General features: G+C 46.1%; 2 protein-coding genes across 2 annotated transcripts; both read right to left on the bottom strand.

Annotated features, from left to right (window-relative positions):
• Nucleotides 1-27,896: 27,896 nt before the first annotated feature.
• Nucleotides 27,897-28,791, bottom strand: LOC127760348 (protein DMP4-like). Its single transcript, XM_052284587.1, has one exon. The coding sequence runs from the start codon at nt 28,704-28,706 to the stop codon at nt 28,059-28,061; it is 648 nt and encodes a 215-aa protein (XP_052140547.1). The 5' UTR covers nt 28,707-28,791; the 3' UTR covers nt 27,897-28,058.
• A 4,965-nt stretch (nt 28,792-33,756) lies between these two features.
• Nucleotides 33,757-34,906, bottom strand: LOC127760666 (protein DMP3-like). Its single transcript, XM_052284954.1, has one exon. It carries the CDS (start codon nt 34,851-34,853, stop codon nt 33,810-33,812), a length of 1,044 nt encoding a protein of 347 aa, XP_052140914.1. The 5' UTR covers nt 34,854-34,906; the 3' UTR covers nt 33,757-33,809.
• Between the last annotated feature and the right edge of the window lie 18,934 nt (nt 34,907-53,840).

Raw genomic sequence — 53,840 nt, 5'->3', positions numbered from 1 at the left:
TTGCTCTGCCCCCCAAGTAAATTGCTGATCAGCCTTCAATCTCAACAACGGTGTAAAAGGTTCTAACTTTCCAGACAAATTAGAAATAAACCTTCGAACAAAATTAATCTTACCGGTCATCTCCTGCAATTATGTCTTGTTCTCCGAGGGCTTAATCTTCTTGATCGCATTGATACTTCTCTGAGTTATCTCAATCCCCCTCTCATGGACAAGAAATCCCAAGAACTGACCAGCCGATACACCAAAAGCACACTTTGTCGGATTCATCTTCAAGCCATCTTTCCTAGTCCTCTCGAAAACTTTTCTTAAATCGGCTATGTGGTCTTTTATTTCCTTAGATTTAACAACCACATCATCAATATAGACCTCAACCAGCCAGCCGATCAGATTATGATAAATATAATTCATTACCCTTTGATATGTGGCTCCAGCACTTTTTAATCCAAAAGTCATTACTACCCATTCAAATAAGCCGATTGCACCAGGACATCTAAAAGCCATTTTATGAATATCTTCCTCAGCCATGAAGATTTGATTATATCCTGCATTTCCATCCATAAAACTTAATATCTTATTGTCACGACCTAAAAATCGCCTAATTTAAAAATACGTTGTTTAAATCATTCTTTAGAAATTAAATTAAAAGCCTACAAGCTAAACTCTAATAATCTAGGAAAATTTTCAACATAAAAATGAGCTAGATAAAATTTTATTAAATACTTTGCTTGTTCCTCTATTTTCTAGAATTTTCTGGGAATTATTTGAGCAAGGGAAGTATTTTTAATAATTGGAACAATATTTCACAAAATATTTTAATTAAAAAGTTCAAAAAACCCTTCCTTAAGTTGTTGGGCCGTTTTTGGCCCAACACTCCCTCTCTCCCGCGCGGCAAAGCCGGCCCAGCCCGTCGCCGCCGCCCCCTCCTCTCTAGGCACTGACATGTGGGGCCCACATGTCAGGCCCTTCTTCCTCCTCTAGCAGCCGGCCGGCCGAGCCAAGCAAGTCGCCCGAGCCGCCCCTTTTCTCCCTCAAATCCGCGTCTAATCCGGCCATCCCGAGTCCGATTGTTAGGGGGGTTTTTATCCCCACATCCTCCTCTATCTTTCCCCTCAAGAATCGGAGCAAATGGTTGAGTATCTTGCCCGAATCGAACTCGTTTCGAGTTTATCTCCAAAACCGAGTTTTTGATTTCCCGGATCGATTTCTTGCGGGAGGAGTCCGATCTCTTCAATCCAAGGCTATAAATAGGACCCCATAGTCCTCCTCTTTTGTTTGCCCCATCTCCCGAGTTCTCTCGTGCTCCGTAGCGCCGTCGCCACGCCGAGAAAGCCGCCGCCGTCGCCGGCCGACGCTCAGCCGCGCCGCGCCTTCGTTTCCGTCGTCGCCGCCGCTTCCCCTCGCCGCCGTTAGGTGTGCAAGGAGGTGAGGAACCTCGGCCGCCCTCTCCCCGCTGTCGCCGGTCGCCGGAGACCCGTCGCCGCCGTCGACCGAACCGCCGCCGCCGCACAAGCTCGCCGCCGGCCGTCATCGGTCGTCGTTAGACGTGTTGGTGAGCACCGTTGCGTTCGTCTCGTCGTCCTCTACGTGTACATGTCCTCCAAATTCGCAGCCGACCACCCTAGCTCCGGCAAGGGTGCAAACCGAGCCGGCCACCATTGATGATGTCATCATGACATCATCATCTTTTCCTTTTCCCTTTTTCTAATAGATTAAATCTTCGGAAAATCATAACTAAATAATCGTAGATCCGTTTCAGGTGGTTCAAGTTGCTAAACTTTTCTAAAATTGAGATCCACATGCTAAAAATATCCACATGTACTGTTAATGCTTGTTTTTGTACTGTTTTGTTGATTTTTGTTTAATTGCTTTAGTTTCCGACGTTCCGGAGGAGAGCGTTTCTGTTGAGGAAGGTTCCGAAGCGTTTGCGGAAGCCCAAGGCAAGTCACACAGATCCCAAACAACCCTTTGAGCATGTTGAACCCGTTTAAAGCTATTATTTTATTTCAACTATGCATTATTTTCGAATGTCATCGGGTGGTGAACCTTTCCCAGTTAGTTATTGGCCGAAGATGACTTTATTTTCCTATGGGTTATAATTTGATTAGCGTGAACCTTATATATTGGATTGGTTCAGCTAAATGCTATATGTATGTTTGCTTAGCCATGCCTAGAAACATTAGCTAACTAAAGGGGTTAAATATAAATTATACTATACTGTGATTATTAATGATGGTTATAATAAATGGTAGCTCACGATGGTTAATCGTGTGATGTTAATTAATTGATAATTAAAACCTGGTTAAGGTGGGTTGTGAGCATATGGTTTTGATGGTTGTGCTCATGACAATTAAGGACCGGTTCGCGAGCTACTGTTGTGAAACATTTATCGTGCCAACCACAAGCCAGCGTGGGCAACGGCTTTATCTTTTGTGTAGCATGATTCATTATAGTGTGCCAGACTGTGAAGCGGCGAGAAGTCCGTGGGGGTCGCTGGGGAGTCCATTGCCTCTGGTTTTGAGGGGGAGATTATGATCCAGGAACGGTGCACTGTGGTGAGTTGTGTTGTGCGAGGGGTATTGTCACAGTTCTTTTCCGAGGTACCGTGGTGGTACTAAGGCGCATGGTAACATGTTGTGGGATTGTGTCTTGTGGGTACAGTGGTACACCTCTGATCAGAGTTTAATCTATTCGAATAGCCGTACCCGCGGTTATGGGTGAGTTGAGCGATGTTTTTCGTGATTAGTCTCATATTACACATTAAATGGTAACGATGTTAGTTAATGTAACTCCTAGTTTGGAATGGTATATTCCTAGTTTGGAGGTTTAATTTGTTCAACTGGGGTTGGTTATTCAAATGAGTTTGGGCCTATGCAACACGGGTGTGTTGTATGGTGTTTATTTAATATTGATTAATTATACAACTGTTTTACTATTCTCTTAAATATTTGTTAAATGCTGTTATGCAAATGAGCTATATTATGCCATCCTTTGTTATCCTGTGCACTTGCATATTTGCTGTGTGGCTTGTTGAGTATGTCATATGCTCATTCTTGCAATATTCAATCATCAGAAGAGGAGTATTTCAGCGAAGGTGATGATCCGAAGGATTGAGCTTGTTCTGGTTAAGATGCCTGTGGAGTGGAGTCGCCATAGCTGTTCCGTAGTTTGTCATAGTTTTATTTTTTTTTTCCGCTGCGTAGAAGGTTATTCTTTGAGAGGAACTATCTACCTCTGTAATAATTTATTATTTGCGAATATTAAATAGTTATTTATTTGTACTCTATTATCAATTTGTTATTGTGTGCCTCGGTTGATTCCTGGACGAGGGTTTAACACACATGTAAGCGTTTGGAATTTTGGATAGAAATTCCGGGCGTGACACTTATGTCCTGAAGCAGCATCAACCAACTGATCGGCCACTAGCATTGGATACTCGTCCTTCGGTGTAGCTTTATTCAGATCTCTAAAATCAATAAATACCCTCACCTTGCCGTTCTTCTTGATGACAGGAACTATGCTAGAAACCCACTCAGCATATCGGCAAGGACGAATAAAATCAGCATCATATAAACGCTTAATCTCGGCCTTGATAGGTTCAAGCATATCGGCTTTGCATCTCCTCGGAGGCTGCTGGTGCAGTCTAACCCCTGGTTTAATAGGTAGCCGATGTTCAATGATTGATCGGCTGAGCCCTGGCATCTCATAATACTCCCAACCGAAGCAATCTCTAAACTCTTTCAATAGCTCTATTAGCTTGGTTTTAAACTCTAGAGATAAGTTCCTACTAATAAATGTCGGTCTTGGCCGATCGCCTGGACCTATATCTATTTCTTCCAAATCATCGGCCGACATGAAACCTTGACCTTGCTTGTCATCGAGATCATCTACCGTGTTCTTGGTGTAGACATTTGAACCCTCCACGACGCCCTCAAAGTAATAGCTTGGGTTCTCCATCTTCAAGTGGCTGTATATTAGAATCGGACACTTTTAGAAAATCTCCATCCCAAACTTTTCCAGATAAACAATCAAGGCCATCCATCTCCCAAAGAGCTAAATCGGCACTGGCAACATTAACTGACCTGTCGATTGGCACTATCTCTATCTTGTCGCCTTGCCACTGAATCAAGCATTGATGCATAGTCGAAGGAATACAACAATTGGCATGAATCCAATCCCTTCCAAGCAACAAGCTGTAAGAACCCTTCCCATCGATGACAAAAAACGTGGTAGGAATAGTCTTACTGCCGACTATCAGCTCCACATTTAGAACACCTTTGGTTTCTGATGGATTGCCACCAAAGTCTTTAAGCACCATGTTTGTCTTGATGAGATCCTCGGCATTTCTACCCAACTTCCCGAACGTAGCATAAGGCATCAAATTTACCGCGGCCCCACCATCAACCATCATCTTAGACATCGGCTTCCCATTGACATAGCCGTTTACATACAATGGTTTAAGATGCCGATTCTCTCTCCCTTCAGGCTTCTCGAACACCGCCTGTTCTAGTGATAGAATCAACTTAGCCGATTCCTCTTCCACTTCGCCGATATCGGCTTGATCGATCCCGAATTCGGCTGGCAAGGTAAAAACCATGTTAACCGATGCCGTCACAACACTCTTCCCTTTTGCCAACCTCTTTGACTCATCGGCTGCAACATCATCGACTCTAGGAGCTTGATTCTTAACACGCCACTCCTGCCTCGGTTTTGCTTTCTTCAACCGATGACTAATTTCTTGCTCGACCTCTTGGAAGCGTTCCCTACTCCTCAATCTTTGAACCCTTCTTTTCTTGTTCTTTGTAAAAATACCAGAAGGACACCATTGAGTTTTCCTATTTTCGTCATCCTCCGAATCACCGTGTTGGTTTACTGGGCCCAATCTTTGATGAACAGGGACTCTTGTTTGTTTTGGCCGATTGCCTCCGCTGTACAATCGGCTTGAACCCCCTGCAACATCATTGCATCCAGGACAATTCTCTAGAGACGGTAGCCTCATGACTTCATTCCAACAGAACCTAAAGAACTCACAGCCCCAATGAGGATCAAAGCCACCATTATCTTCTCCATGATGCCTCTCCTGTTGCTTGTCGTATCTTCTCTGATAGTTGTTTATAATTTTAGCCAAATTCGCTTGATAACCCCTCATACGCCCCGTATTGGTTGTTCGACCAGCTGTGTGCACCATGTTAACGGGAAACGGGTTACCATCGACCTTTATCGGCTTTTTGGAATCATCAAACTTAATCTTGCCTCCCTCAATGGCCACCTGAATCTGTTGTCTAAAAACCTTGCAATCGTTAGTAGAACGGGATCCAGAATTATCCAATACCTCTTTTTGCCTAATTCCTCAGCCGATGGAATCGTATGACCAGCAGGGAGTTGAATTTGCTTCTCTCGGAGTAGTAGATCAAAAATCTTGTCAGCTTTAGTAATGTCAAAATCATACTTTTCTTCTTTTCCATGACTCTTTACCCATTGGCACGGTATGACCTTTTTACTCCTTACCCATTCGGCTGCAGCTATTTCAGAATCATCGTCATCATCATCCGACCCATACATGTAAGGACAAACATGATTAACCTTCTTAGAGCTTCTCCTAGCTTCCGCAGACCTATGCTCGTGCAAGGTTACCTTCTGTATCAGATGTGACAAGCTATCAAAGTCTTCAGACGAGAATTTCTCCCTAATCGGAGCGATCATACCCTGAAAGGCCAGATCGGCTAACTAGGCGTCAGTCAAACTCAAGCTGAAGCATTTGTTCCTCATCTCCCTAAATCTCTGAATATACTCGTGCACAGGTTCGTCATGTCGTTGCTTAATCGCTGTCAAGTCAGATAATTTCATCTCATGAACCCCACTGTAGAAATAGCTGTGGAATTGCTTCTCCAAATCGGCCCAACTATTGATCGATCCATACGGCAAAGAGGAAAACCAAGTAAAAGCCGATCCAGACAAAGACATCCGGAATAACCTAACCCTTAGAGCGTCTATAGCCGATGCTTCACCACACTGAGCTAAAAATCGGCTAATGTGCTCATAAGTTGATACACCATCTTGTCCCGAAAATTTGGAGAAGTCTGGAACTTTGAACCGATTGGGAAGAGGAACTCTCTCAAACCACTCAAGGTAAGGTTGCCGATACAAGCTTCTAGTCTCTTTTGGTTTAAGCCCGAACTGTTCCCTCATTACGTCAGCAATCACATCGGCCCACGGTCGTTGCTGAACTGCTCCCTGTGGCTGTTGTTGCATGGGCTCGAACTGACCGTACTAAGACGCAAACTGAGGTTGAACCAGTCCCCCTGGCTGATATTGGGCTTGCGGGGAAGGAAGCTGATATTGATAATTCAAGTTACCCTGGCTGATATTCGGCTAGATACTACGCGCCAAGTGCTCGGGAACCACTTGAGGCATTACTGGGCCATCTGGCTGTACGTGGTGAACCAAGTGTTCTGGGACAACTTGATTTAAAAATTGTTGTACAGGCTGTCCACCAGGCGTCGCAAACCCGGCCGATGCGCTCATTGAGGCTTGGTGCTGAGTCGGCTGAACAATCTGTTCTCTTAATGGCGTCTGCTGAATCGACTGCAAAGGCTGCTGCCTTGGTGGCGTTTGGTGAACTAGTTGCACAACATGTTGCTGGATTGGTTGTACAACCTGTTGAATCGGGGGTGTCTGCTGAATCGACTACTGCTGGATTGAATCAACAGCAGGTTGAGGTGGCAGGAACATTGCAGCAACCTGATCTTGCGTCAGCCGATTCGCAACTTGCCCACTATGCCGTGGCTTCTCTCTCATTAACAACCGAGGGTTTACCAGCTGGCCTGGTGCCGACGCTGACGGAGCAGGTAGGGAGTCGTCTGTCGGCTGAGCTGATGGTGCAATGGGAGGAACTGCCTGAATAGATGGCTGAGTATCGGTGATCAAAGGCCGATAATTTGGAAAGACACCTCCTTGCAAATAAACTGGGCCTGCAGCCTGATGCTCGGCTATTGAACCATCGGCTATTGATTTCATCATGTTCGACAAGGTATTGACTAACACCCTAGACTGATTGATCAAAGCATTGTGCACAGCATAGTCAACCCGGTCTTGGAAATTATTGAAAAAATCTTGTGCCGCATCACCATCTTGATTAAGATTTCCTCCTTGTGGCCCATGGGTACCATCACCTTGAACCCCATGAGAGTAATCACCTTGATTTTCCTGAGCCGATCCATCCGTAGCACCTTTGTCACTCGGCTGAGCCGAGCCATCATCAACTTGTTTCTTTTCTCCCTCCTTAGAAGAACCGGTCTGAGGGTCATCAGGAACTACTTTTATCTTGTATTTCTGAACAAGCGTTCCCTTGCGTGTCTGCATGAATGAGTTCAAGAATTGGTCTCGCGTTTGTTGCATCATTGCTTCAAAATCCTTCTTTTGATCAGGTGTGAACTTTTCTGGGTCGATAGCCACAATGTTTCCTTGATTGACGTCGGTCAAACCCAACCTCTAGATTTTTTCCTTAATGGAACCTGGGCTAGCTGAGGATGGCGATGGTGGTGGTTTCTCGGCCATGAAGAAGATTGTACTCTGACTTCTAAAGGGTCCCACCGGGCGTGCCAAAAGCGTGTTGATGGAAAACATGAGGCCTGGGAGATCTGCTTAACTCCAGTGCAGGTCCAAAACTCTCCTTCGGATGTATGAGCATGCCAGTTGATTTGATCCTGCAATCAACAAGAAACAAAGACAAAGAAACCGTGGTTAAATCCATAAATGATAGCCGATCGGCTAGATGCCGATGACATATCATTTATCTTAAGCCGATGTCATATGCACATCGATCGGCAAGTATTAATAAGCAAATCAGAACTAAATCTACTCGATCGGTTGTAGATATTAATCATATATAATCTTTATATCGATATATACTTAAATCAAGTGATTAGGATAGATCGGTCACCTTGTCAAGACAGTATAAATCACTTAGATAAAAATATATACTAATAACGAGATTATATATATTCGTAGCATAGCCGATCAGATAGATCTAGTATGTATCGGCTAATACTCCAATACCGCTCTATATTAAGATATTCAAGCAAGTAGAATGTACCAAACAAGATCTTAATATGCTTAAATGCAACAAGATCTTAATATAAAGGGCAGATTTAACATATCAATCAAATAGGATAAAAGTAGTTAAATCAGATAAGATCGGCTGAAACTCTGATACTACCCTAATCGGCAACCAGAAGGCAAGCTAGAGATTATGGTTCTAAGCACGACTTAATAGATCAAACTTAACTGATGCAGCATTAAGTATGAAAAGAATAACAATATCTAGACAATCAAGCCGCTGGATGCTTCATAAAGTGGTAGATATCTTATATAATCTAAGCCAACATCGCTATTTAATCTAATCGGCTGCCTTCTACTAACAGATGTTAGCCGATTATAGGTTAGATAACGAAATTGCCAAAGACTATGTAAGATATATGATAACTCGACGAATTACATAGACAAGATTAGAGTGTCATAAAGATGGAAGCACTAATCTCGAGAACACAAGTCGTCATAACAAGTTTTACCTCTTGTTGAAGATCGAAACCGATGCAGCTCAACCCGAAAGCAAGAACTCGTCGAAACAAAGCGAAAGTAAAAAGGGTGGCGATACGCCGAGATTGTATTGAATGTGTATCTCTTTTTACATAAGGCTCGGGGTCTATTTATACCCGAGAATTACAAGATATGTCCATACCAGACACGACTATTATCTCTAACAAACTCTAAGATACCGTAAGTCTTTGCGGCAGACTTTTGCCCACATTTATCTCTAAGGAATTTACATGAAATATCCTAATTAATAGATACAATTGCCTTCTCAGGACCCTATCCATGTATGACAATCATCTTGAAGCATATCAACTCAAACCCAATGTTGGATACGAGTCATATTGTCGGAATCGGTTGTATCACCTAACCCAGTCTGATTCAGATTTAGCCGATCTAGTCGTAGCCGATCCGGACTTTAGCCGATTCTCACTCTGTTTCCGCAACAATCCTTATCTCCGATTCCACTTCGATCCCATCTTCATCTCCGATGCTGATATTGCCAAATTCGGTCGTTAACAATATGAAAAACTATAACATCCAACTAACATGTCTAGATGAATACTAATTCAATTGGCTTTTGAACAATAATCATCATGGCATCAAAACACTTAGCCAATTGAAGTATGATCAATTGAATCACCAAAGTCATATGTATCATATGCATAGATTCCAATAAACTATAAATGTAAGTAATCGGCTTGAGCATGTATGCAAAAATGTTAACAATGCCATTGTTCCTAAAGGAAACAACTCTAGAGAAAATCACCACATTAACCATTGACATTAGCCGAATTACTAAACAAACTTTCATGGTGCAATAAATATGAAAGCTATATATTATATGGTGATCCATAAAAACACATACGATTTGGCTTTAAATAAATATCAAAAACTCATAAGCCAAATTATACTTCAAACAAATTATATGCCAACCTACCAATTCCACTACTTAGAATTGGCATTTGCAACATGTATGCATAATATCAATTTGATAAGCAAAAACACACATGTGCTAAAATAGCAAGCAATGTTCTAACATGGCATAGGCATATAATATAATGTTGAACACAACAAACCCATACCTTGCCTTAGCATCTGACAAACGGCGGCTCAAAGATGTGATGTTGTATCCATCACCGTTCATCTTCTCTTGGTTCCCTCATAAGCATAATAATGTCTTGCCCCCCAAGCAAAATCGGCTTTCTCGACTGCACGATTTCGAAGGCAAGACGAACCACGCACCAACATCCATAGCATCATGTGAAGGAGACTTATCTCTAACTGTCACAGCCTGATTTCCATTTCAGGATTTATAAATTATTTAATAAATTATTAATAGAATTTATATTATATGTTCATTAATTTACAAGTGAAGTTAAGTGTGGGAAATAAAATTTCCTAAATATAAAGCATGGCTGGATTTAATTTTTATTAAATTCTCCATGATTAATTATACTCTCTGAAATTTTCTCGAATTTTTCAGAGCTCAATTACTCCCTCCGTTTTTTAATAGATGACGCCGTTGACTTTTTCTCACATATTTGATCATTCGTCTTATTCAAAAAATTTACGTAATTATAATTTCTTTTGTTATGGGTTGTTTTATCACTCATAGTACTTTAAGTGTGATTTATATCTTATACATTTGCATAAAATTTTTGAATAAGACGAATGGTCAAACATGTGAGAAAAAGTCAACGGCGTGATCTATTAAAAAACAGAGATAGTATTAATTTTAATAATACAAAGAACAGTTTAGCAATTATTTAAATAATGGATTAATCATTAAATGATCTGGATATTATTATATTAAATACTTTGAGTGTCCAAGTATGTTCAAGATTTTTCTTGGAATTATTTGAGCATTGGAAGTATTTTTAACAATTGAAAGATCATCTCATTGGTTAATTTATTTGGAAAAGTAATAAAAGTCCTCCTCATCAGCTTGGGGCCTTTTCAGCCCATTCCCTCCCCTTCTCTCTCCCTTCCTCTCAGCCCAGCCAAAGTATAGTTTTCGTCCCTCTCGCTACAGTACCTTCTTCAACCTCTGGACAGAGCCAGAGCCGAGCCGTGCCGTGTCCTGTTGCCGCTGATCCCCTTCCAAAATCCGACCTCTCCGTTGCTCCTCTTTCCAAATTGGTTGTGGGAATGGAATCCTATCAATCTCCTCTTCCTTTTCCCCAAGAAATCCCTAAAAGTTTCTATGGAAATCCTTTCCAATTTCGCGGATCAACCTTTCCTTACTCCGGCGAAGATCCTAAACTTTCCCGAGTTTTTCCCGTCGTTGTGGGCTCGATCCCGGCCTCCCATGGCTATATATAGAGCCCCCTCCTTCTCCTCTTTCGGCCGCCACCTCTCCCTCTCTCCGCCGTCGCCGGAATAGCTCTCCCCGCGAGCACCTTCTCTCTCCACCTCCGGCCGCCGCTCCAGCCGCCGTTGCTTCGGCCGTCGTCGGTCAGCGCCGCCACCTCTCTCGGCTCCGCAAGGTCAATAGCAAGCTCGGCAGACATCTCTCCAAAGCCGAAGACCCCGGGAATCCCGTCGTCGCCGTCAACCCGAAGTTCGCCGTCGCGTTTTGATCTCCGGCGAGGCCCTGCTGCTCCTCCCGTCATCGCCAAGCTTCGCCACCGCCTCCTTTGGGTTCGCAGCTGCGAGGTGAAGGCCGTCCACCCCTCCGTCCTCGCCGCTCGTCGCCGGAAAGTCGTCGCCGCCGTGGACAGTACCTCGTCGCCTTTTGAAGCTCGTCGCCGGCCATCTTCCGTCGCCGTCCGTCGTCGCGTAAGTGTTGGTAAGGACCGTCGTCTCGCGCTCTTCCTCCTGGTGCCCTCCGTGTGCATCATTGTGCCGTGGTTCGCCGGCAACCGCCGCTCCCATGTCGTTTACCGGTGTAGTTTATCCCTAGGGACTTAATCCAATTTAATCTAATCTTGTTTGGCCCTAGCGTCGTCGTCGTCTCCATGTGTTGTCACCAGCGTCGCCGTTGCCTCTTCCTCTTCGGTCTTCCCCGGTGAGGCCTCCTTTCCGTTCCCTAGGTTTAATCTTTGTGTAGCTGCAATCGTGTCTTCGTGTAGTCACTGTTGTGCAGCCTTAGCCCGTGCGTAGCCGTGTGTGCCTAGCCACTGCAGCCGACCCATGCGCCGTCGCTGCCCTAGTTGCCGTGCCGCTACTGCATGCTGCCACATCGGCCGTGTCGCTTGCTGTTGCCGCTGCTGCTGCGTCGCCTTTGCTGCGTCACCGCTGCTGCGCCTGCACGCCGTGCAACGTTGCCGTCGCTTTGCCGCAGCCGCTTGCTACCACCGCCTCGCCGCCCTAGCGTCGAGCCGGTCATTGCCGTGCACCGCACCCACTGTTGTCCGCTGCTAGCCGCCGCGTAGCCGCTGCCCTAGTGCACGTACTGCAGTCGCCGCGCCGCTGTCGTGCATCGCTACCGCTGCCGTTGTTTACCGCTTTGCCACAGCCGCAGCCGTGCCGGTTGCGCTGTTGCTCGCAGCCCTGCTGCTCTAGCCGTGCATGGTCGCTACCGGCTGTGCCGTCACCCTAACCCTAGCTGTGTGTTTCCGCCGAGCCGCCGCCTAGCCGAGCCAAGTCGCCTTAGTGCCGCCGTGTCGCAGCTGTGTGCCACTTAAACCTAGCCGCCGCTTTAGCTCGTTGCTCAGTAGTCGAGTTGTCCAGCCGTAGGTGCAACCCTAGGTTCCTATCGGCCTATCGTTTGCCGTACCGGGGCTTTACCGTGAATCGTGTCTAGCTCACCGGTTTAGTTGCAGCCGTTGTTGAGTTGTTCGCTCGTTCGTTCAAACGAGGTGTCCCCGTGCTTTGTTCGTTCGTCCGTGTGGAGTCGTCCTTTAGTTTAGAGCCGTTCAGAGCCGCCAGTCCGTTTGCCGGTTTCGGTTGATCATTTGGGTGATCCCGTGTCACGTAGAATTGACTCGTTGAGTCGGTATCTCGTGAGGCTTGCCATATCAATCCAAGTCATCCGATCTTAGTCGACTCGATCAAGATTAATCTTAGCCGTCTAAAATCGATTTAGATCCTATTATCTCTTTCCAGTGGCATATTATTTCTTTTTAATATATGTCATCTACCAATATAATCTAATCTTTTCCGGAAGTTGTTTTAATCTTTATCTCAGTTATAAATCATTTGTAAATTGTTTAATTAATTTGGAATAGTCTTTTCTTTAATAGGTTTAATTGGAATTAAATCTTGTAAAAATCATAATTAATTCATATGAAATCGGAATGAGGCCGTTCAAGTCTCATAATTCATCTAAAATCATGATCTACATGTTTGTTTACTTTTATATACTGTTTATTTGGTTTTTATTAGTCTTTTCCTCGTTTTGCGTGTTATCTTGTCGTTTCCGTCGCTTCGAAGGTTCGCATGTGCGTCGGAAGTATTCAAGAAGATTAATTGAAGACCCATTATTGCAAGGCAAGTCACATAGATCCCAAACACAATTCCTTTGAACATGTTGATCCTATATTTAAATTCTCTATTTATTTCAACTGTGCATTTATTTTCGAATGTCACCGGGTGGTGAGCATTTCGCATTTAATTATGGCCAAAGATGACTTTATTTTCCTATGGGTTATAATTTGATTAGCTAGAACCTTATATATTGGTTTGGTTCAGCTATATACTTATAATAGATGCTTAGCCATGCTTAGAAACAATAGCTCACTAATGGGATAAATCATGCTTCACTATCACTTATGGATATTTAATAGAAGCTCACTATGGTTAATCGTGATTGGTTAGTTAATTACTTACCAATTAAAACTTGATAATGGTGGATTGTGAGCACATGGTTTTGATGGTCGTGCTCATGACAATTAAGGACCGGTTCACGAGTTTCGGTTGTGAAACATTAACTGTGCCAACCACAAGCCAACATGGGCAACGGCTTTACCTTTTGTATAGCATGGTTCATTGTGGGGCACCAGACTGAGAAGTGGCGGAGATAAGCCCACGGGGGTCGCTGGGGAGTCCATGCCTTGTTTATAAGGGGGGTGATTATGATCCAGGAATGGTGCGTTGTGGTGGATTGTGTTGTGCGAGGGGTACTGTCATAGCTCCTTTCCGAGGTACCGTGGTGGTATTGAGGCGCATGGTGACATGTTGTGGGGCTGTGTCTTGTGGGTACAGTGGTACACCTCTGTCCAGAGTAAAATTATTCGAATAGCCGTGCCCGCGGTTATGGGTGGGTCTAACAGTGTCTTTCGTGATTAGTCTCACACTTCTCACCATAATAAATGATGCTATAACTGGTTATAATTTGATTAGCTCCTGGTTTGGAATGGTACATTCCTGGTTTGGAGATAGATCTGTACAGCCGGGTATGGTTGTTCAGGTTTGGTTGGGCCTGTGCAGCATGGGGGTACTGTTCAGTGTTGATTAATATTGATGATTAATCACTCTACTGTTTTACAATTCTCAAATGTTTGCTAAATGCTGCTTTTGCAAATGAGCCCTATATTATGCCATCATTTGATATCCTTGTGCACTTGCATATTTACTGTGTGGCTTGTTGAGTATGTCATATGCTCACCTTGCAATAATCAATCAAACCTCAGTTGCAAAGGAGAAGACGTTTGGCTTATACCCCAGTTGAGCTGCCTGTGGGAGTGGAGCCGGAGCTTCGCTAGACCGTAATTCCGCTGCTGTTTTTCTTTTCTTTTGTAAGTATGTAACGCTGTATTATTGATGATTCTGTATATTTAAATTGTCAGTTTGTGTACCTCGGCTGATTCCTGGACGAGGGTTTTATGCACAAATTAGTTCGGAAATTACTAGTGAATTTCTGGGCGTGACACTAACGACCGATGATTCTTCTCTCATCAAATTGGATTTATCTCTACTATGGGAAATCACCGGTCTCTTAACTTTTACCTCTTTGGGTCTCCACACTTGCCTAGGTGCTGTTCGAGGCTCCAAATTATTGCATGTATTGTTCTCCACATCTTCGCCCTCCTTTTCTTTTTGACTTATGGCCCGAAGACGCTGTAGCCTCCTCTTTTGAGAGCGAGATAAGCCAGAAGGTATCCACTTCGGCTATGGTTGTTTTCCAGGAGCTAAGCAATGATTCTTCATATTTTTGGTCGAAGTGGAAGCTCCTGTGTTGCTCTCAATTTTCTCACTCTTCTCTAATGCCCCTCGGTCAAACCGGCCTCTGGGCCCGGTCAGACCGGCCACAAGCCGTCGGTCAGACCGGCCAGGAGGGTCGGTTAGACCGGCCGTTGTCTGGCGGTTAGACCGGCCAGCTGTTTTGGTCAGGCCGCCGATGTTGACAGTAACGGCGTCGGCTTCAGTCTTCTCCGCTTGTATAGTTTTCGCCGCATCTCCAGTAGGTACATGAACATCTTGAGATTCCTCATTGATAGCAACGACCTCCGGAGCTTTTGCTTCTTTCCTCACCCACACCTTCTTCACCTTTTTCACCTTTGATCCACCGGACCGATTCTTTTGTGGGAAACGGTCTTGTCTTGAGTTAGATTAATGACTTGATGTTGACCTAGGTGATTCCATCCACTCTTGGTAATACGGCATAGGTGGTTGATGCATCCAAGGCATATAATACATAAAAGGATAACCATATAGTGACATTGGATATGGATACCATGGCATCACAACCAGAGGTTTATATGGAGTTGGTATGGTTGATGGCTCCGATTGCTTTGATGTTTGACTAAATCTCTTCCTACGAGATGATCTTGGTCTTTTCAAATCACTAGTTTGGTTATCAAATCGTAGACCGGCTAATCCTTTCTTGTATTTAGCCATAAGCATCTCAAAAGTGAGCTTCGGCTTTTTGGTCCTTTGGATACTAGATGACTCATCCTTTGCAACTTTATGATCTTCGGCCTTCACATTTTTTATCCTATTCTTGGGCCGAGGATCCCCAATAATAACACGTTTCCCTTTCTTTTTGTCAACATCAATAGGACTAACAGGGAGAGGATCACTAACAATTCCGGTCTTAGGTATAGATGTAACCGAAATAGTTTCACAAGTGACCGCTGAATCATCAACCGGTCTTTTCTCCATCAAGCTTGCATCTTTAAAATAATCATGAAACTCATGCTCCATTTGTGACCATGTAGAAATTGAACTAGGAGCAAGCAAACTATACCACATAGATGCAAAGTTTCACAAAGAAAGGGGAAACAACTTCAACTTAAGCAAATCATCGCTACCGGCCTTACCACATTGATCAATAAAGCGGCCGATATGCTTCATTGTAGTCATAGCATTCTCACCTGTGAATTTCGTGAAGTTGGGCACCTCAAATCCTTGCGGGTATGGGACCGAATCTACATGTTCAGGATACGGCCTTTGATATGTATGCATGGCTACTTTGGATTCTATTTCACTACTATCCCACAAAACATTGTCATCATCTTTTCCAACATCCACATGACCGATTTGTGACTCGGTCTTAGGTGACAATGCTATTTCACTTTCGCTTGAGATACAATCCGAACCGTCATTTAGCTCGGCTATATCTTCAATGGCATTATTCTCTAAGCTAGCAACACAATCCAAATCATCACTTGGTTCGGCTATTCCATCATTGTCTAAACTAGTAACACACTCCGAACCGTTGCTTGGTTCGGCTATTCCATCATTGTCTAAACTAGTAACACACTCCGAACCGTTGCTTGGTTCGGCTATAATGGTTGTTGCATCATTACCCAAGCTAGCAAGACAGTCCGAACCAACATTTGGTTCGACTATAATTATTATGGCATCATTGCACAAATTATTAGCACAATCCGAACCATCGCTTGGTTCGGCTACACATGATATTGCACTATCATTTAAACTACCATTTAAGCTATTATCATCCACTCGGCTTTCCTGAGCCAGAGCTTCATGCAACACATGATCAACATCAAGAAATATTTGACCATTCAATCTCTCTTTAATAGAATCAAGCAATCCATCATATGCAATGTTGGCCAAATCTTTGTCAGTTATTTTCAAGCTATGACATCGGTTTCTAACATCTCTAAATCTCTTGATATAATCAATGACAAGTTCATTGTATTTTTGCCTAACCGATGTCAAATTACTAAGATCAATTTTTTCTAAAACTTTCCCTAATAATATCTCCAATGCAATCCTCCATAGTTTCAGGCCTTTGTTGATTTGGTGGTGTATTTGGTGGCCTAAGGGGAGGTTGTTGTGGCGCAATATGATTATATTGGCCATATCTAGTATCGGGAGGATATCCCCTATTAGTATCATTGTAGGCATTAGGGATATGTGGAATAGCATGACTAAGAGTATTAACAGGTGATGAATGATAATTAAAATCAGTACTGCTAGTCGTGGTATGAAAACCTGGAGAAACTCCCAAGGAACCGGTCTGACCGGCCCATGGCCCGGTCTGACCGGTGGTCAGTGGTGCGGTCAGACCGGCCATAGGAGGCGCGATCTGGCCAGGATAGAGCACGGTCTGACCGGCTATGGTAGGCACGGTTTGACCGGTGTAGTACACGGTCTGACCAGCCATGGTGGGCACGGTCTGACTGGCATAGGATGCGGTTAGACCGGTGCCATGACCAGTCATCCATTATCTAGGTTTTGCCTATAGCCGATTCCTGTGTAATCGGCCGTATAAACACCCGTTGACCCCCCCATAGCATTATAAGCATATTGTATATGAGCAAAACTAGAAGTAACATATGCATCTATACAATGATTATTAACGTTCTGAATAGCAAAGGACGGGTTGGGTGAATCGGAGGTTACCTTATCATCAAAGACATATTTGGGAAGAGGACCAGGCTTGAGAACCACACCTTGATGGGTCCTAATGGACACCCTCTGTAGCACCTCCCGTGTGATCTCTTTAATCCACTCCTCCATGACTTGACGTTGCTCCTCATCAAGCTCCTCCAATGAGATCGGCATGATCTCGTTCCCGCTCATCATGGTTGACGAAGAAATTCCTTGATTAATTCCGGCCATATAACTCATAGCCGAAATATTGATATGTTTGATGTGTGTGCAGCGAGCAAAAATTTGGAAATTTCAATGTCTCACAGAACAACCGATACTATATGAATCGGCTTTGATTTCTTTTTTTTTTCAAATAGTAATAGATCGGCTTTGACTGTAAGCCTGATCTTCTGTCTCCTTCTGTCTCCTTCTGAATCCTGACTGTGTACAGCAAAGAAGCTGCCGGCCGCTTGTTGCTGTCCTGATGCACAACTGCTGCAGCTTTTTGTCGCTTAGATCAGCCACTACTCCGGTCAGACCGGCTCGGATAAGTCGGTTAGACCGGCGCAATGAACAATCTGGCCGTCGGTGTATAGATTGATTTCGGCCGTTCGGCCGAAACTCTCAATTTGACGAAAACGACTAGTTTAAACGAAATTCGGCCTTGATATGGCCGATTAGATCGTTCCCCAGCGGAGTCGCTAAAAATCGTGTTGGCAACTTTTGGTGGCAAGTCGACAAGCACGATCGGAACACCTAAACGCCTTGCGGTGATATGGAGTCGCCAACCACCTCAATCTAGCCAAAGGGCCAAATCAAGATGGGTTTTGTAGAAAAACAGCTAAACCGGCTAGCGGAGCCGATTTAGAGATCAAAATCAGCCTCTAGGCCGATTTAGATCGATATGAGGATAACTACCCGTCTCGTGGGCAAAACGGAAGGTTTTCAGGACAAACCTACAAAGAGGTGTCGCACTCTCACAGCAGCGGCGGACGATTTACGGCGCAAACCGACAAAGATGGCCTAAACTAGGGTAAAATAGAAAAACATGGTAAAAGAATTATTCAAGTAAATTGTATTCGGGGGTTTTACAATGAACCGGCCTTATCCCTTAAATAGGGGTTGGTCTTGCCCTCTACAGGCCCTTCTCCACATCCAACTCGGGATAGAAACTAAAGGAAACACGAAACATGCCTTCTCGAGTAAGGAAACCTGAGACCCGACGAAAACAAACTCGGACTCGGACCCTGACGGTCTGACCGCCCACACACCTGCGGTCAGAACAGTCCTACTGGCCGGTCAGACCGCCCACACACATGTGGGCGGTCTGACCGGCCCTGTGAAGGAAACCCGTCACTTTCCAAACTTTAGCAATTTTCCCCTATTTCGTCTATAGGTCCCAAATTTGGGTGTAAACACATTCTACTGTTCCATGCTTTGATATATGTCCAATATATATATACCAACTTCTTAACCATCTGTACCGTTGGGATACGCGTAGGCTACGATAGCATAAATCAAAATTTTTCTACCGCGTAAACCAGGAACCATGCAAGTAATAGATCATAGATCGTTACCACTTGACGCACTGCGTAGCAGAAGAAAGTGCTAACAAGGCGAATGAACCCTCGCGATGTAGCACGCGTCGATGTAGAGGAAGTAGTCGATCGCACCGGCTCGACCTTCTCCTCCTCGTGCGTTCTCCTCGCCGTGGTCCCACGCCGATCAGCACCGCAAAACAGCGGTGCCTCTACCGGTATCCACATGTCCAGGGAAGGAATACCACGCGCAGATGTGCTAGCACCTGCGTGCGGCTCGGGGAGGGGAATGATGGCTAGGGTTTCATGTGGTGTGTTAATTCTGCCGGTCACTTCCCCTCATGAATATATAGGATCCACGACCGGGCCTTCGAGGCCCATAGGAGTCCTACTCGGATCCCTATCCGATTGAGTGCATATTGGATCTCCATCCAATCTCTTTATTCCGGCCCTTTAAGCGGGCGGCCCTGTAGGTTCATATACACTCGGCTGCAACCGGAAAACTCCTTTTTGGTCCACGTGTCAACAGCGGCCCCTAGCAGAATGTATTGACCCACCAAGCATACATAATGATCATATCGGTTGAACCTCTAGTGTAAACTTGTATGAACTCCTTTGCCTCACGATATCAATTAAGCTCAAGGCTAGATATGTGCCATCCTCTAATAGCTCAATCATTCACTCGAACTTGTGATAGATTATATAACTTGTGATTGACTCCTCAATCACCTTTGGCATGGCCATGCACTTTCATAATCTATAACATCTTGGGGCACATATATATCTCTCCATAGGAGGGGCAAATCCCATCTTGAATTATTCATATCCCACTACATGTTTTATAGCATACCCGAAAACTACTTTTATAACTACCCAATTACGGAGTAGCGTTTAGCAGTCCCTAAGTAAGCTACTACAAATATTGGGAACCATAATAATCTCAGGTCTAAGGATTCAATACCAACACTAAATAAGATCACTGATGAGACACAACATATATGACTCTTGCAGTATCTCATGTTGGGTCTATCCAACAACATGTTCCCCAATATGTATCCACATTATTAATTTGGTATCTCTATACCATGATCCATGAGACATGATTATCAATTAATACATGTACTGTGTTGGAATTAATGGATGGGCCTTAGCCCACTCGAAGATTAATTCTTTGGAAAATCACAAAAGCCCACCTCATGGGATGGCATGCATGTGGAGTTTAGTACCACCTTACTTATTCTAGGAGAGGGGGACCTCCTTAAAAGGGAGGATGCCCTCCTAGCCACTTGAAGCATGTGTGGTGGAGAGAAGAGGGGGAACACACACGCGCGCTCGCTCGCCTCGCCTGGCCTGGCAGGGCAGGGCAGGGCAGGGCAGGGCAGGCGGCGCGCGTGCACGACGTACGCGTCGAATGGTTCGCAAAATTGGCTCATCACCCTTACGCAGATGCAGCCTCCTTTTGCAGTTTTGTTTTGCTGCGGGAATTTCGGATTTGTTTTTGTTTTGGAAACGTTCTGAAAAATCCGGTGCGTGCAAACGGCGTGGAATCTGGATAAGTTACGCGCGACTTATCCTGTTCGGTTACGCGCAGTGGAGATCGTGCAAGCGCCCTGATCAAGCGACCCTTCTCTATATAAACCGACCCGCCGTCTTCACGCAACACACGCAAAATCAATCTAGGGTTTGCCTCCTACTCTGTACTGTTCCGTCGCTCATAGACTACTCCATCCCGCTCGCCGGCGTGCACCGGCGATCGGGAGAGCAGGTCTCCGGAACCTCTGCCTTCGATGTCCTGCACCGGGAGAAGGCGGCAATAAGGTTTTTGGGAAGCGCTTCGCGCGACTGCTCTCTGTTCGTCCGCGACGGCTCGTCTTCCTCTTTGCTCGCGTGCTGCGCGCCTTCGTAGACGCCTGCAATCGCGAAAAGTTCCTGCCGAGCAACCGGTCTTTCTACCACCTGGGTACGTGTTCAATATGTTGCGCATATTTGATCTGTTCATATTTTACTGCTTAGTTTACATGTGTAGATCTAATGATGCGTTAATGCTATTATAGGCACTGTGATTTTACTATGGCTGGTTTTGCCGATGCACTGAGGCCAGATAAATTCACCGGTGTGCACTTTAAGAGATGGCAGATCAGGGTCACTCTGTGGCTGACAGCTATGAAATGCTTCTGGGTGAGTACTGGCAAGCCTATGGGCGTTCTTAATGCTGGTCAGCAGAAAGAATTTGATGAGGCTGCTACTCTCTTTGTGGGATGCACTCTTAGCATGCTTGGCGATCGTCTGGTCGAGGTGTATATGCATATGACCGACGCTAAGGAGTTGTGGGATGCACTGAATACTAAATTCGGTGCTACTGATGCTAGCAATGATCTGTATATCATGGAGCAGTTTCATGACTACAAGATGGCTGACAACCGTTCTGTAGTCGAACAGGCTCATGAGATACAAACCATGGCTAAGGAACTCAAACTCCTTAAGTGTCTCTTACCCGACAAATTTGTGGCCGGGTGCATTATTGCGAAACTACCTCCATCTTGGAGAGGTTTTGGTACTGCACTCAAACACAAGAGACAGGAATACTCCGTTGAGGGGTTGATAGCGTCTCTTGATGTTGAGGAGAAAGCTCGGGAAAAAAATGCCATGTCTAAGGGCGATGGTGGGCAGTCCAGTGCCAATGTTGTGCACAAGGCCCAGAACAAGAGCAAGGGGAAATACAAAGCTCAGCAGACCACCAACTTCAAGAAGCAGAAGAAGAACAACAACAATCCTAATCAGGATGAGAGGACTTGCTTTGTGTGTGGCCAACCTGGTCATCTAGCCAGGAAGTGTCCACAGCGCAAGGGGATGAAGGCACCTGCAGGGCAGACTTCTAAGTCAGCTAATGTGACCATTGGCAACATTGGAGATGGAAGCGGGTATGGTAATTTACCTACTGTTTTTTCAGTTAATCAGTCTACTAATTGGTGGGTTGATACTGGGGCCAATGTACATGTTTATGCTGACATCTCATTGTTTTCTTCTTATCAGGTCGCACGGGGTTCCACCGTCCTAAAGGGGAATGGGTCACATGCTTCTATTCATGGTGTTGGCACGGTAGATCTGAAGTTTACTTCGGGAAAGATCGTGCGGCTGAAGAATGTGCAGCATGTCCCTTCTATCGACAGGAATCTTGTTAGTGGCTCCCATCTGACTAGAGACGGATTTAAGTTGGTTTTTGAGTCTAATAAAGTAGTCGTGTCTAAACATGGATATTTTATTGGTAAAGGTTATGAGTGCGGAGGCCTGTTCCGCTTTTCCCTTTCCGATTTCTGCAATAAGTCTGTGAACCATATTTGTGGCAGTGTGGATGATGAGGCTAATGTCTGGCACTCACGTTTATGTCATATTAATTTTGGCTTGATGTCTCGGCTTTCCAGCATGTGTTTAATTCCTAAGTTTTCCATTGTCAAAGGTTCTAAGTGCCATAGTTGTGTGCAATCAAAGCAACCTCGCAAGCCTCACAAGGCTGCTGAGGAGAGAAACTTGGCACCTCTAGAACTCCTACATTCAGATCTTTGTGAAATGAATGGGGTGTTGACGAAGGGTGGAAAACGATATTTCATGACGTTGATTGATGATGCTACTAGATTTTGCTATGTGTACTTGTTCAAAACGAAAGACGAGGCTCTAGACTATTTTAAAATTTATAAGGCAGAAGTTTAAAATCAACTTGACAGAAAGATAAAAAGACTTAGGTCTGATCGTGCTGGAGAGTTTTTCTCAAACGAGTTTGACTTATTCTGTGAGGAACATGGCATTATACATGAGAGGACGCCTCCCTATTCTCCCGAGTCTAATGGGATTGCCGAAAGGAAGAACCCCACACTGACTGACTTGGTGAATGCCATGTTGGACACCGCGGGACTACCTAAGGCATGGTGGGGGGAGGCATTGTTGACCTCGAATCATGTGTTAAACAGAGTTCCTAACAGAAATAAGGACAAAACACCATATGAGATATGGATTGGGAGAAAACCATCACTTTCTTACTTGCGCACATGGGGGTGCTTGGCGAAAGTCAATGTACCAATAACGAAGAAGTGCAAACTTGGACCTAAGACTGTGGACTGTGTCTTTCTGGAATATGCTCACCATAGCATTGCCTATAGATTTTTAATAGTTAAATCTGAGGTACCTGACATGCATGTTGGTACAATTATGGAGTCTCGTGATCCTACCTTCTTTGAGAGCTTTTTCCCAATGAAGGATACACATAGTAGTTCTAGTCAACCTTCTGAAATAATTCCCAGTTCAATCACACCACCAGAACAAACTGAACATACACATGAACATGTCACTGAGGAGGATGACAGTGAAGCTCCTCGAAGGAGTAAAAGACAAAGGACGGCTAAGTCCTTTGGTGATGATTTCACTGTGTACCTCGTGGACGACACTCCTAAGTCAATTTCAGAAGCATATGCATCTCCTGATGCAGACTACTGGAAGGAGGCTGTCCGTAGTGAAATGGATTCCATTATCGCTAACAGAACTTGGGAGGTGACAGAGCGACCCTATGGGTGTAAACCTGTGGGGTGCAAGTGGGTGTTCAAAAAGAAGCTGAGGCCTGACAGTACCATTGAAAAGTACAAGCCTCGGCTTGTTGCTAAGGGCTATACTCAGAAAGAAGGCGAAGATTTCTTTGACACTTACTCACCTGTTGCCAGATTGACCACAATTCGTGTGCTACTTTCCCTAGCAGCCTCACATGATCTTCTCGTTCATCAAATGGACGTTAACATAGCTTTTCTTAAGAGAAAATCTATAAAATGCCATTGACAAGCACTCTAATCCGAGAAATGCCATCGACAAAGGCAACTTCTCAAAAATGCCATTACACAAGCCTGTTTCTCCCTAAAATGCCATCACCATCAACTCCACACCGTTTCATACGTCATTTTTTTCTGATAATGACCATGCCCTCCGTGCAAAATATACCCAGTTTTTATCAAAGAAAAATGACCACGGCGCTCTAATCGATCCCGATCCAGCGCTCTCTTGGCGTTGGCGGCGGCTCGGCGGCGGTCCAAGGCGGTGGCGCCGCTATGCCGGCGGTTCACGGGGCCTGCGAGGAGGACCAGGGCATTGGCGCGGCAGGGCGTGGCGACGGCAAGCAACCCGGCGCCAGGGGCATGGTCCCGCAGGCCCACCACCTTGCAATGAAGGGGGGGAACGCGGATGGAGGCGGCGGCGGCAGCCCGGGCGTGAAAGGCGCGGCGATGCAGATGGAGACGGCGGTGGCGCCTCGCGCATGGTCGACGCGGACGGAGGTGGCGGCGGCGGCGGCGACCCAGACCTGGTAGGCACAACGGCACGGACGGAGACGGCGGTGGTGCCCCGGACGTGGTCGATGCGGACGAAGGTGGCGGTGGCGGCCCGGGCCTGGTAGGCACAGCGTCGCGGACGGAGGCGGTGGCGGCCCGGGCATGGTAGGCTGTCCTCGGCAGCCTCCACTGCGACCCCTTTGTCGTCCTCCTCACGAAGCTCACCGGCAAGTCCCACCACCTGCAGAACAACCCACCGGCCCTTGTCTCGCAGGACCCCGGCACCGTCCCTGGCCGCGTTGTCTCCTTCATCGGCATGCACATTGACAACATCCCCATCAACGTCGACAACAGGTAGGTTGCTAGCAGATTGATCTTCTGATTGTGTAAAATTTACTCCTCTGATTTATGCTTCTTCTGAATGATTTGAGTGCTTTACTTGATTTGTATGTTTCTGCCGGAAATTTACTTGCTTGCTTGGAGCCCAGCAAGACGGTCGCGTCGCCGGCGCCGGGTTGCAACGGTTGCTTGTCATCGCCATCTACGGGCCGGAGGGGAAGGCGACAACAGCGAGAGTTTTTTTTCTTTTTTGTCTCTAACCGATAGATTATTTTTTAAGCCCGGTCAAATACCGATAGTTTTTTAATTATTATCCTATCCGAGCTACTGTTGATCGATTAGTATTGAACGCTTATTTTTCAGCGACGATTAGTCAGCGAGGATGGTTGTGTGAGCAAATTGTTGTCTAGGGGTAAGATTGTCTTTTCATACAACCTAACGAAAAGATGCTAACACCAATTTGATGGTGATGGTATTTTTGGAAGAAAGAGGCTTGTGCAATGGCATTTTTGGGAAGTTGCCTTTGTCGATGGCATTTCTGGGATTAGGGTGCTTGTCGATGGCATTTCATGGATTTTCTCTTTTCTTAATGGAGAGCTGGATTAGGAGATCTATATAGATCAACCTGATGAGTTTGTAGTTGAAGGTCAAGAAGACAAGGTGTGCAAATTGTTGAAGTCTTTGTATGGTCTGAAACAAGCTCCTAAGCAATGGCATGAGAAATTTGATAGAACATTGACATCTGCAGGCTTCGTAGTCAATGAGGCAGATAAATGTGTATACTATCGCCATGGTGGAGGTAAGGGAGTTATTCTGTGCTTGTATGTTGATGACATACTGATATTTGGGACAAACCTTGAGGTGATAAATGAGGTTAAATCATTCTTGTCTCAAAATTTTGATACGAAGAATTTGGGAGTAGCTGATGTTATCTTAAACATTAAGCTAATTAGAGGTGAGAATGGGATTACACTCTTGCAGTCCCATTATGTGGAGAAGATCTTGAATCGCTTTGGCTACATTGATAGTAAGCCTTCTCCAACACCTTATGATCCTAGCTTGTTGCTTCGCAAGAACAAAAGAATTGCTAGGAATCAACTGGAATACTCCCAAATCATTGGCTCGCTGATGTACCTGGCTAGTGCAACTAGGCCTGATATCTCCTTTGCTGTGAGCAAGTTGAGCCGGTTTACCTCTAATCCAGGAGATGATCACTGGCGTGCGCTTGAGCGAGTAATGCGCTATCTGAAAGGTACTATGGAATTGGGGCTTCACTATACTGGGTATCCTGCGGTACTAGAGGGTTATAGTGATTCTAACTGGATCTCTGATGTGGATGAGATCAAAGCCACTAGTGAATATGTCTTCACATTGGGTGGTGTTGCTGTTTCGTGGAGGTCTTGCAAACAGACCATTTTGACGAGGTCAACCATGGAAGCAGAATTGACGGCACTGGATACTGCTACTGTTGAGGCAGAATGGCTGCGTGATCTATTAATGGATCTGCCTAAAACCGGTGCCGGCTATCCTTATGAACTGTGACAATCAAATGGTAATTGTCAAAGTGAATAGTTCTAAGGATAACATGAAATCGTCTAGACATGTGAAAAGACGATTGAAGTCTGTCAGGAAATTGAGAAACTCTGGGGTTATAACGTTGGATTACATCCAAACAACTAGAAACCTGGCAGATCCCTTCACGAAGGGACTATCACGAAATGTGATAGACAATGCATCGAAGGAAATGGGTTTGAGACCCATGTGAGTTATACTATGGTGGTAACCCAGTCTATGTGATCGGAGATCCCGTGAATTAGATCCTGAGAAGAACAAACCATTAGTAAACTAGAAAAGAGTAGCAATATATACCCTCTCTAAGTGAAGATGCATGTACTCTCGTGAGCTGCAAGACAGGTTGGCTATGCCTTAATGAGTTTTGTTGGCTTTAATTAGCGAAGATGTTGTCCTGCAGAGCATTCTTGAAAGAACTCACCTTTGTGAGCTTGACTGTTGGTCGCTGTCTATGAAGATTTTGGGTGAATCTTCTAGGAAGCTTACTAAAGACCTAGGAGTATGACTTATACGCTCCACCCGAGGGGTAGTCTACAGACGGTCTAGTACCAGATAAGACTTTGAGTGAAACTTGCTTGCACAAGACTTGCAATTCAAGGCGTAGTCCATTGTTCAAGTTGTGAGTAAGTGTAGCTTGGAGTTCTAGATGGATGTTCAACCTTAATCGGTCTCCATCGAACGCTGGTATATAAACAGTACATTGGAAAAGGCAAATCTCAGTGGGATTTTGAGATTTGGTGGGGGATTGTTGGAATTAATGGATGGGCCTTAGCCCACTCGAAGATTAATTCTTTGAAAAATCACAAAAGCCCACCTCATGGGATGGCATGCATGTGGAGTTTAGTACCACCTTGCTTATTCTAGGAGAGGGGGACCTCCTTAAAAGGGAGGATGCCCTCCTAGCCACTTGAAGCATATGTGGTGGAGAGAAGAGGGGGAACACACGCGCGCGCTCACTCGCCTCACCTGGCCTGGCAGGGCAGGCGGCACGCGTGCACGACGTACGCGTCGAATGGTCCGCAAAATTGGCTCCTCACCCTTGCGCAGATGCAGCCTCCTTTTGCAGTTTTGTTTTGCTGCGGGAATTTCGGATTTGTTGCGTGCAAACGGCGTGGAGTCCGGATAAGTTACGCGCGACTTATCCTGTTCGGTTACGCGCAGTGGAGATCGTGCGGGCGCCCTGATCAAGCGACCCTTCTCTATATAAACCGACCCACCGTCTTCACGGAACACACGCGAAAACAATCTAGGGTTTGCCTCCTACTCTGTACTGCGCCGTCGCTCGTAGACTACTCCATCCCGCTCGCCGGCGTGCACCGGCGATCGGGAGAGCAGGTCTCCGGAACCTCTGCCTTCGACGTCCTGCACCGGGAGAAGGCGGCAATAAGGTTTTTGGGAAGCGCTTCGCGCGACTGCTCCCTGTTCGTCCATGACGGCTCGTCTTCCTCTTTGCTCGTGTGCTGCGCGCCTTCGTAGATGCCTGCAATCGCGAAAAGTTCCTGCCGAGCAGCCGGTCTTTCTACCACCTCGGTACGTGTTCAATATGTTGCGCATATTTGATCTGTTCATGTTTTACTGCTTAGTTTACATGTGTAGATCTAATGATGCGTTAATGCTAGTATACATCTGCAATGTCATGATTTATTTATGGAATATATTAAATCATTATATGCCTATAATCTCAACATACTGATCATCGATACATATTTGTTCCACATATGATATTTGATTAGGGATTCTTTAGAAATAACAACATACAACGTAAATAGTCTCATGAAAGAATCACATATTCATTAACCAATAATAAGTTACCTATTTCAAAGAACAATATCGGATAAATATGTAAACATATGGTATGTGATACAATCATCTCTATGATTACCTCTAGGGCATATCACCAACATATACACTACCCACCATTGCAGATTTTACACTTTACAGTCATTTATGCCTTCCTATAAAGTATAAACGGAGTATCATGTTATGTTTACACCGACGGCGTGGTCTGGGCAGGAGTATTATTACCTCCTTTCCCGTAGTCTTCCTTGTGCGGCATCATGTCCGTGTAGCCGATGCTCTTCCTGGTAGTAGGGAAGATCATGAACACCATGCTGGACAGCAACCCTAATCCCATGGGCAGGTTCCTGAACATCTCCGTGAAGCCAGGGCCGGCGTCGGGGAAGAGGCAGCCCTGCACGTCGGCGTTGCCGAGCGCGACGACGACGAACACGACCGCCGAGACGAGCGCGTGCACGAAGTCCAGCGCCCTGACCTTCATCCCGGGGAGGTCGCCGAACCTCTCCTCCATCTCCTCGCGCGTCCCCTCGAAGTTGAACGGGCGGAATCCCCGGAGGGTGGCCACGCCGTAGTAGAGGCGGCGGCCGTCGACATGGCTGACGAGGCTGTCGGTGAAGGAGAGCAGCACGCAGGACGCGGTGCAGGCGGCGATGAGCGCCGTGGTGGTGTACCGGCTGGCCGCGCCGCACGCGCCGCCGTGGTTGGTGAAGGACGGCGCCAGCTCGTGGAAGGCCAGCACGGTGCCCGTCGGTAGGAGCTTCAGGATGTCGCACGCGGCGCACATCGTCTTGTCGACGACCGCCGGCGGTGTCGGTGGCCTGGCGGCGCCGCCGATCATGCTGTCGTACGTACAAGGAGAGTGGGGCTTCTACCTTTCTTTTTTTTTCCCTATGTGAACGATTATTGTTGCACTTGTCACTTGGCAGCACGAGAGACTGCTGCTCCATGTTTGTACGCATACATATTTATGCGTACTCCTGCGTTTCAAAATAAACCAAACTCACACTAGATGTGATACATCTTAATACTATTAATTTAGATATGTCTATTAGCATGTGTCTCATATCTTATATGAGATTGGTTTATTTAAGTAATGATGTGTCACATTTTGTACGAGATTGATTTATTTTGGAACAAAAGAGCAGTTGGTTGCAGGAGATGAGACATGTGACGACTGTGACAAAACATGTGGTGCCTTGTCATGCAAAGTGCAAACTCGTGAAAAGCAGCTCGATGATGATCATTGAAGTTAACGATAATGTATATCGTACACGTGAAATATTTTCTTTTAGTAAATTTCAGATATCCCTATGTATATGCACATTAACCAAAAAAAAACCCTCCATGATTTAACTATCTTTCCCTAAACCCTTCATGTACATGAACATGAGAGACAATTAAGAAGAAATACATTGCCTTTTAGTCACTTAGGCCACGTCTACTTGCCAGAGAGGTCCTAACTCTCAACTGACAGATTTGGTGCGATAACTGGGTGCGCCTAATTTAGGTGCGAATCAAGGGAAATTTGGCTGGGCCACTGCATTATTTTTTTTAAATTATTTTCAAAACTCATACTCATTCTATCTCAAAATATAAGTCACGGATACTTTTTATCGTGTCTCGTAATATAATACGTGCATGCATGCATATATTACTGGCACTTTAAATCCTACACCATTAACCCCTTCCCCCTCCGATCACATTGATTATATGCATCAAGGTAAATTTTGAATTGGTCTTTGTGTTAAAAGTGGTTGAGCCTAGCTATATTTTAGAATGTAGGGAGTAACATTTTTATTACACATGACAGTTTGAAGGGGCAGGTTAAATTAACACCCCCCCCCCCCCCACACACACACACACACACACAACACAACACATTAGTTGAAAGTATTGAACCATGCAACTTTATGGAGGGCTCGGTTTACTGAACTAAGGAAGCAATCTATTCCTAATGAAACCAAACAATAGTAGAGTAGCAGGTCGATTTGGAGCTACGGCATTGCCACGACAACTATGTCCTTGGATCTCATTCAACATGCATACTACTTGACATCCTTGAACCGCATTCAACGTGTGTACCACTTGACAGACTGGCAATCTCTTTTGGCTATCTCCACGGAAACGGCTCAAAGCAGAGGTTTCTTGCTGAGCCATAGATTTTGGTGTATATAAGTGTTATCGGACTCGGCAAAGGATTTCAGCGGAGTTCACCATTGAATCTAAAGAGCTTAGAATGCAATCCTGTCAACTAGAGTTGCACAAGTGGTCCATGCTCTACCCAAATGGCAAATCATGTATGGTTGCGGCTATTAAGAAACAAATAGAAAGATGAATCCAAAATCCATATAACCATAGTGGCAACGGTACTCAGATGGCCGAGAAAGAGTTGTCTTGTTGGATCGATGAAGGACGTTAAGGAAGAGGTGACAAGAAATTTGATTTGAGGCTGCTAGATCCTGGCTAGTGGAATACCCATCTCGCAAGCTTGCCGAACATCTCACCAGAGTCTGACTGACGCCCCTAAATCAACCGATTAGGGAGAGAGATGGAGTAGGAGCAACACCAAGTAGATGGCAAAGGGAAGTGTGAGGATGAGTAGGTGTACAGGCCAATGGCAGTAACATGGAGGTGGTGCGGGTGCAAGTGCGATGGGTGCTTGGATTGCACCAGCTCCTTGTCATCGGGCTCCGGTCCTCAACCACCACCGCCTGGAGCAACACATAGTTGCACACCGTTAGCGAGCGCATCAATGACGAGGGTGTTGGTGTCAGCTCTTCCCCATCCCCACCTCCCCCTCCCCAAATCGCCGCCTCCCCTCCACACCCATCCATCCCTTAGCCGCGCCGCTTCTTGTTGAGCAGGGTCGCTCCATATCTGTTGAAACAAACTGTCTTCGTCGTCTGCTTATAACCCTGGAGCCCGAATTCGATCAAACATCCTTGTAGAATAGGGACAGCACAACCACCACAAGCAAACGCCTCCACCAACACCATGGCCTCCAACCTCCATGTACTCGACCTCAGCAAAAAAAAAAAACTAAAATGGGACAAACATAATTCCATGCAGGCGGCCGGCTCAAGGGCAGTCGGATCCGACATCCACGTGCTTCGGAGGTGGCTAAATCTTGTTGTCATGAGCTCGGGGTGGCAGGGGGTGGTTGGCCCATCAACATTGAGCTCCGGTTGCTCCATGGTGATGAGCCCCAAGCAATCGGTGGTGCCCTTCCCTCACAAGGTGACTCAGGGGTGGCCGGATGCAACCGCCACGAGCTCAGGGCCCACTCGACGTCCTCTTCAACATCCATGCCCTTCGCCTTACCTCCTTCCCTTGGCCTCCATCTCGCCATGGGCCGCTGGCTGCCACAAGCTCGACTTCACCCACGGTGGGTGGCGGGCGGTGGCTACGGTGGCTTTCCCTACGACGTCCTCCTCTCCATGTTCTTGGATTTTATCGTTCATGGATTTTTGTGGTTCATGTGTGAATATCAATTTTCTTCTTGATCCCGATTCTATCATCTTGTTCTTGGATGTTGATTTTGTGGATGCTGCTGGATCTTGGGGTGATGGGGTGCTCAAAGCATTGGCTCGATTAGAGCTGATGCTGATTTTTGCGATTTTTTTCTTGGATGCCGATGGGTTTTGGGGTGATGAGGTTGCTCAAAGCATTGGTCAATTCAGCCCATGTTTCGAGTCGACTTTTTCTTTATTTGTGGAATCTAAGGTTACTTGTTCCTAAAATTGCTAGATCACACCACATTGTAACACCGTATTTTCGTCATCGTTCGAACCAGTGTTAAATCCTCAGCATCCATCTCTTTTCTAAGTTGGTGACATTCTCTCCAAATAGGACTAAACTTTAGCTGCTGCTGCCGATCTGTTTGCTAGCTTGCTGCTCTATTGGGAGGACCTAGCTAGCCTACTTGCTGCTGCATGGGCCAAGGCCCAAGGCCTGCACTACTATCGCTATTGCTTGGAATAAGTCCACATTGAATCCTATTTAAGTCCAATCTAATCGGACATGGCATCCCAAGCATCAAAGAAAATAAAGTCCCACCTGTCATACTTCCTCCACTCTCTCTCTCTCTCTCTCTTCTTCCTTCTTCATCCCAAATTCCCTCTCCTTCCTTCCATTCAGGTCGTGGGAGCCGCCAAGCCTATCCGTGGAAGGGGAGGCGCATGTAGGCGGTGGCCGGCGCTTGGCAGCACTAGGCTCGACACGGCAGTGGCAAGTCAGAGGCAGCGAAACGATAGGCAAGCAAACGATAAAGAATAGTAAATTAATCGTAGAAGACACGAGATTTAATTAACGTGGAAAAAGCCTCCCAAAGCAGGAAAGAAAAAAACCACGGCGCCAGCCAGCAAAATATCTTCACTATATCGGGCTGAGGGTACAACGCCGCACAACGGCTTACAAGAGATATATATAAGGTGAAACCCTAACATGTATTACGATCCGTACCGCAGAACCCAATGGGTGGCCCAAGCCTCCGGCGACGGGCCTCCGCTTCACTCCAATAGAAGCTGGTCTTTATTAACTCCAAATAAATTTGGATCACAACTCAACAGCGCTGCGGTATCCGAGTGCACGCAATGCAGGGGAGGCAGGACTAGGAGGAGGCGCACGTAGATGGGGGAATCCCCGGCCGCTGGCCAGCTTGGATCTCCCGGCGTCCATGCCATCTCCGCCGCCTCACGACGAGGTGATGGCCTACCTTTCGAGTAGTGCATCTGGAGCCTCGAGGCCAAGAAGGCCGAGACGGAGGTGTCGATCTCATTGCCCATGGTTAGCTCGTTTACTCGATTGCTCACTCCTCAATCTGCTTGTACAAATTACAGTTTTTCGATGTGTTGGGATGATTTCTAGATCAGCTTGTAAAACATTGCAGCTCTGATCTTGGACGGTTTTGTTGAGAGTTTAACATTTTTTGGGCGTTGGGTGATAGTGATCGTGTTTATTCGAGAACAGGCCTCCATGATACATTATTTATTAGAAAGGCAGTTTGGCTTTTTACATATGCATTAGGTAATGAATCACCTCTTAAGTCTATCCATCAAAACTTTTGTTACAATCATTTCAGAAGTATATTCATGATACTCTATACGACTGAAAAAAAATTCATTTGACGAATATATTTATCAATGTATCAATAGATAGATATAACCGTTTGAATGAATACAAAAGTTAAGGCTGTGTTTGGGAGTGAGGGTTGGGAACCTCACTCCCTAGCACGGAAAACGGAGTAGCGATTAGCACGCGATTAATTTAGTATTTGCTAAAAAAATTTTCAAATATGGATTAATATGATTTTTTTGAGCAACTTTCGTATAGAAATTGTTTTTTGCAAATAATTCACCGTGTAGCAGTTTGAAAAGCGTGTGCGTGGAAAACGAGTGAGGAAAGTTGGGAACCATGGGTAAAGAACGCAGCCTAGCCAACCCAACAATCTGTGTGGGCTCTACGTACAAAAGCAGATACGTGAAGCACGTAGCACAATCGCACGCCGTGCGTGCGTCCTTTATTCGGACAAACAAAAGTACTCGCCACCTTTCATCCCGGGAAAATATGTAGTGCAAACCACATATGTAGTGAAAACTTAGAAACTACCGTTGGATTGAGAAATGGACGTTCGAGATTCATCCACGTCACCCTGAGTTAAAATTTAACTCGCAGATTCACTCATGAGTTAAAAATTTACTGGGAGTGAAATTTTAACTCATGGTGATGTGGACGAATCTCGGACGTTTATTTCTCGATCCAACGATAGTTTCCAAGTTTACACTACATATGTGGTTTGCACTACATATTTTCTCTTTCATCCCTGCTGTCCTGGCGTTATTCAAACAAAATATACGAGCATATATACCATATCTGCACGTGCTCAATCATCATGAATGCATGCATGCCGGCACGTACACACATGCAGACACACACTTAATTATCACACAATATTAGCTATCTTCTCATCAGCCCTGTTCGATATCTCTTTAGTGGAGGGTTGAATGGGAACAACCTGGTTGGCAGAGTTCTTCTGCACGCTGCTGCCCGCGCCGTCGCCGCCGCCGCTGCCGTCATTGGTGGTGGTGGTCTTGGGACAGTCGTCGTTGTTCTTCTGCTTGCTACGTTCCGCGTCGACGCCGCCGGAGCCGCCGTTGGTGGTGGTCTTGGGAGGCTCGGCCTTGCCATCTTTGTCGGCGTCGGCGCCGCCCTCGGTGCCAGTTTGAGCCTCCCTGGGGTAGCCAACGCCCTTCCTGGTGGAGGGGAAGATCATGAACACGAAGCTGGCGACGAAGCCGACGCCGAGCGGCATGTTGACCAGCGCCTCCCTCCACGTCGCGCTCTCCTGGGGGAAGAGGCAGGTCTGGATCCCGGCGTCGCTGAACGCGAGGGCGAGGAAGACGAACACCCTGAGCGTGGCGTGCAGGAAGTCGAGCGGCCTCAGCCTCCGCTTGTAGAGCTCCTCTGGGTCGAAGTCCACGAAGTAAACTTCCCAGCTATCGTCGTCGTCGTCGGCGGCGGCGGAGGCGCCGTTGCTGGGACGGCGCGGCTTCTCGTAGTTGAAGGGGACGAAGCCGCCCTTGCCGGTGTCTTCGTCGGCGGGGAAGGCTAGCCCGTAGTACGGCCGACCCTTCCTGTCGATGATGCTGTCGGTGAAGGAGAGCAGCGCGCAGATCGCGCAGCAGAAGGCGATGAGACCGCCGGAGATGTAGCGGTTGATGGCCAGGCACCTACCGTGGTTGGTGAAGGACGGCGACAGCGCCTGGAACGCCAGCGTGGTGCCCGTGGGGAGGAGCTTCACCAGGTTGGCCGTCGTCGACAGCGTCTTGTCGACGTAGTCGCTGTTGTTCTTCTTGCCACCGCCATCGGCATCGGCATCGGCATCGGCGCCGGGCGCCTGAGCCGGCTTCTTCTTCTTGTCATCGTTTGTCGGGTTAGTGGTGGTCGAGGACGCACCTTTTGAGCCCTGGGCGCCGTTCGTGCCCATGAATTTGGGCGTGCGCGCTGCTAGAGGGAATTCACAGGGATCGAGGTATTGGTGTGTTGTGCAGTCACAAGAACGTGCGACCGCTTCGTTTCTGCATGGTTGCATGTATATGCTACACCCCGCATTTATAGGCAGCCACCCACCGGGGGGCAGTGAACCAGATGCCCAAAGCGGGAAAGGCCAAAGTGACATCGTGCGCATATATGTGCCTAATTGGCCCTTGGCAAACATTCTACTTCAAGTAGCTTGTGTACAGGGTAAAGGCAGCGATGATAAGCATATATCCGCGCCACACGATATATTGATCATCTTTTCATCATATGCTTTGCTTGCTTAATTAGCCCTAGAATTGCATACCTGCTTTAGTTCGACCTTCGATCTCATTGTACAGGAACATACCACGAGCTTCGTAAAGTGTGCTTGCACATATCTGGCATATATTATGAATATGAATATATAATAATAACAGCCACGTACGCATGTGTTTAGTACCTATATATCATCTCTGGAAAAGGTGGATTTGCTATTTCCGTCAATTCCTCACATGTATAAATCAAAAGAATTACTCCATCCGTCCCAAAATATAAGCATTTTTAAACTCTAACACGGTCTCCGAGATGCTATTTGAACAACAATATCTATAAAAGTAAAATGTTTCAAATAAGAAGAGTTGCATATTATGATATTTTGTTTAATAAGAAATCTAGTAACATCAATTTTACATGGATGATATTTTTTATTTTTTTTTTTGCTATTAATAGTCAAAGTTAAAAATGTTTGACTTGTCATTATGCTAAAAATGCATATATTTTAGGACGGAGAGAGTAGTATATATATTCTTGCGAGCAATTTTATAGTCCTTGAGGAGGTACCACTTTTTCTATTGTAATTTGATACCTCTTGGTATCTAGGTACTAGGAGGTAGTAAATTTTACCCTAAATTTTTGGTACCTTATGGTAGGGACTGTAAAATTACTACAGTTCGTAAAATCCATCTATGATATGGTATTTTACACAGTAATCGTGGTCTGTATCAAAACTACAGACACTGAGAAGGGAATCTCTCCCTTGTGCCCGAAACACATGGTAATTAAATAGTGAAAAGCACTCGGTAATTGTCATTACCACATATCCTCACATCTATTATCTATGATGGGCTTAAGTGCGCCGCTACATATCACGTCTCTATAACGAGTGACATTCAAGCCATTAGGGATTAGCACTGATCTATAACGACTCCAGTTATATGGAGTTGTTACATATGTCATCTACCTACTTTGTAACAGTTTAAGTTGAGGAGCCGTTACAAACGAGCCCCTCATGATTGTAATGGCTTTCCATTATGAGCCATTAGAAATGGTTGCACCTCATGTGTAATAGCTCCTGCAGGAGCCGTTACAGATGTATCTCCTATCCGTAATGGTTCCACACATTAGGAGTAGTTCTAGATGACTTCTAGGTCTAGCTAACCCCAACTTAACAAAAAGAAAAACCTGGCCAGCCCCTCCCTTGCCTGACTTCTCCTTTTCTCCTCCCTCCATCCCCATCTCCGTCAACGACCCCCCCCCCCCTCCCCCCTGGCACTCTCCTCCCGAACGACAGCAGCCAGTCATCGTGTTGGCGGGCCTCTCCTTCCTCTCCTCTTCCTATTTTGAAACAGGCCTACCGTACTACTACCTCATGACTCTCTCTCTCTCTCTCTCTCTCTCTCTCTCTCCATTGAAAGGAAGCAAGTAAAGGCAATGGCGATGACCGGCAACGACTGCAGCTCCCTGTAGCTCAGGATGGTGGATCTACCAGTGAAAGATCCTAACGATGGTGGTGGGCTAGCCTCGGTACCACCAGAGTTGACGGTGGTAGGCCTCGGGACCGCAAGATCTGGCAGTAGCAGGCAGCTTTGGCGAGCCTCAACAGGTGGAGGACTTGGCGGCAATGATGAAGGGGAGGGTGACGATGACGTCGACCACACCGCCACAAGGATCCAGCGCTGGTGAGTCTCCTTCATCATCACCGCCAAGTCCATACCAGCGCTGGTGAAGTGCCTCCCCCAGTTGCTCGACCACCGTGGCGGCTCGGGCGTGGTAACTCAGACAACGACGATGTAAGTTCAAGTGCAATTTGATTAGTTTTGGTGACTAATGCCAAATCCAATTATATGATACTATTATCTTTTATAAGCATTTATTTTGCATAGTCTCAATTATATATGATAAATAAAAATGATGAGAGGTACGTGTTAAATTCCTCATGTTCTAAATTATCTCTCTAATGGTTCCTAAATAGGGTGAGGAACTCTACATATTTTATATTGGATTGTCATCCATCACCAAAAAGGAAATGATCAAAAGATCTATGGTCAATAATGTGTAAATGTTGTTTTGGTGATTTATGACAAACCAGGTTACTGTGACTTACTTTTTTCCATGAGTTGGCAAATAGGTTGTTCTCGGATGTCATATGAGTTGGGATAGAAATGTATCCATTGATGGTTGACTTTAATCTCAATAAGGATGAAACACATCGAAATCAAGCTATACTCTCTTTACACATGCTTTCTATTCTTGTATAGGATAAACTCCCATGGATTCATAAAAAATTATGCATACACCTATTTCACTCGAAATATTTTGTATGCATATATTTTGGGGAAGTATATCTTATATTTTATTATGCATGTGTGTGATCCAAGTTAATCAATTTTATTTAATTGGGATCTTTACATTTGTGTATATGTCACGACCGGAAATAGCCCAACGGGCGTTCCTTACGTGCGTGTATTATTCCTTGTCCCAGGAGGCAAGGTACACCAGAAGTTGATACAATTCAGAGTTTAATAAGCGGAAGCGTAAATAGTTAATTATTACATGGGCACGACGGCCCAGCACACTCAAAGACAACGAAAAACAGCGGAAGACTAAGGCGACGACCACAGGCGCTTGACGGCAGGCACGAGCTAGACACCCAAGCCTTCATCATCCAGGGGCTCCTCTTCTGGGTTTGGGAAAAATTGAGCAAGACTGAGTACAACCACCGTACTCAACAAGACACACCCACAAGTGCAGCATAAATGCAAAGGAATACAATGGAGTTATAGTATAGGGGTTAGGTTTTGTAATAAACAGCATTTAAAAGACCCTTAGTTGCTCAAAGCTAAATTTAAAACACGATCCTAGAACTATTTAATATTATTAAACAAGGCCGTGAACCCACACGAACCTGCCTTAACCCAAGGCCTACGATGATTCAGACCGAACTGGCAACCCGACCCTGGGTCCCAGCTCGTCCCAAGCCAACCCAATCCAACCATTCCACATTTTAGTTATTAAGCCGGTTTTAAGAATTAAAAACACTAACTTGGGTACATTGCTAGGCTTGCCCATAACCGAGGGCGCGGCTATTCGAATAGGTTTTACTCTGATCAGAGGTGTACATCTTTACCCACAAGACACGTCTTCCTCACGTGCAACCACGTGCCACATACCACCACGGCATATGGACGGAAGACATGACATAGTTTCCAACCCATCCTAGCCATAGACAAGAGTACCGACCCAACCCACCTACGGCCGGAACCCCCGGGACAGGTAGGCAGGACTGAGCCCCTAGCAGCAGGACACCGGCCCTGTGCCATGACATCTCGACTACCGGGCCGCAGCTCGTGTAGCCTTCATTTGCCCTAGAGATGTCCATCGACCCCCGACTTCGTTCATCTCCATCCGTGTACTTTTGTTTATAACCAGACTGAGCCACAAACTAAGCCTTACCCATTAGACATGTGGAAGTACGGTAGTGCTTTACAACAGAGGCCCGAAGACCGGTCCTTATATGGCCGAGGTGCTACCATCAAAACCATGCACCCCGAGCCCAGCCTAAAACCATTTTGAGGGTTTTGAATAGAGGGAGAGGTGTGAATCCAATTCCACAATAATCCAACCATTCCATGGTGTCCAAGTGATATGAATATTCCCAAAGTCTAGAGTTATAAAACCACCCTATGTTGTCCTATTAAACAGCGAAGCATCTACCTAAATTCATACTAGTGGAACCATGAATAAAATGTCCACTGGTTGGGGTTTTGTTTATCCTAGGGTGAACAAGGTAATAATAACAATAATAATAATAAGTTCATAACAAAGGTAAATAGGAATGGCTAAATAAAACAGTGATAACGCGGGAATTTAAATAAAGCGGTAATGCAATAATTTAAATCAAAATAACTTTATAAACTGGGATTCAATATGTTCAAGGATGATGTGACTTGCCTTGCTCGCTTTCCAAAACGTCGGCTTCAACCTCCACGAAGAGCGGATCTTCCGAAGCTGCAGCGTCTACACGACCAACGGAAAATAAAAGGGCTTTTACTCTAATAAACTCCATATAACAAGCAGGAACAAAGCACAAAAATGGGTTCTTGACTTCTTAAGGAAAAATTAGAGACTTGAACGGTCCAATTCCGAGTTCAAATGGCCAAGTTATGGCCATTTAAAGTTTATATGCTCTTTAAATGAATATTTACGAATTTCTTCATTTAAATTTTAATTTAAAAATATATTTATTGCGTCAGCCGGGAGAGAGGGCGCGCGGACCGGGTCCACGGGAGTGGGACCCACGCGGCAGCCTCACGGTCCACGGTGGACCGGGTGCTCCCGGCTCACACCGGCCGGCGCCGTGGGCCCCGCGTCAGCCGCACCCGAGGGCGCGGGCGGCTGACGGCCGGGCCCCACGCGGCAGCCGCTAGGCGCGCCCGGAGGCGGCCACGTCGGCGCGGCCGGCGGGAGGCGGCGCGCCCGCGCCCCTATGGTCGCCGGCGGCGGCCATAGGCATGGCGGAGCGGCGGCCGAGAGAGGGGAGGGAAAGGGGGAAACGAAGCGGCGGTCCATGGCTCACCCCGGGTCGACGGCGACGACGGAAACGGCAACCGGAGCGGAGGAAGGCGGCGGCGCGGCTCGGGTGGACGGGGTCGACGGCGCTCCGGCGGTCGGCGAGCGAAACGGTGGGGTGGACGAGGTCGGCGAGGATGCAGCGAAGCCGAAGGAGGTGGCGCCGAGGTGGGAGGTGATCCGGGGCGACGGCGGCGGCGGACCGGAGCTCGGCGGCGACGGCGGAGAGAGAGAGCGACGGCGCGAGCTCGATTCCGGCGAGGAGAGAGGGCGGTGAGTGGCGGAAACGGTGGTGGGGAGCTCGGGGAGGGTTTATATAGGGTTGGGAGTGAGAGAGGGCGGCCGGAGGAGGGGGAAACGGGCGCGGGAGACCCGGCCGCCATTAATGGCGCCGGCGAGGTTAGGGGAGAGGTTTCCAAACAAATCTGAGGGAGAGAGGGAGGGAAAAATGGGGGGAAAGGGGGAGGGGATCCCGGGGAATAATTCCCCCCACTTTATTGCGCGCGGGGACGGCGGGAGGCAGCGGGATTCGCGGCGGCGGCGGCGCTAGGCGCGGGCGAGGCGGCGGGGGCGGCGGGAGGAAGGGGATGACGGGTGGGCCCCACCCGTCAGCGAGGGTGGCGGGCGGGCCCGCCCGTCAGTGGCGCGCGCGCGGGGAGGGCCGAGTGGGCCGCGGGGGAGAGGAGAGAGGGGGAGGGAGATGGGCCGAATTCGGCCCATTAGAGGGGAGAGGGTGATTTTTAGGGTTTTCTTTTTATAAAACCTTTTTAACTTTGTTTATTTCTTGATAATTATTATTTGTGCTCTGAAAATTCCACTAAAATTTCTTTACACATTTTAGGCTTTTAGGAAATATACAAAAATCCTCCAAGCCCTATTTGACTTTTAACTTTACACATTTTAGTTTTTGAAGGCTTTCACAAGCATTTTAATTATTCTAGGCATAATTTAGAGGATGTATTTTAGGGTCGATTTGGGACGCGACAGTATATGTGTGAGTATATGACATTTGTGGTGTTGTTGATTTTCATCAATTTATTCATATCATTTTATATGCGATCGGTTGGTCAACAAGTGTAGGTTGACAACCAGATCATTAATTGGGACTAACAGTTTAGTTTTATTGAGTTGAATGAAAGAAATAGATACCAAGAAATGAAAATAGTGTTGATGCTCAAGTGAGATCAAGTCACGTATGTCTCAAGATGAAGAGCTGAAATATGGGAATCATGTGTTGATCCACATCGACAGTGATTGATATCGTCATAAGTTGAAAGCCATCAAGTGGCATCAAGTGGCTGGAAGAAATGAATGTGACCAAACATCGTGTGTTGATGAATATCAAGTCAAGCATTGACTAAACAGAGTGGTATACGTTGTCCAGCTAAGTCCACAAGAAGAAGCACAAGGCAAAGGTATAAGGAAACTAAGCATCCTTTTTCAAATCCTTTACCGGTCTTGCTGTTTTTAACTAAAATCTGGATTGAGTATAGGAATGTCGTACTGTTAAGATGAATACAAATGTGTTTGCTTAAGTTCTCAAAATGATTTATCTTTGGACAATTGTTTATGATGGATTTGATAGCCCTATAACCAACCTTTACATAGAATCCAAGATCATCAAAATCAAACTCTGGAGTAAAAAGTTCATATATTTTTATCTTAGCAACATCACACTATCCGACCTCTATCGGACTGTCTAATCCATTGGAGTATTCGTGGGAGGAACTTGGTTCTCAGTCTGGCTTGCCATTTAAAATCGGAGTTTCCTATGTTGGGATCAAAGTATCCGATCTAGTGAGTTTTATAGACTTGCGATAGAATTTTTGACTGTTAGAGGCCTAACTCCGAGGTAGGAGTAAGTCATGCCTGATTTTCCTTCAGGGATTTAAAAATCATTTAATAATTTATTTCTAGAATTTATATTAAAATATAAATAAATTTACAAGTGAAGTTAATTCGGAAAATAAAATTTCCTTTAATAAATCATGATTGGGAATATTTTTCTCGTATTATCAATGCCCTAAAATAATTAATAAAATTTTCTCAGAATTTTCAGAGATCAACATCAAATTTTAATAGCACAAAGTCCATTTCAGATAATATTTAAATTGAAAAACCAATTAAAAATCCTCATTTCCAGGTGGGCCATCATTTCTGACCCACTCCTCATCGCACGTGACCAATAGTAGTCTGGCCCACCCGCTCCTCCTTCTTCCCCTCTCTCTCGCAGTCGTAGGTCGCTCGACATCTCTCTTTGTTTCTCTTTTCCCATGGCCCAGTCTTATTTGCTAGCCCAACTCCTAACTCAGCACACCCCCTCCTTTTGGGGTCGCCAACCTGTCAGCCCATCTCACCCACACCCGATTCAGCCTTTCCTCCCGCCTCCCACGCCGGGCATGCTTGGCTTGCTTTTCCTCCTCTCAATGATAGGTAGGACCGAGGCCCACCTGTCAGGCTCATTTCCTACCTCCAGCTGAAGTCAACAACCGCTGTAGCTCCCACGTACCCACCTGATCCACGAGCCCCACTCCTTCCCTCGCTCTCAAACAGCGCAAATTTGGTCATCGCCATATTCACCCCCACATCCCCCTCTCTCCCGACAAAAATAGGCGCTGACTTGAGCCCACACCCTGCCCACATCGCCACCTACATCTACTGACGGTTACCGCAGCTCCCACCTTGTTCATGGCCCCTCAAGCCTATAAAAGGGACCACTAGACCTCTCTCCCCCCCCCCCCCCACACACACACCTTCACGAGCTCACCACACCAAATATTGTTTCCCCATGCTGCGTCCTCGCTCCGTCGCTTGCTGCCATCCTCTGTCCACTGCTCACCGCCGCCCCATGCCACTTGTGTCAAAAGCTTTGCCATGTCGAGGAGTGTCTCAACCGCTTATTCCTCGAAGCCAATCGCTGCCCCGAATGGCTTATTCCTCATGGAGGAGAGCTCTGTCACGCCCCAATTTTCTTTTGGGGTTTAAAAATCATTAAATAAATCATTCCTAGAATTTATATTAAAATTTAAAGCAATTTACAAGTGAAGTTAATGGGCCGTCCATGCGTGCTAGTCATCCGCCTTGCAGTTGCAGCCCCTGCGCATCTCCATGCGCCCAGAGAGAAGGCCCCGCCACCGCCACAGCCGGGTGAGCCTTCTGTTGCCGCCAGCCGTCACAGCCCTTCTGCCATTGTTGCTCATGCTGACCTCCTTGCCACTGGCTGCTATAGCATCCCGTTGCCACCAACCGCCAGGGCCTCCCCCGTAGACGTTCGTGTAGGCCTCCCGCTGCTGACGCTCCACTGCTCCAGCAACTCCGGCCAGATTCAGCATGGATGTTCCGTATCCACCAGCGGGACTAGGGCATCGGGTCCGGCTGCGCAGGATCCGGATTTGGCTGTTGACGCCCCACTCCCTCCTCAAGCTTGGATGCCTTGGCCACCATCCAACTCATCTGATGGGGACCCTCTCACCGCTCCTCGCCGGATCAGGACTAGGAGGGCCTGGATCTAGGCGGCATCACCTCTTCATCCCTCCTTGAGAGAGAGGGGAGAGCCCTAATGCCGCCGTCCTCATGGTCGGCTGACTTTGCCGACGTGCCACTCGAGCAGCGGCAAGGTGGGAGGAGGAAAAAGGAGAAGCGGTGGTAGTGTTTTTCGGTCGCCGCTTGTGTCGCCCTAGGGAGGAAGCGACACGGGCGAAGGGCTCCAGGGTGGTGATGGTTCTAGATGGTGCAATCGGTCGGGGAAACATGAATAATGAAATGTACAGAATGAAGGGGATTCTAAGGGAGAGAGTTATTTTACCATGGTGAAGCAGGGGCGAAATGTGGCCGATCGTAGTGGCGGTGGAGAAAAAATAGGACTACATGCTCCTGGACACCCATCAGGTGTTCAACAGAATGTCCAGTACTTGTCGCAGAATGGTGGAGCCGAGCTAGTGTAAGGGAAGGTTGGGCAACTGTGGCGATGGTCTTTTGGAAGCTTGGGGTGTAGGTGGATGAAAGAAAAGAGAGATGAGGCGGCTAGGTGGTGGTGGTTAGGAAGGTGACCATGGATGCTCGCTCGAGTTTGAGCTCGGTTTGGGCCGAGACACGGAGAGTTTGGGAATTTGGTATTTGTAGGCTACGAAGGCTTGCTTGAGAAGATGTGGAATGGGGAGGCAACGAGACGGTGGGTTCCACTTGTCGGTGATGGATAGGAAGCTTCTGGATTGGATCGATGGTGAGGTGGCGTGGTTGTGGTGGTGAACAAGGAGTGCAGTGGCACAGGTAGGGGGGTGCCAAAGGGTGCCAACACCCCCCTATCAAAACACTACCACAACTACACCCCCATACTTTTACTCTATATTAAGGTAGCTAAGATAAGTATTTATCTAGTTTATTTTGTGTAGCTTGAAAGTATTATCAGTTTAGTTAGTTAGCAAGTCTAAAAATATTAGCAATAAACATGATCTACAAAATTACTTTGTGATTTCTCATCTTTTTCAAAGTAAAATAGATGATACTTATTTGTGAGATTATTTAATAGTTTACATTAAAAGAATTTAGCAATAAAGACCAGTTTCAAACTTCCAATGATATTATTAAAGAGCTAAAATTCAAGTTTGTTCTTAAAGGACTAGTTTACGCATTGCTTATTACTGACGGTGACTATTTGACCTCCTCTGCTATCAATATTAGTTATTCGGTCTCATGATTTATCTTCACCCCACGCCCCCCTAATATCAAATCCTGGCTTCGCCCCTGAAGGAGTGGTTAGGTGTCCGCTTCTTGGTGTTCTATGCAATCCATTGGTGCCGAGGAGGGTGTTGGCTACTCGACCACAGATTCACTGAGCGGCGAGATGGACGGTGTGGCGAGATGGCGATTCTCGGTGTTCGCCGTTGAGTCGGCTTATCTGGTGCTGTAGCAAGGTCAAGCAGGGCCGGACAGTGACAGAGGCGCTAGATCTTCTGTGCGAAGGAGGAGTCGGCGCCAGAAGGAGGTTGCGCGCGGTGTTTTGGGTCAACGATCTCGCAGCGGCAGTATGGCTGAGCGGGTCCACGCGGTGGCAGTGATGCGGGACCAGCGACGAGACACAATGCTGAGGCAGGGCCGGCCGAGGTGAGGAGGCGCGATGATTTTTCTGCGGAGCGGAGGGTGCTGCTCAGTGAGATGGATATTCGATAGTGGCGGCATGCTAATCCGTTGTGTTGATGTTTGGTCAATGATGTGCTGTGGCAGCGGGGCCGGGGATGAGACTCGATGACGAGGCGCGGGAGTCAAAGGAAGAACAGCAGCGAGGGGGATAAGGGTGGTGATTGGTGCGGCACATGGGGAAGGGCGATGCAGCTTGGCACGTCACACAGTCAGGTTCGACATGTGTTGACGCGAAAAACACACACTGGCCTAGGAGATCTGCTTAGCTCCAGTGCAGGTCCAAAGGTTGATAGGATGCGGGCGTGCCAGTCAGTTTGACCATGCAACCGACAAGATATAAAAATAGCAGATCAATGAGCCGATCGGCTGACAAGCCGATGGAGTAATTCCAGCCGATATTGATAGGGTTTTGAGCTATTGGCGATATATCCAATGTAGATAATGATATAAAGATGTCGAGGAGTGATCCTCTCTAGCGGGAGATCGTGAGATCCCCCTTTTGTGAGTTCGGCCGGGGGAAAAGGCTCGCATGTCGAGATCGTGTATTCGCCTTGTGTGCTTCTGGGTCGCGTACGGGCGCCAAGATTATACAGGTTCGGGCCGCTATCGAGCGTAATATCCTACTCCTGTGTGTGGGATTTATGGTTGATGTTACAAAGGTTCCTAAACTTCGGAGTGCGCTCTTGCTCTTCTCCTCCTAGAACTCAAGCCTATCCAGTGTCCTCCTTTTCCTCGGTTGGCAAGGTCCTCCTTTTATAGTCCAAGGGGATACCACATGCACCACTTCTACCTACCCTTTCACGGGAGGGGGACCCACTTTACCTTGGCCGGACTACGATCCGTGCCTTCGCCTGGAAGCCAAGCGGCAGTCCGTCCTTGAGTAGGACCCAGCGCCGTCCCCCACCTGAGACGGGGGACAACCCTGTCATTCCGTCTTAAATGGACGAAGACTTGTGGCGGTCCTTCTCACGTGGAGGGAGCTCCGGATGATGCTTCGATGGGACGGGGCATACCTGCCTCCACTTCGCCGAGTACAGAGGCGAGCGTGGGGGCACGGCCGCCCGTCCAATCGGACGTGACTGGCGACAGGCCGGTCATAGTCTGGTCACGCCTGATTGACGTGAGTCAAACGGGCCACACCGCACGTCCTCCCTTACCACATTAAATACGGTGAGGGACGGTTGGGACGCCGCGCATTGATGGTGGTTCAGTCTGAGTCTCCTCCCTGCCCGCTCCCCTCGCCACATGGCAGTTGAGCGAGGGCCTCGGGGTGAGGCAGCGCGAGGGCCCGAGGGGTGTGACGTGGCACCCCGAGGCCCTCTGGCTGCCTCTGCGTGTTCCGAGGCCCGGGGGGAGGGCCAGGCTGTAGGGCCACGTGACTGGATCGGGAGGTAACTTCCCCACACTTCGCATACCCCTGAGCCCATATCACCGACAAAAGGCAATTGGCTGATGATGATGCAATATAACAATAATATAATCCGGTAGAAAAACCAATCGGCTAACAATATGATATGATAGAACAAGTACTCATCTGATGGTTAAAGCATATATCGGCTGGAGTTCCGATATCATAAAATCCACGAGATTAGATAAATCAATGAAACCTCTATTGTCATCAGCTAAATCCAACTTATATGTATATGCAATCCTTATAAGCCAATGCAACGTCCAGATAACTTATCGGCTAGCATCCCGATAAAACACTAGCATGAACCTATCGGCTTAACAAGATTTATATTATCAACAACAATCCAGTAGGTCGAACCTATCCAATGCAGCACGAGATTGTATATAATAATCTAATACTCGATGAGCCGATAGATCTGTCTAATGTGATGGATATAACAAATCTATTTACAACAGCATTGTGATTATAGAGATATGTCGGCTAAGACAGAAGATCAGACCTAACCGAGACAGTTCCAACTAAACCGATGTGTCTCTAAACATAATGCAATTAGAGATACAATTGAGATATCAGGTAGACAAATATATCAACCAAACCAGAGCGATACAAGAGATCGAAGCGATGCAGCCTTGAACAACACCAATGTAGCCAATAGATTTACTAGGGTCGGCGGAACGTAGGACTTACCCCTTCGCCGAAGATCGAACTGAACCGATGCAGCCCCGCATCAGGTGCCAAATTCCGCCGGATGATAAGTAAAAACCTCGGGAAAGAGGGTGGCGATGCGCCGAGAGTAATATTGATCGAGAGATGATTTACAATGACCTCGGGTGTACATATTTATACCCATGGGTAGATACTAGTCCTTATAGGACAAGAAAGAAACTTTCCTAAAGATAAAAGGAAAACATAAAGTCCTTATAGGACACTAAACACACTTTCCTAAAGATAAAAAGAAATTAACAAACTATTTCTAATTAATAGATAACTTGTCATGCCGCATCTTCCTTGAACTCGGTCACTTCTGGATAAGCTTCCTTTGATAAATTAATTTTCTTAACCGAATATAGCACATTATTCAGTTGAAGCATTATTTAATGATTGAAACCCAACGTGATGTCCATCATGATAAGTTCATAATCTCCATTCCTAACAACTTGAAGAATATCAGAGTTGCCAGTAAAATTAAATAAATTATTTGCTGGAAGCTATCATATAAGAGCCCACGAAAGCATGACATGTTGGCAATAAAAAGCATAGCATGTGAGCTTGAGAAAGGGAGATTGGGAACCCGATTTGTTGTTTCTGTCGTTTGCACGCTCTAGAGTGCGAAGGTGGGAAAATAGTGAGGCCTCCAGATATAGGGATGGTGGAAAAACAGTGAGGCGACTGATTCATGCAACACCGCTCGCTCATGGCGCGACCAGGGAAGGACCCTCACGCTCTCGTATTCATGCAACAACGGGGACATCGCTGATTTTGGGTCCGGCAGCGGCTGATGTTGCTGTCACCGTGATGCGGTGCCGAGCGGGGACCGCAGCGGCAACAGGGAGGGAAGCGGGCTGACTTTTCAGTCATCGATGTAGGTTCAATGGAAGGGATCCTTGGTCTACTGCTATCATGAAGCTGGCGCTTCCTCCTTCAGGGACAACAACGGTAGACACGGTTGTGGGAGAGGGGATAGTGAGGGTGATAGGGTGGTCGTCGATGGCGAGACGGTAGGAGAAGGGATAGCTAGGGATTGGAGCATGATGCCGTTGCAAGGCTGCAGCTGTGGCTCAGAGAGGAGGTGCATGTTAGGGATAGGGTGCACGCGACGTGGTTGAGGGGCAGCGATTTGCGGAGGATTTAGCTCGCACGGAGGAATTTGCGGTGGTGGGGATTCCGTGTGTGGGCTGCCAATTCTCTGATTTCACTATAGGATTTGCTATGCAAAACTTCTTCTTTTTATATTAGTATAGGTATAGATATAGATAAAAAACTAATCATACAGATGAAGGATTTAATCCTTGTGTCCACTACTGTAAAACCCTCAAATGATCATCCTCCTTTAAAACTGAATACATTTCTTTTCCTATAAAAATCATAAAACCATACAAAATAAATATATACTGTTAGGGTTATGGATACCACATATCTAATAGTGGCTGACTAAATCTTGGCAGGACCCACCACATACCATGTTTTATACGGAAACAACCTTCGGATATAGAAGGAGTTCCGGATAAGGAAAGATAAATAGAGTTCTACATGGAAACGACAAGTACTACTCGGATTGTATACATATTGGTTTCCCTAGTTCTACTTGGACAAGGGGACACCTATGAGTATAAATATAAGGCCCCCTAGGAGGAGAAGAGAGACGGAACAATAGATCAAGACACAATATCAACATACAAGCCAACATATGCCAAGACAAGACGCCGGATATCGACTTCAGAGATAAGCATGGCTAGTCCCCTACGGTGTCTACGGATACTGTCAGGAGAGACATAGCGTTGTCTTTGATCTCGCTGGATGCGGATTCGAGGAGGAAGCTACCCTGTTGTCGACTACGAGTCAGCACTTCGGACTGCCAAGTCGACAGCAGTTAGATAGGCTACCCCAAATATTGTAATGGTGTGATTATGGTGAATAAGAGCAACGACTGGCTTCGGCTAACAGGAGTAGGGTTATTACCCGACAATTCAGGGGCCCAAACCTGTATAAAAACCCTCGTCCCCATCTCTTTTATTACAATCTCACATATATCCTAGTACCAACGATCTCCATACTATGCAAATACTGGAATCGCGACATCAAACGTCGACAGTGTTGCGCTAGGTAGGGGGATTTTGGTGCTTCAGGATTTTGACGAGATGGGTTCAAGAGATGGATTCTTCGCCAGCAAACTACTCAACGACTTCGTATACTGGGTGATACGACCCAAGCGAAGTGCGTTCTCCGATGGATCGGGATCTTCGTCAAGCTTCGCCAAGTCATCATCACTATGGATTTTTTGACGAGGGATACTTCAACTACTTCGGATCTAGGAAGTTTAACCTAACCAGAGAACGTGCCCCGACAAGATCGGAACCATCATCGTCAACAATTTGGTCTATCGAGATCATCCAAGCCTCAAGATACGCGGCGTACCAAAAGACGTCAGATCGTATGATGTCAAACGAGTATGCAACAAGGTAATTGGTAGATTGGGTTTTTAAATTAATCTACTAATTTCGTAGATACATCTGGCATGTATCTACAAAGTACGCAATATTATATATGCAATTTATCGTACCTACTTTTCAGATCATACAATATTGTCAGATCAATAATTATTATGTTTACCTAGAGCATGTTTTTTATACAATATCTATTGTGCGAGCGTTTCCGATGTTAGGCCAACTACAGTCTAACGCTGGTGGCTCGTTCTATTTTCTTCTGTATAAATCATGCTTGTTTACGGTTTACATAATCCCTGATATTTCATCTGCTCGTTATATCCTGATAATACTAGAAGATCCATGCAGTTTTTTGAGTACATACTCGATATTCTCTGCTATATGCCTTGCCTTCTAGAAAAATATTTTTCAGGAACAATTGAGCACTCGAGTAGGTTGTGGTCGAGCACACCCCATTATCGAGAACGTTCTCGATAAATGCAGAGTTGTCGCACCCAACCTACCAACGAAGACCGACGACCAATCTCATAGCACCGGCTATGGCTGGGCTATTTGAGAAAAGGGTTGTTAACGGATAATTGCTCGCGAACGATGTTGGCTTGATCACCCGACATGATTGCGGACGGACATCCGGATATGCTACAAGTTGGGTATGTGAGTCATGCTGGCCACATGAGATGCACATGTAATAAACCAACTCTAGCGCCCCCATTGGTGTTCGAGAGATAATTCTACTCACTGGTTCTCGAACCAGTAAACCGTAGCAATCTCTCGCACCGCAACTTCCATTGGTGTTCGAGAGATAATTCTACTCGCTGGTTCCTGAACCAATAAACCGTAGCAATCTCTCGCACCGCAACTTCCATTGGTGTTCGAGAGATAATTCTACTCGCTGGTTCTCGAACCAGTAAACCGTAGCAATCTCTCGCACCGCAACTTCCATTGGCGTTCGAGAGATAGTTCTACTCGCTGGTTCTCGAACCAGTAAACCGTAGCAATCTCTCGCAGCGCAACTTCCATCGGTGTTCGTGAGATAGTTTTACTCGCTGGTTCTCGAACCAGTAAACAGTAGCAATCTCTCGCACCGCAACTTCCAGGGTTAATTTGCATTGAAGTCGGGGGCTACTATCAGGGTTATGGATACCACATACCTAATAGTAGTTGACTAAATCTCGGCAGGACCCACCACATACCATGTTTTATACGGAAACAACCTTCGGATATAAAAGGAGTTCCGAATAAGGAAAGATAAATAGAGTTATACATGGAAACGACAAGTACTACTCGGATTGTATACATATTGGTTTCCCTAGTTCTACTTGGACAAGGGGACACCTATGGGTATAAATACAAGGCCCCCTAGGAGGAGAGGAGAGATGGAACAATAGATCAAGACACAATATCAACATACAAGCCAACATACGCCAAGACAAGACGCCGGATATCAACTTCAGAGATAAGCATGGCTAGTCCCCTACGGTGTCTACAGATACTGTCAGGAGAGACATAGCGTTGTCTTTGATCTCGCCGGATGTGGATTCGAGGAGGAAGGCTACCCTGTTGTCAACTACGAGTCAGCACTTCAGACTGCCAAGTCGACAGCAGTTAGATAGGCTACCCCAAATATTGTACTGGTGTGATTATGGTGAATAAGAGCAACGACTGGCTTCGGCCAACAGGAGTAGGGTTATTACCTGACAATTCAGGGGCCCAAACCTGTATAAAAACCCTCGTCCCCATCTCTTTTATTACAATCTCGCATATATCCTAGTACTAACGATCCCCATTCTATGCAAATATCGGAATCGCGACATCAAACGTCGACATATACCATGCATTGCTTTAATATAATGTGATGAATACCTAACAACGAGTACCCTAATTTATCCCTCTCTTTCACGGTACCAAATAAAACAGCTATCAAATTAATTCAGAAAATATGATGACGATATACCAAAGCACTCAGAATCTAATCCACCCGTGCTTTCACACACGAACAGAAGAGGATGCACACACATGTACCAAGCAACAAAACCAGGTAAGACTTTCTGACCTTGTTTCTTCTCCAACCAATCAGGCGGCAAAATATTCAGATAGAAGCTGATGGGATCGCCACGAGGTAGTTCAGCAGGGACCAAACCCTAAACATGATCTTTAGGAAAACCAATCTGCCTCATGTTGCTAATACCTAACATATAAGTATACGTGCATGCAAGCACTAGTACTAGACCCAACACAGGCTCGCAGGCCCAGACCAACACCGACTCCAACTCAATAAACAAATTAATATAGTGACTAAATAGGCCTTTACAAACCAGGCCCAACATATATTTAAAATAATGCGGCCATGATGCCTAATGGCCTTGGCTAATTATCTAGGTCTAATTAACCCTCACCATGATGATTGATATCATCGAATTTATTTCCATCTGTTGGCACTGGTACACTGCATGGAGCTTGAAATAATCTTTGGCCTTCTCTAGACTTTATAAAAATATGCAAATCACCGACTGATATCACTTGAGTAGTCTGGGACATATCATCCTTCCTCTCTTGAAACAAAGCTGTCCTCGGCTTAATATTAACTTCAGCCACTTCTTTCTTCTTCTTGACGGTGGGAAATATCTCTGCTTTGATGTCAATATCAAGCATAGGATTCAACACTTGATTAACACCACGATGCATAAAAGAATAACGGTTGGATCTGCCCTCGTGGGTAGCATTGCGATCAAACTGCCATGGCCTCCCCAACAACAAGTGACAAGCATTCATTGGCACCACATCACAATCCACTTTATCAAGATAGCTCCCAACAGAAAATGTAACTCTCACCTTATGAGTAATTTTCAGTGTGCCCGCTTGATTCATCCATCGAATATAACGCGGTGTAGAAAGCCTCCGTGTAGACAAGGATAAAGCATGCACCAAGTCTAAACTGATAGCATTAGTGAAACTACCACCATCAATTATTAATTTCCATACCTTCTCTTGAATTTTGCACTCTGACTGAAAAATATTACAGCGCTGCCCCTTTGCATCAACATTAGAGCCATCTCGCTGAACTGCATATGCAAGCATAGATAAACCATTCTTCTTTTCAGCACCATCATCCATAGATGAATCATCAATATCTTGATAGCCCGCAGTAAGAGTATGATCAAGTTGTACACCTTCTGAATTTTCTAATAAACTCTCAGAAACATAGCCTTCTTTAGTCATCAACACCTTCTTCTGATTAGGACAATCTCTCATATAATGTCCTTTCCCTCCACAAGTATAACACTCTACACTTCGTGATTTAGAACCAGATGCAGCAGTAGATTCAACTTTAGGTTGGGATTTACTCACCGAACTAGCAGCAGGTTTAGACCCATCTCTAGAAGGAGTAGCCGGCTTGAAAGACACCGACTTACTAGCGGCACTTCCATCACCATCTCGCTGAAAAGAACGTGAACGGCTAGTGTGGCGACTTGTTAGTTGCTGCTCCACCCTTTGAGCAATGTGCACCATACTTTGTATATCATAATAATATGATATCTCAACACGTTCTTTCACATCATCGTTGAGACCATTAAGAAATCTAGCCATAGTAGCTTCATCATTCTCTGTTACCCATGTACGGCTCATTAACAATTCCATCTCCTTATAATAAGCATCCACACTAAGATCACCTTGTTTGAGTTGCTGCAAGCGTGTATACAAGGATCTAGTATAATGTTCAGGAACAAAACGGCGAGCCATAACCTCTTTCATATATTGCCAAGTATGTGGATGACCAACACATACCAATTGATTCCACCAAGATAAAGCACAACCGGTGAATTCAATAGATGCAAGACGTACCTTCTTATCCTCTGAATAGTTGTGACTATTAAAGATCTGATCACAACGCATCTCCCACTCCAGATAATCCTTCGGATCTCCAGAACCCGAAAAAGTAGGCATGGAAATTTTTATCTTACCAAGCCCTTCATCCAACGGAACACGAGCAGCACGACGATTCTGATTGTCACGGTGAATATCGTCAACAACCCTATCCATAAAAGTAGGACCTCGGCGAGGAGGTTGTCGAGGACAGCGATGATGATCACCTCCATCAGAACGCAATCCTAGACTCTCATCCCCCGCATCATACTCATGATGTTCAAGTGGTGGACGTCGACCCTGTCTAGCATGTTCCTGACGTGGTGGTGGCAAACGATCGACTAACATAGCAATACTCCTCTCAAGCTTCGTGAATTTCTGATTTATACATTTATCAAAATAATCACAAGCACTTTCCAATCCATCCTTAACTCCGACAGGCAAGTTAGCATAAAAAACAGGCATAGTAACCTCTTCGTCATCAGAACCATGGTGAGAACCACCACTACTTTTAGAACCTCCAGATTTA

This window comes from Oryza glaberrima, chromosome 1, assembly GCF_000147395.1.
Source record: "Oryza glaberrima chromosome 1, OglaRS2, whole genome shotgun sequence".
In the NCBI taxonomy this organism is placed as follows: domain Eukaryota; kingdom Viridiplantae; phylum Streptophyta; class Magnoliopsida; order Poales; family Poaceae; genus Oryza; species Oryza glaberrima.
This window is presented reverse-complemented; position numbering and strand designations above follow the sequence as displayed.

Excerpts from the sequence above, each read along its gene's own strand:
- LOC127760666 (XM_052284954.1), bottom strand. The coding sequence starts at position 34,853 with ATGGGCACGAACGGCGCCCAGGGCTCAAAAGGTGCGTCCTCGACCACC.
- LOC127760348 (XM_052284587.1), bottom strand. The coding sequence starts at position 28,706 with ATGATCGGCGGCGCCGCCAGGCCACCGACACCGCCGGCGGTCGTCGAC.